General features: G+C 38.0%; 3 protein-coding genes across 11 annotated transcripts; 1 reads left to right on the top strand and 2 right to left on the bottom strand.

The window, feature by feature from the left end:
• Positions 1-41790: 41790 nt before the first annotated feature.
• Positions 41791-52136, bottom strand: LOC148426682 (membrane progestin receptor alpha). Its single transcript, XM_088411531.1, has 2 exons — positions 51988-52136; positions 41791-45886 (listed from the first exon to the last, which is right to left on the bottom strand). The coding sequence occupies exon 2, from the start codon at positions 45878-45880 to the stop codon at positions 44822-44824; it is 1059 nt and encodes a 352-aa protein (XP_088267657.1). The 5' UTR covers positions 45881-45886; positions 51988-52136; the 3' UTR covers positions 41791-44821.
• A 3275-nt stretch (positions 52137-55411) lies between these two features.
• Positions 55412-63357, bottom strand: LOC148426681 (stathmin-1-A-like). 8 transcript variants are annotated; one of them, XM_088410118.1, is made up of 8 exons: positions 63275-63357; positions 62356-62515; positions 58627-58672; positions 57795-57967; positions 56787-56939; positions 56557-56709; positions 56283-56474; positions 55412-55772 (listed from the first exon to the last, which is right to left on the bottom strand). In XM_088410118.1, the coding sequence occupies exons 3-8, from the start codon at positions 58640-58642 to the stop codon at positions 55734-55736; spliced, it is 726 nt and encodes a 241-aa protein (XP_088266244.1). In that variant the 5' UTR covers positions 58643-58672; positions 62356-62515; positions 63275-63357; the 3' UTR covers positions 55412-55733. The 8 variants fall into 8 exon arrangements, with proteins under 8 accessions (XP_088266244.1, XP_088266242.1, XP_088266245.1 ...); XM_088410116.1 differs by having other exon boundaries at positions 62356-62532; positions 63275-63353; XM_088410119.1 differs by lacking the exon at positions 63275-63357 and adding an exon at positions 60252-60287 and having other exon boundaries at positions 62356-63256.
• Positions 60873-68840, top strand: LOC148426680 (serine incorporator 1-like). 2 transcript variants are annotated; one of them, XM_088410112.1, is made up of 10 exons: positions 60873-61016; positions 62380-62541; positions 62643-62830; positions 64216-64295; positions 64398-64535; positions 64629-64798; positions 65233-65323; positions 66558-66708; positions 66780-66989; positions 67334-68840. In XM_088410112.1, the coding sequence occupies exons 1-10, from the start codon at positions 60978-60980 to the stop codon at positions 67470-67472; spliced, it is 1368 nt and encodes a 455-aa protein (XP_088266238.1). In that variant the 5' UTR covers positions 60873-60977; the 3' UTR covers positions 67473-68840. The 2 variants fall into 2 exon arrangements, with proteins under 2 accessions (XP_088266238.1, XP_088266237.1); XM_088410111.1 differs by lacking the exon at positions 60873-61016 and having other exon boundaries at positions 62299-62541.
• Positions 68841-72089: the final 3249 nt, after the last annotated feature.

Here is a 72089-nt window from a genome sequence, read left to right as displayed (position 1 = left end):
TGGTGGATAATGACTTTCTTGTTCTATTTTGTGTGTCTGGTTGTTCGGTCTGATTCTCTAACACACAGGCACACGCACGCGCGCGCACACACGCACACACACATACGCACACCTCATGTGATGTCACAAACACTTTCCTCTTGATCTGATGCGCTATTTCTTTTGCAGCTCTTTATATGACTCTCTGTGGTCTAATTAGCAGTGACAGATGACTATGGCCATTTAAACAAATGGCAGGGCATAAAGAACCTTTCCTCCTTCACCTCGGGAAGCGCCGCAGCCTCTAATAGTTTGTGAGTTAAGAGTTAATAGGAGAAAATCATATGATCATATGAAATGATAAATAGGCAGAAGAATGGTGATGATGAGATGAAAGAGTCCTAATGTTTTATGGCACTATTTTAATTTAAAAAAGTCATACGCCAAGAACAATGGTAACAAAAATATTTTATTATGTTGAGATTTTGCTGAGACTGTCAAGTCCCATTTTTATTTTAATCTAGTTTTTGAAACAGCCATTCCCTGTAATGCAGAATTCATGAATAAGGAAATGAAATTTCCTGCAGCAATGAATTCAAGTATATGTATTTTTAATTTTCAAAGACTGTTGACCAATCCAGTCAAGTGATGGATGGGGTTAAAAAAATAAGGAATAAAATAGAATATCCATGCATCTATCCATTAGCTTGATGGCTTATCCTCACAAAGGTTGCGGGTGAGCTCTAGCCTATACCAACTGTCTTTGGGCACACCCTGAACTGCTTGTCAGATAATTGCAGGGCAACCAAAGACAACCACACACCCTCATAAACATATCGAAGGAAAATATACAGTAAAGAGTGCAATATGGCCAGTCCGGTGGCATGCGTTTCAACCCTGGACTTTCAATGATGTCATATTTATTTAGAACATAGGCTCATCAAGCAAAATTTAATTTCTAGCAATAAATAATTTTGAGTATTTTTCACATTTCAATTCGTTACCATTAAACAAATAACTAATAAACATGACAAAATCTTTAAAAAAAATAAAATGTTTGCACTGACCAATGTGGATTCGCACAGTGCCTCGTTAATTAAAATTAAGATGCATTCTTCTTTCGTTCCTCGAGAAGACTTCAATCGCTCTGCGATTTAGTTACATGTTCAAGGTCCATCAGCAAGTCTTTTTTGATGGACATGGAAGCCACATCTGTCCGGTCGTGTTTCTGGCATAGGTTTATATAGTTATAAATATATATATTTCAATGCTTAAACATTTCAAGTAGACAAACGCAGTCTGGCTCCAAACACCAAAGCGATCAGACGCAAACAACAGGCAATATAATTTGCAGCATTTCTCAGAACCTGTTAGACTCATGTACCGTTCATAGTTGCTTCTATGAAAAGAAGGGACAAAACCTTTTCTCTGCTGGAACAGACAGCTATACAGCTGACCTCTGCTCATAATAATCAGTTTTACTTGGAAGGTTTGTCATGAAATGGTTTTCCAAGTACAACGTCCCTGACATTATTTTCATGTTGCGACGTGGAATTCTGAGTTTTTCATCCCCTCTTTATTATATACTGGATTCTCAGTTTTGCACCCAAAACAACAGTCATGACCCTAGGGGCTGGGCTGTATTTGTGTTGTTTCATCTCTATCTGCAGGCGTTTTTAGGTAATTGCACTTATTTTCTGTTGCCTTCCCTGCAACGCGTCACTACAATTCTGGTCTGCTATTTGTCGGCGTCTCCTCACGGAGACGGAGGGATTCATCTCGTAACACGGGGGCCCACTGTATATTTGTAACCAGATTCACCTCCTTCTGACATGGTGGGTTAAAAGAAAAAAAAAGCACTACCTCATATCAAGCAAACCTCCTGGTTCAAATTTATGGCATTTTGCGACAAAAGAACACTGTCGAACTCTCAGGAGTACTTGCGTGTTGATTTCTACATAGGCCTATCAAGCTTGCCTTGATGTCGCAATCTCGCAAGATGATTGATACGAACGCTGTAAATTCAGTTTTATGTTGATTCACTTAGTGTGAGCAGGCCCTTTTCATTATGAAGGCTCTGGCAGATTTCATGGAACTAAAGCCAACACAAGCTAGCTGAAATATGATTGGATAAAAAGTTTTGTATCTAACTTTTTAACTGGAAAAAAAAAACTAGAATAATAAATAGCATAGGAAGCACTGCAAAAAAAAAAAGCAGATTATGTCATACAAAGAACAGACCAGGGAGAATAATTTTATGAATTTTATTATTTATGAATAAATGTGTTTTTCTGAGTGTTTAGGACAACGGAGAAGGCCTTGCTGGCCTTCAGGGCCCACCATTGATAGTTACCATGCAAGTTTTTGGAATATGGGAGGAAACCAGAATACGTGGAGAAGAACATGGGCCCGAGCCTCAAGCAGAGCCATGACCTCTGCATGGTGAGGTGGACGTGCTAACCAGTCTCCATTGTGCCACCCAAAGGAAATAGAATACAACTACTGTACATAAAACATACTGTAGCAATAGTCTTTTCATATCCTTGGCAGGTGACAAATCCCATGCTGAAAAAGGCATCAGAAATACGTGTGTGTGCGTGTGCGTGTGTGTTCAGTGCCATATGAAATGTCGTCAGATATTGGTCAGACATGCGTGAAACGGTGGTTTGATTGCTATGAAAAAGGTGATGTATTAAGGCGGACGTTTTTTCGGAAATCCTGCAGGGTCACGGGAATGCCGCAGGATGTGAATCCATTTTACCTGTATTCATGGATTTGGACAGTACATGGTAAAAAGATGACAGGAGCAGATGGGAGTGGGATTATGCAGTCGGGAGAACAAAAAACTTGGACAGATGCTCAGCCATTTCTACAGTACTTTTCTTTTCTTATGCATACACAGTGACTGTGTTTATATGGAGTCAATAACTTTTTTAAAACCCAAATACTGGCAATATTCATGTTTTTAAATTCCATGTAAACACGTGATAATCTGAATGAGATCATATTTGGGTTTTCAAAAAAAAAAAAAAACCCATGAGTTACCTCTTCTATAACACGACTATGCGATCATTAAACACATTCCAGTTACCTCATCGATTTGTGTTCTGCACATCTTCTACCCACAAATAATCAGCTTCTTTTCAGTACAAAATTACTCATAATGTGTGCAGCTATGCTTTTTAACCCTTGCCATGGCGAGCAAGAAAGGAGAAAAAAAAAACACGAGGTATAATGAGAAGTAAAAGCCACCCTTACGTTGCCGCTTAGCCAGCATGACTTTAATAAATTGATTTCTCCTTGGAGTAAACAAACAGGGAGAACTTGAGATGCAGCGTGAAGCCACACTTTTGCAGCTAGGAGGAAACACATTAATTTACCACTTTGGTGACTCCAAGTGACATGAATATAATGTATAAAGCAAGTGAAAATTATGTCTGTCCATTCATAGAGGTTTCAATCAGAGTGACACAATATCATCATTTTTGCTAATGCGGAAATGTGTCGAATTTTTCAAAAACCCAAATTTTGACAATCCAAGTATCACTGCATGTATACATAGTCAGTGTGTAATAGTAGTGCTCAATATCAAAAATAATATATGATCAGTGTGGATGAAACAGTACGGTTTGGTAAAATAAGGCAATAATTAATCTGCTTCACCGGAATATGTTGAATCCTTGCTGCATTCTTTGTGGTTTCTTTATTTTAGTAAGGATGCCAGGACAAGCGCTATTTTTGAATGACTGCCTTTACATCACCTATTGAAAAGAACCAAACAAGTAGAATAATAGACATCGTTGGAAAGCCAAAATCTTTTTTGAAGTACACAACAGAGCGAAGCCAAGATGGGTTAGTGAGTGATCGAAGTCTATTTCACAAAGCTGCGCTCTTCAGTTTCTCTTCCTCTGTGCTGCTTTCTGATACCGATTCTAATTTATTCACGCAGCGCCGCTTTTGAAGCATGGCTGAATTAGGAAGACTGGAAGCTGTGAGTCACATTTATCAGCTGAAGGAGTTAACAACATGCCGGGTGGGATGATAAGAGTAGCTTGCTTCAGTTGTAGAAGTGGGAATATGAAGTTAATCTAGAGACAGCAGGGGGTGGTGTTCATCTCAGTGTATGATAATGTGAAAGGGAGGCACAATATTCCATTCAAAGCGCCATGATTTTTCTGCATAGATCTAAATGAAAGCCGGGACTGAACCCTGTCGCCTCTGATGGTCCCCGTCGGGCGTTTGCTGCCTTTCCCCTGATAATGCATGCAAATCTTGTTAGATGCTTCTGAATTTAAAGATGTTGGCCTACACTAAAACGGTCACTCTGGAAGAATCTGCTATTACAATTCCATGTTTTACAAGATGCAGTCTGTCGATGATATTTTCCTTTTGCGATCACACGTTATGGCTGAATTTGGCAGCTTGCTGAATGACTAAATTAAACATGTTTCTTACACTTGGAAGCAGTGCAGTGTGCTAGAAATTCAGTTTTTTCATCAAGGCTTATGGTTATCATGTTTAATAAACCATCCAGTTGTAGACCATTCAGTCCTATCTGTTTACATTCATTATCCCAAAGGAAATTTGCCAACCTTTGCAACACTTTTACAAATAACGGAGTTTTGTGAAATCATGGTAAACTAAGAAATAGGGCTGAGCGGGAAAAAGTTGATCGAATCTGGTAAGTTGACTATAAATAGGCAGACTAAAAATATCCTCCGTCATAACCATGTTTTTGACACTATCTACTACACGGTCCTGCAGACGTACAAAGTGTTTCAATGATGGCACGGAAGAAAGACGAGACTGGGATTATTTCCAGTGAAATAAACGACAAAATTAGCATTCAATTATTGATAAATGGATAAGAAATACCACAGCAGCACTTCAGGGGGAAAAATTAGGATTCAATTATTGATAAATGGATTAGAAATACCACAGCAGCACTTCAGGGGGAAAAAACACTTATGCTAAGTCCACTTTGACATCGTCTTAGTGCACCACCTAGTGGCCGCATGCTTGATGCTATGTGTATGCTTTTCTGTCGTATTTCCTTAAAGACAATATTAGCAAATGAAGCCTCACAAAATAATGGAAATAAATTCTGCATTATCTGTAAGATAACCTGTCATTACAAACAATCTCTCGTGCCTGGGTTTGGGGTTTCAAATTTTAATCAGTAAGGGACAGTCAAGTACAAAATGTGCCCGTCTCTTTGTCAAGAAAAAGACAACGAAAAGGAAGTTCTTGGCCTCAGGCTCGCCAACTGCCAGCTCCACTCGCACGGACACTATTACCACATGTGTAATGTACGTATAACATCATGTACGTGTGCCCTATATGATAGTTAGTGTAGTTTGGTCTTCAATGGTAACCACTAGTGTGCGAATGATAATCATGATCACGCAATTATTCAATGTAATTATAATAATAATAATAATAAAAACAATTTTAAAAAGATTCAATTGTGAGAGCCTTACTTAAAAAAAAAAAAAAAAGGAGACATCAATCAGTATACTGTGACTGTGCAACTTGCCTTGGTGGTGGTAACAAATTTGGGCTCCTGTAAGAAAAATGGCATTACCTCAATAACATTGACAGAGGGGGAGTGGTCATGTGATATTGACGTAGTGTGCACAAGACCTAACAGACTTTACATTGTCTGTCATGTGGAATATGAAAATGAGTATTAAAAAGTGGCATGATGATAAAGTGTTCCTTCTGTGGTTGATCATTTATTTCACTTTTGCTCCTGATTCTCTGAGCAGTGCTTGCCTGCACAGCTGTCAACACAATGAAAAGTAGAATCACAGCAAAACTAACTGAGGTCCATTTCAGAGAGACAGTAAGACTGGAAGGACCCCCACCACCAGCACCCCTCCCCCCACAGACTGTCAACCTCTTTTGTCACTTAGTCTGTAGTTCATTCTTACTAGCATTGAATTTGTTTTAATACACAAAGGCACAAATGCGAGCAAACAAACACTACTCCAATTAGTAGGATGCAGGCTGGTGATAAAAACGTTCTGCAGAATTTGTCACATGCTCTGTAATTACAGCAACCATATAAACAAATGTGCACGTCTAGCATTAGTAGCAAGTATTTTGACCCAAATTAGAAAAAAAACTAAATGACAAAATGGAATGTAGGGAGTGCAAGTGAGAACAATGCAATCAGTGTTTGAGTGCAAGTATAGAGGATTTCTTTAACTACACGGACTCTGACTATTTGCAGGGATAGGCTATTTCAGCCCGATTTTCAAGAATTTCATGAATAATTGACGCTACACTAAAAGGGATTATCTTTTCCTATATTAATAGTTTAACCCTAACAATATGGGACAGAACACATACATATACAGTACAGTAACTTTATGGTTTTAGCCTTAGCAGGCTACAATCATTTATAGCATTCCAAGGTGTTGAGCATCTTAAGTATTTATTTGTCCAACCTACAAGCGCGAGTTTTGAAATAGACAAGCTGCTGTGTGTTGATTGAGCGAAAATTCTTGCTTCTGTATTCTAATGGGAAATGGAAAGTCAAAGCATCTCAAATACACATTGTGTGTTTGTTTTTTTTCTTAGTTCCAAACAATGGTTGTGCAATAAACGGCAGAACAAATTGTTCTCATCTTAAGATTCCATATGTCATATTATAATAGATGCCTGTCACAAGGGTAAGGCATAACAAAAAAACACAAACGCTTTGACAAAATTGTGTTTTTGCAAATTTGCACTTGTAGCCCAGTCCACCTACCTGTTTGTCTGTCTGTCTGTCTATTTTAATCAGTATAAAATATATTTTTTTAAATAGCTCAGTTATTGACTTCCTGTAGGAGCTTAACTCGGCCAACGTTGCACCCAAACTTAGAGGCAAGTCATCGACACAAAGATGAACATTTAATTGGTTTTGCATATTGTTCTCATAGCGAAACACCCTGCTGAAGTTATTTCCACAGGGGCGAATTGGCAGAAATAAACCTATAAAGGAGAGGTTTCTGATTTTTGTTTTTACAAGACTATAATAAATAAATTGCCTGTCATGACGAGTCAGATTTTGTAGTTTTGGTAGTTAGCCGCACACCAGTTCGTCTACTAGCACTTGTGGTAGAGTTTCCTATCTTTTATCAAGGCAGCTGGTTAGGAAGATGGAGTCAGGCTGTCAGTTCCCTTCAACCTTCAGGAAAAAAACAGATCTGATTTTGTGTTGAGAGATTTTTGACAGGATATAGTGAGATCCCAACTGGATAGGAAATACATTACCTCGTGCTTAATAGTCATTCATTAAGATCAAATTGAGAGGATCAGAGCTTCTTGATGAGATGCAAAGTTGAACAATGGTAAAGGCTATTTGTTCTTTACAGCATTTTCATTAAGGCACTGGTCATCAATACAGAGCTATAAAGGAACTATTCCTTTGCCCAAGAAGATATCAGCTCTTGACGGTGAAGTGACGGGCAAATTATACCAGAGGCCGATGATTTCATTGATATGTTGTTCCATGCCTCCTCACCCGCGCAGTGAAAATTGATGAACCAGGCTTGATGGAAGCAGGAAATGGATCTTTGTCACAGGCTGAAGCATTTTGCATTCTCCTTGCTGAGCAGTAAGATGGACCTTCAATGGTCAGAGTACAAGTTGAGGAACTAAATGGCAGCATCTCCTCCGGCCAAATACAAGCGTTAAGTCATATATTAGATTTGTATTTATTGCCAAGAGCCAAGTACTGGTATGCGTGGCGGACATAGTTGGATACTGGAAGCAATCTGAATGTGTCTCCTTGATGACTTTCATTGGGTCTGCAAAATCCATACAAAATAGGCCACTTTGCACTGTTAAAAATCTGGCTATTCAAAAGCCTAATGGACATCAATAAACAGCACCAAGGTGTGGCAGGTAAGTACAGGCAGGTAAATAGATTCTGCTGATGATCATAGAAATCAGTAGCTACATTAACATTTTGTCAGTAGGCAATGTGAGAAAGATGGAATAGTGGCTAAACCGTGAGGGACTAAGCAAAGTATCGACCAAAAAAAAAAAAAAAAAAAAAAAAAAGCATGAATATTTGCTCCAAAGTAAAAAAAAAAAAAAAAAAATGCGGTCCTCCAGCCATGAATGGATGGATGGACAGACGGACGATAGGACGATTGTAGTAGCACAGTGGTTGTTTAGCAGGCTGTTTAGCATGTCTGCCTAACAGTTCAGAGGTCCCAGCCCGCCCCCGGCCTTCCTGCAAGTTTGCATGTTCTCCCCGTGCCCGTGAAGGTCTTCTCGAGGCACTCCGATCTCCTTCCACATTTCAAAAACATGCATGTCAATATGTTGGACACTTCAAATTCCCCTTAGGTGTGATTGTTAGTGTAAATGGTCGTTTGTATCTGTGTGCCCTGCAATTGCCTGGCAACCAGTTCAAGGTGGCCCCCGCCTACAGCCTGAAGACAGCTGAGATAGACACCAGTTCATAAACACGATACAATTCTCTACCTTTTATTAAAAAATAATAATAAAAAAAACGTTTTTTTTTTCTCAAATAGAGTGCAAAAAATGTACTTTGACTTGTTTATTATTTGTGGTCTTTTGGCAAGTACGTTCAATCAAATAATTGGTGGAACACGGATGGTGCGTAACTTCTGGCATTTATGACTGTGTCGCGAAGAAAAGGAAAAACATTGCTTGTGCTTGGAGCACATTCAAAAAATAAAGAAGTTTTTACAAAGATATGATTTACTCTGTTTTGCTATAATTTTTACATTGTTGCAAAATTGTTGGCGCGTCCTATGCACGGTAACATAGAAAATACCAGAATTTGGCCCTAGAAGTAAGGGCATGTCCTGTATTTGGGGATTACAGTCACGTAAATAAGAGCTAAACATAAAAGTAAAACAGAACTCAATCAGATATGTCGCAATTCCAAGGATGTCATGAAGAAGACCAAAGAAGATGCCATGAAGATCAGAACCAAAGAAAACACATTATTGTTTTTCAGTTTCGACTGAATTCTCATTTGCATTATCTTGTCAAACAGCGTGCAATTCAATTCATGCTATGAGTGTAACATTATGGTCACAGTTGGAAGGAAATTGAAATTGGTGACTTGGGGCGTCATCTTTCCTCATGCGGCCTTCCCCTCATCTTCCGTCGTTGTTCTCAAGACATATCACTTATACAGTATGTTAAGACTACAGCAATTTCTTCCATAAAAAACAATTAGAAAAAATGCCTTTTTACATGGACAAAATATAAACAATGTCTGAATATTTTATTTGCCCCTCATCTGTTATTTTTTGTTCATATAATCCTTGAAAATGTTTGAATAGAGAACAGTAACGGAATCTGTAAATTCTTATAATACTGTTTGAATGTGATAGAGAAGAGTGACCAAATCTGGAGTTATTACATGTTACTTGTTTGGAACGATCTGTTCAGTTTCGGTACTAACTCATTCACTGCCACTGACGGCTGTAGAAAGAAGTCCATTGTTTGATTTTTACAAAGCTAGCAGTCGGTCAATCGGTTAATTATTCTCTTACATCGCTGCCATGTATTTAAAAATAAAACTGCATTAGTTGCAGCAAATACTGCCATTTAACAGAAGAACAACTTATTTTCTGTCAATGACAGCTATAGATGTTGAAGAAACATTTTTACAGGAGTGAATGAGATAATAATGGAGTTGCAGTTGTTAGACCGAGACGTTGATATTGCAGTGGTAGTCGGATGATTATGCAAAAATATTCAACTTAATTGCTCATTTTCACCCTGGCAACATAATGTAAATTGCTCTCCTATAGTCCAATTAACACAAATGTAAAAATTCCTCATTGCCAGCCCAGGATCACATTGATATTATTAAAAGTTAACAAATATAACTTTTTCCATTACATAACATAATGTGATTTAATACACTGTGATATATTAATATAAATTAAATTTCCAATGCCCAAGGTGAGAATGTGACCACACGAATGCTCCCAGTCAACCCGATTGCAATCTTTTCACTGACTCAAGCATTCATTTTATTTCATTGTCCAAATGCAGGACTCTTCTAGTGGATTGTATCTATATTATGACATTTTCAGTGTAACTTTGTTCCAGAATGTTGTAATTATCTTCTGTACCTGCAGAATTGACAGCTACAATACATGGCTGCTTAAAAATGAGTTAATGAAATGACATTGAAAGTATATACTGTATATATATATATATATATATATATATATATATATATATATATATATATATATATATATATATATATATATATATGGTTGTGATTTTTTTGCAAAAAATAGACGTCAAGTCATAGTTTTTATTGTTTTTATGTGCACAGTGTAGAAACAAGTTTCTTTGTACAAATAAATTCTTACTTTGCTGCCCACACAAATGTCATAATAAGTACCAAGTTAAGACAAAAAACTGGGTAAAAACAACACACAAGGAACAGAACATAAGTATGAACTTTAGGTGGATAGGTTATGTACATATATCTATAATAATGTGCAAGATACCTCCAACAAAGTGCAAACATGCATGGCAGATAAAATAATGTGCAAGTGTGCGTGGTAGAATTACATAATAATGTTTATGTGTGCATGCTAGGTTAGTTCTTTACAAGTGGCGTGCAGAAAAGAGAGCAGCAAAATTTTAGAAAGAAGGTGCATGGTCTTGGCATAGTCACAAATGTATGAGATGTATGTGAGTGATATTATCTGTTGCATTTTACTACTAGTGGCTGTTGAGGAGTCTGATGGGAGAGGGGAAGCACGAGTTTCTGAGTTGTTCTGAATTTTTATACTTCTATACTCACCTGTGGAAAATACAGGGGGAGATATTTTTTTACAATTTTTTCTCAGGCTAGTGTAACTTTTTCTGGAATAGCTAATCTTGATTGATCACATTTAAATAGCGTGTATAATTATAAATAGGCAATTAATATTGATAGTGAGAAACTTCCCAGATTGACATTTATATGTGCTAATTATATAGAAACACATTGTGTGCTCACCTATTGGCACGTATAGACACACACACACGCACACACACACACACGCACACACACCTAAACAATTATTTATATGGTATTATTGGGAAACTTGCAACCGCCCTCTTTGTAATCTTTATAAAAAAAAAATAATAATAAAACGAAGAGGAGAGCCCGAGCACACCAGAAGTCTTTTGGGTCTCTCTCCCCCGTTTGCAAAAGACCGTTTTTCACTCAGAGTCTTTGCCTTTTCTCCAGGTCCTTATTTTTGATAACTATGACAGTATTCATCAAAAGGCATCAAGGTGGCGAATGTGTCCTCCATGCTTGTGGGGTTGGCGTTTCCTCATCATCAATTCATCCTATTAGCTCAATGTTCGTGATCAGCATAAATCCAGCACTGCACTTGGTGTGATTTTGCTTGAATGCTAATTAATAACACACACTTGTAAAAGCTGATGTAAATTAAAAAATAATACTGTATTAATAAAATTGGTTTGTGCTGTAGTGGGTGTGAACACTGCCAACTTGCTTCACTGCCAATCGAAATCATTTCTCTCATTCCCTTTAATTAAGATCAAATGACACATGGGCGCATCTCTGTACTGAAATGGATCAATGCTTGACCAGACCATTCAACTTAGATTACAATCGCCCAACCCAGGTGTAGTCTGACTGTTAATAAGCTAAAACAGTATTGGACAAATAATATTTAGCAGAAGGCAAACTGTTACTATTTTCATCCAGCCGAAACATACTTTTTTAAATTCCTAAAATGCTAAAAAAAATTGCCCTGAGGTTAAAATTAATTGGTTCATCTGTACCCTTTGACTCACCTTTCCTAAAAAAACGACGTTGTGCATAATTATGCTCACTAAAACAATTAATTTGTTTGTTTTGCATGTTATAGGTCATTTTTTTTCTTCACTAAGCTTCATGGGGTCAGGTGACTTGACTCCAATTACTCATCACAGTAAACAAATGATTTATTTAAGCATTTAGAAATAAATGAATGAATGCAAAATGCAAAAATGTCCTGGGTGAAGTAAAATACAGCAATCAACGATAATCTGGAGGTTTCTCATAGACTATACAACTATAACATAATAATTATATATATATATATATATATATATATATATATATATATATATATATATATATATATATAGACATTGTTTTTATTAAAAAAAAAAAATTATTTTGGGATCCAGCACAGCGAGTTACCGGTACCAGTGTTGATTGACGATGTAACCATTGACAGAACTAAAAGATAGTTTGTGAAGTACTCAAACGACTCACTTACATTCGCCAGTTACTGCTCAACATGGGGAAAAAAGCAATTTACAGGACAGTTAATTAAGAATTGCTTGGGAGCCAGAAAATCAGTTAACAATTCAGACCATGTATGAGTCTGCGATTTAAATTGCAACCTTCAAATTTTAAAAAAATTTTCACACAAAATTGCTGGCATATTCACTATGTATGTGGTATTTTGAAATGGAAGTCTTTGAAACTCAGGCCTTCAAAAAATAACTGAGTATAATTTGATTTGATCCCGCACAAAACTCAGAGTAGAAAATGTGCTTCGTTTACCACAGGAGTCTGAATAAATTGTTCCAATTGCAGTTTTTGATCATCATCCTTACAAATGTGTCGTGTAGTGAACCACAATGATATAGTTATTTTCAGTGTGTTCTTGTTTTGTTGGTATCCAGAGCTGTCTCTAAATCTGTTTGTCTGGCTTGTTTTTATATTATCATTGTATTAGATTTAATTAGAGCAAATAAAACAATAATAATTCGACTGATTTTTATTTAATGCTTAAAATGACTGCAGTCAATTCACCCAAATTTTGCAGGGCAGTAGGGTGCACGCATGTATATTTTGTACGAGCGGGGAATGATTGTCATACACAAAATATAAAGGTATAATGGAGGCATTAAAGTAAACCTTTGAATATCAAGAACAAGGGGGTGTGCCATGATATTGTTTTTATAAAGTCATATCTTGAGCATTTTATTTCATTGAGTCATCAATGAAAAAGGTAAAAAGTATTCAACCCCTCAAGGGGGATCCAGCGGTATGCTCCCCTAGAAGAAAATGTCAAATTTCATCTTGAAACACATCAATTTCAGGCATTCCGAGGAAAATAAAACAACAATTATGAGACAATTTCAATGTATAATAAAAAATATCTATCTATACGTGGTGACATTATGTTTTAAAAGCACGGTTGGCACTTTTAAAATGTCAGATGCAGTTTCTATTTTAAGTGCACCTCTGGAACTCGGAAGGAAATATATATATATGGTTCATCAGGCAAGATTAATCCATTTGTATTTTAGTTTCATTGGCTTTATTAGAACAAGCTTATGGAAACTTCCTGTCAGCGATGCCATGGCAGAAGCCGTATTTGCCTCTGGAGGCCGACCCGTCATGTACATAGAGTCGTTGATAGGCAAGTCTGGATGCTATTACCTGTAGCAGGTAGCACCAGGTTCCAGTGTAAGAACGCTGTAAACGTGCAATGCAAAGCATATTGTGGCCCCATCACAGAAAGGTGTCTACGAAGCATGTGTTACAGAGAGAAAAATGACTCAGGCAGTAAAGACACATTTATTGGGCAGAATGTAATCTAGATGGGAGATCTGTTTTTTGTTTTTTTCTTACTGTAACTTTTTTGGGGCCAGAAGTGCAATGAATACACAAGGGAAAAAGTGCTACCTTTCATCTACTCCATTATAGTAAAACAGCCAAAAGTCAGCCATATGTTGTGAAAAGACCAGACAATACTGTATTTCAAAATAAACTGCATTTTAACAAGGCGTGTATGATCCGAGTGCCCCTGGTAAATGGGACAACCCAGGATTAGGGTTGTCACATTTGTGTTCTAGTAGTGTGTTAAAATGTCATATATTTGTGTTTTATATTTGTGATTTTTTATATTTGTGATTTAAAAAAAAAAAAAAACAATACATACAAATGCAAACTAAAATCCTTAATGACGAGTTATAACTTTAACCCCTTAAAACAATATTAACTAACAACCACAGAGTGGCCTGACATTGAAATACAACACCCATGTAATTTAACGTTTATTCGCAATATCATTTTATCGATAATAAAGAACAAAATATCCTTAATGTGAATTTTTGTATCTTGATGAAATATGGATATGGTTGCCTTCTGTTATCTGACTAAATCTTAGATCGATTGATTTGGATGTTTATGAAAGACTGTCGAAGCAAATACTGATTTTTGCTTCATATGCCATCCAGCTCCTTGTAGAATTTGTTAAAGGAGAGCAGATTTTGCCTTCCCCCACAAAAAAGGATGGAAAGCACCAAAAAAAGCATGACAAGTTTACTGGTTTAAGTATTGTTGTACATTTTAGCCTACCACCCTCAATTTGATAAAGAGTTCTGATAGCAAATTTAAAAAGAAGATTTGCCACCCACAGAATATGACCAGTAATCCAATCTCCACACCCCCATGCAGACATGAGAGTGAGTACACTTCTGTAAGAACGCATGAGACTCCAAAACTGCTAATGTACCATCCATGGAAGTTGTCGAGTTCCCAATTTTCTTGTCCCTTCTGTCCTTTTACTCACTCGAACGAGCTTGATTGATGCAGCGCAAAACAATTCCTCCTTAATCCTATGCATTTTTAAAGAACTACTGGAACGTACGCTCGGAAACTCATTTCCAGCGGCTCTAACCACATTGAAATGGGGCCGATAGTGCTGACGGTGGCGGTTTGCGTCAAATAACAGCAACTCGCAATTGCGGTTCATTACAGAGCTCAGTAAAGCAAAGGAAAGAACCCCATCAAAATTTAGATTTTTCCATTCTCTCAACGTACCCTTTAAATATTTGTGTTCTTGCTATTTTTCCCACTTCTCGGAAAGCCTATTTTTAAATTGGTAATTGGGAAAATAATAGCATTTCATGCAAATACATTATATGTAAAATTCCCACGCCGTTGTCACCAGTTGGTGAATTTTTTAGAGCACGGTAGCCCAAGGAGAAGAGTGTTTGTGGGCTATGCTGAATATTTTAGCACCCCTGCATATTGTTCTTGCACAAAATTTGTTGTTCATCTTAAAACGCCTGTAGCGGCTTCATCTTTCAAATTGCTGCCCCCGTCGTGACGACCGGCTTCTCGAGAATCATTTACATATGGCAATCGCTGCAATATTAATGCCACGCCAGACGCCAAGCCACAATAACACGCATTTCCCTTTACACGCGCTAATGTCGGAAGATGCGGGGCTTAGGTAAAGCGCTCAACTTATTCACTTGCCAGGGAAAGCATTCAAGCCGTCATTCTGCCCAACGCTACAAGGCACAAGCAGGCTGAAAATACAACAAAGGCCACAATGTAGTAGTAGCGCTTTAATGACCGCTTCCTTCATTATAATGTGGGGGGAGTAAGAATTAATTCAGAATTCTTCATTTCTGAGATAAGAGCATATATGCATATGTATGTAATTTTATATTTACTGAATTATTATCAATTGACCATCTCTTCCACACAATCCACACTTAAAATGTTTCGCTTCACTTTGTCAGTATTTCAGTTCATTACTGCAACAACACAGTGGCGTTTTGCTCCATTTTGTGACATAATTACCACGTGCAGCTTCTATTTTCCAATTATCTTGAATTATTCGAACATTCTAAACAGCCAAAATGCCCATTATGAGCATGAACCGGGCTTTTCAGGCACCTGATTATCAATGAAAAATGTACTAAACACAATGCACTGGTATAGTTTATCCAAGTACAAAAAGAAGTGTTCACTCACAAAGCAAGAAAAGCAATTATTGAGGCTTTCCCAGGGTGCGTCTGTCTTCATTTGGCTGACAGGTGTGTCAGACGAGTTCAGATGGAAAGTGTATCAGAACAAATCGTCTAATGAGAGCAGGGAGTAGATGTTACAGCTTTAATATGAGACACACAGCAAAGGCAAATGTGTTAGAAAATGTCACAATACTGTAATGACTGACAGTTGAAATTGATATGAATGTTTGTACAGCAGGCATAAAGACAACTCCCACCAAAGAGCTTTTCCTTTCTGGAAAGAAAATGAGCGCGATACATTGAAACGCAGAATCACTGTGCTGTCAGCGTACTACGTGGCAAGTGCTATCTCGGCCAGTTAACCAAGCCAGTATGTTGCTGCAGGGCATGCTTGATAATTGCATGGGAAAAAAATGTTTGACTGCTCTACAAACATAAAAACAGCTCCCTTCTGGCAGTTGTTATTCCATACTTTTTTTACATGATTTTTTTTGTGCATCTATGTTTCCTCCATCTTTCATCTTCGTTCTTTTTATTCCTCTCTTGGCATCCTTGCATTTTGATACAAAGTCATAGGCAATTTCACATCACGTGTGGGTGTTGCCTTATGTCTGTATCATCGTGCTCCTCGTGAAAGCGGAAATCCCGCTATTTTCAAAAGCAGGATTTCGCACAGTGACTTGAGTCATTACATGACAAAATAGGGGTAAAAGGTATGACTGCACAGTTGGGTGGACTAATTGTGTATTCAATCCCAAAGACGTATTTATAGTCTTTACAGAGTCTAGACGTTTAAGTTTAGTTTGGAAGAGAGCTTTGCTATGGCTCGCTTAATTAGCAACTTAGTTTTTATCACTAGCTTTGGCTGCAGTCACAGCTGTGTGCTTTGCATTTACGCGGTAGGCTAAACTAGAGCAGCTTCTGTGATGCGCAAGTTCCTCCTTACAAAGGAATCAGTCTATGGCACAGAGCTAGAAAATCACTAAAAGGATAACTTCTTTCAGTGCCATGGACAAGGATTCTCATCTTTAAAATAGTACTAACAATTATAATGAATACAATTCTCATCTGATGCGTTTTTTTTTTGTTTTTGTTTTTTTTTTGATGGAGGGTAGCTAACAACCTTGACCAATGCTTACCTATTATAAGTCAAATGAGCACTCTAGTATTAACGGTGACCATCCACACGTATAATACAGCTATTAATAGGAATGGAAAACATTCTTTCATATGATACCCCACATGTTAAATCGACATAGCACACAATATTCTGTTGGCCTTGGAACATGAGTGAAAATGTGAAATAATATACCGGCCTTTTTGAAGTTTCCTTTTCCGATAACGCTTGGCTTTGAAACAGTTAAGCAATGCCCATCCTGTCCATTGCAGACTTGATCAAACACGACTTTTCTCAAGTCTAGTTTGGCAGAGTGCTTTGCAACGGCTGGCCAAATTAGCAACATAATTTATGTCGCTAGACACACCTGCATTTGCAGTTGTGTGCTTTGCATTTATGGGGTAGGCTAAACCAGCAGCTTTTGTGGTGCGCAAGCTTCTTACACAGAATACATAATCGCTCTACCTTCATCAAAAATGCCCCGCGGGAAATTTTGAATGATTTTTTTTGTTTATTTTCCGACTGGCAACTTTCACATGCTCTTTTTTTTATTTTCACATTTTCCTTCTGCTCAAGTTCTAGGGTTCGGGTCAGGTTATGCCAAACACAAGGACAGCCAATCTGTGTCCCCTCCGGGGAGTGATTAACCTTTGTTTTCCAACTCTCAAAAACACAAGCACAAGAAGCCCAAGTCATTAAAAATAAAAAAAAATCTAATCGTACAGAGAGCATAAAATTAGAGAGTAAAAATTAGACACTACAACTTTGACTGTAATTAGTTGATTTCAATTAATCTGATGGCCTTAATTTTCAGTAGACAGCAAGTGGCTAAATGGCTACTCTGTGATGGGGAAAAAAAATGCATTTTGCGACGTTTCTTTGAACATTTTTTGCAAGTAAAAAAACTGTTGAGATCTGTGGTAACACCTAGTTTTAGTACAGTACTGGTGCGGTCTTTTTTTTTTATTTTAATAGCAGAACCTCGGACATTTGCTTGGTTGTCGTACACCCCCCCAAAAAATGTACAACTCATCCATTTATTTTCCACACACAAAATGGTCTGTGTATACCGATAAATAAACCAGGATATAGTCAAAGAAAGGATGGTGAAAGTGTTATTAAATGCTTGCATGCTTTAATTTTTAAAGGCTGACTTTTGACAGGTTGGGGCGCAATATTGTGCCAATATGTTGCCAAGCAGACAAAGAGGTTTTATTGACTGGAGTTTCTCATAAAAGCTGGCATGGTGAAACACATTGCTGTCCTTGAACTCTTTTTACACATTATGACAAAGTTCCAAATGTGAGCTCTTTGAAAAGAAATACTGTGGAATTCAAGAACGAACTCAAGGCTATTTTCTTCCAGAGTAAATATACTCATCTTTTTTAAAAGTTATTCATGAAGTCTTTTTTTCAAATGATGTGTCATTCCTTAGAAAATGGCGCCTCTCGTTTCACTTTGTTGTGTATGTTCAGTTTTTTTTTTTTACATGTATTATGTTTTGAATCGGAAGGAAAGGGATCTTTTCCAAAAATAGTATGTGGACCACAATTGCTACTTTTATATTCTTCGATATACAGTACTAACCACTAGAATGGTAGACGAAAGGCTTGTTAATTGATTAGGTGTTGAAAACATAAGTGACTTAAGTCAATTAATTGTCATTAAGTAAAATATTAAAACAAATTAAACCCAGGCATTCTTCTTGATATTAGTCAACTTGTATGGATGGATAGAAAGCCCATGGTGTTTTTATATTGGCAGACATTTAATGCAGAAATTGACTTTTTTCTTTCAGAATTGTAAATGTCCGGCCGCAAATAATCTATCATGGAATTAGCGACTATAGCGCTAACCCTGGGGACACGTGCATATAACAGCATAGTTGACTAGTTGTTTTTTTTTTTTTTGTTTTTTTAGCGTCTTTAATCAGTAATTCAATAGATTTTTTTTTTTAAGAGCAGTGTGTTGATGATGGTTGAGACCTGATATGATGGCAATAAGAAGAGGGTAAAGCTAGCCGGGAGCCATCACCATTGCGAGAGTCAACTTCAAAATAAAAGCATACTATGTCCATTGCATTGATGTTCATGTATTATTTGCTGTGTTTATATTAAAGTTGGCCTTTGCAGCACAGCGTTGTGACATGATGTTGTCGCTTTCTTGACAGCCCACATTCAACGTAGTTACAAAGAAGCCAACAGAAAGCAGGATTGTTTTATAATATTGATTTTGGGACATTTAATATTCTGAGTTGTAGTAAATGAGAATATGATTCATTTGGGAATCTTTTTCGGCATACTTCTATAGGAGAAGTCCAAAACATCAAGAAACATCAAGAAACACCTGATTGAGAGCGCCCGGTCCCCGAGAGTCAAAATCAGAGATGGTATCAGGATTTCGTGAAGCCTGCTGATGATGTAAATCAGCTGTGTTGGTTGAGGGAAAAGATCAAAAACAGGATAAATGATTGCTGTCTCAGGCTACCCATGCTACCCCTGGTGTAAAGCAACATTCTTATCTTATAAATACCAAAATGATCATTTCTGTAAAACCGTGCAATGCACAAATGTAAAGTCTATATTATTTTATTGTGTGTGTTTCTGTCGTAGTGTATTTTGTTTTGTTTCAATGTTCTATTGTTGATTTATATTTTTTGGTATTTATTATCGTCTGCTTCATTGATTGCTTTGTTTTGTGTTAACATACCGTTTTCACTGTTTGTCACCGCATGACCAATTTCACCACATGCACAGCACTTTGTACGCAACAATGTCTGTTTTACATTGTTTTATAAATAAAGTTGAGGTGAACTCATTTGAGAGATGATAGTCCACCAGGCAACCGTAATCATTCGTTACAATGCCAGCATAGCAAAGCCAGCTTTGTGTAGGGGTTGAGGCCACACATCAATAGAAAGGCTGAGCGCAGCAGTCGCAATAATACTATTAATCCAACCATTGCTATGTGATAAAGTAAATCGTTATGGCTGTTGTAGTGCTCAAGGATATTTCGACCAAAAGAGCAGCATCCTTGGATGATTTCTCTTTCTATATTGACTGATTCAGAAACTAATTATGAGCAGGCAGGGACAGGGTCATGAATGAACACTTCAAAATGTCTTTTGAGTCTAGAAACAAGCCAAACTAGAAAATATCAATATTTCCACAGACAACCATACCAAGCAATCATCCACACTGAATAAGACAATGTGGCGACCCCTAACAAAAAGCTCACAGTAAACGCTAAGTCATAATGGAAGCATGGCTAAACGCGTGAGTGAAACAATGGTGTCCATGGAAGGATTATGTGCCATCATGCAGCCTCCACTCCTGCTCTCAGGGATAAGAAATGTGACTCACACTTTCTTTTGTTCTGTTTGCAGTTGAATTGCAGCCGTGGATTGCTGGAGAATTTCCCAGAGTAAATATTCTCATCTTTTTCAAAGGGTAAGTTATGCATGAAGTCCTTTTTAAATGAGAAGCCTCATTACTCGGTATGCTCATTTCACATTACGTTCTCCTCTGTAAAGAAGTTTGTCTTGAACCGCAGTTAGAGCATGAGTTAGATGCATATTTAGGTTTTATGTGCTTGTTGCTTTATGTGAATGCTTGTGTTGCTCTTACAATGTAAAATATATGGGAGCCAATCCCAAACTAGCCTATAAAAGCTCATATAAAAGCACAGCGGGAAGGAGGAGAGAACACATCCTTTTTGCCTTGGTTAATATGCTAGCTGTCTTCTCCTTCCTGGCCAGCTGAAGGACGACAGCAGTGAAGACAATTTGATGTGAAGTTAAGTGAAGCTGATACCGAGATAGCAATCAGGGCAGAACGCGGATGCCTGTAGAGACATCCCAGGTTTGGCGTTAAAGATCTGCCATTAGCCCCATTCTAATGCCGTGTGCCTCATTATGATATCTACTGCTTTCTCTAACGGTCATGACAAGAAAGGCGCAAAGCACCTGGCTCATGAAGCTGCTCGTTTCAGGTGTCTGCTTGTGTGTTTGTGTGTGTATGCGCAAAAGCACTGTGATGCTCCATATCACGGCATACCTCAAGCCCAGAAAGCATTCACGCATGGCAAGTTCAACAGAGGTGTAGTTATACAATTACACAAACTACCGCACAAATACGATCTGATTTGTTTTCTATGGATATATATGGAACAAATAATTGTATTAATACACCAGTGATGCCCAACTGTTTCTATGCAATACACCGCTAAAAGGCTTACCGTATTTCCCCTAGTACAGGTTGAGTTTTTTTTCCCTCATTTTCAACTTAACTTATAACCACGTAACTCAAAACAGACCACATCTATTATATATATATATATATATATATATATATATATATATATTAGGGTTGTAAATCTTTTACCAAGAAAGTGATCCAATTCAAACCTCGATTCATAGGCTACGATCCAATTCAGGGACGATTCATTAAGACGAGTAAATGATTCGTTATGGTGCGATTCAATACAAATTAACAATAATGTCAATGGGGCCCAGATACAAAAAAATAAATTTGTTATTTAACAAAGCAGTTGCCAATTAAAGGCAAAAAAATAACTTCAAACTTCAGGTCCTTCTTCAGTTTATTTGTCCAGATTCTTTTTGAAGAAAATCAGCTGATCAATATGATCATGTCTGAGAACACTGCGCTGTGCTGAAACAACATCTCCTGCTGTGCTAAAAAGAGCGTCACTTTCAACAACACTATACGGCCGTACATCTTTGGCAGTGAATTGAGTGATAGACGCCGTTATTGCCTTGGATCTTGTTGAGTTGTGACATAATTGCAGCTGGAAAAACTGGATTGGATTTTTTCGTGTTTGTCCGGCGCTGTTGTTTGTGTTGTTTGGGTTAACTGTGCTAGCCGCGCTAGCATCTTGCTCACCAACGTCTGCCCCTCCGTGTCGTCTCACCAGGTAGTTGCTCAGATTTGTTTGCTCCCTGTGTATTTGATGGTGGCTCTGCAAAGTTTGCAAATTGCCTGGCTTTTGTCGAGCTTTCCATTTTTCTTTAAAAATCCAAACGATATCCATACTTTGGATTTCAGATGAGGAGCGCTGAATATTTGGTTCGCAACGTCCGCCATATTACTGCACGATCTACGCAGCCGACCACAAAAAAAAAAATCTCGTGAGAGTTCATAATATGCTTAGCCAAAGAGCAGAGCATTACAACGGCAGTCAGGAAAGCGATTCGCAGCCATAAATCCGGGTCATCGGATCTCTCTTATTGTATTATCTTTACACCACTAAAAAAAATAAATAATATATATATGTATATGTATATGTATGTATATATATATATTTTATATATATATATGTATATATATATGTATATATATATATATATATATATATATATATATATATATATATATATATATATATATATATATATATATATATATATATATATATATGGGACTGAATATCTGGAGTCTGAAAAAATATAAAAATATGTCTGGTATCGAATGAGTCTAACAACGTGATAGTATTCATTAGCCTGTCTATAGCGTCTCACATTAAAAATGATATATTACAGCTTTTTCTTCCACAATGTAATTAAAATAGATTGAATTGACAGTGTATGCATTCGAAATCTTTTTTTATTTTTCCTCCAGCATTCTATTTTTCAGGCTTTAACCTAAGCCTGTTTTCCTTTTTTTGTACGTAATTCCCTTCAGAGTTCTCCTCAGCAGATGAAATGTGTTGGGTTTTAGTCTGGAGATTGAACTAGGCCAGTCTAAATCCACTTCCTGCCCCCGATGAACCCCTTTGTTGTTTTTGCAGTTTGCTTTGGGTCATTATCTTGCTGCATGATAAAGGACCACCTAAATAGTAGGATTGCACCTTTCTTTGCCTTTGTGGCAAACAAAATGTTTCTGTAGACTTGCTGCCATCGTGTGTTACATCCATGAAGCTTAATGTGTCCATCCTGGAGGAAACCTTGAAAGGCCCTGACATAATTGTCGCATGCTAGATAGTTTCTTTCATAGAACTTGATCCTTTCTGTCTTCCCTTTTTTTTTTCACTAAAGGTCAACTTTTATCAGACCACAAATCTTCTCCCCAGACATGTTAAGGCTTGTCTGTATATGTTTTAGCAAATTCCAGCATGGCCATCCTATTCTTTGTGCTAGTTAGTGGCATACATCCTCGAGTGTGTATTTAGTATTTAGTATCTTTATTTTAAAGATAACTTTCTTTTTTTTCCAAGAAAATACTTGCTGGTCATTTTCATCCAGTTAGTATACTTTACAAGTTTCAATTAGGAATAAAGAGTGAAACACAAGTGACAAAACATTTTGTTAAGGATCTCATACATACAGTATAAACACTGAATCTCATTAAGAGGAAGAAAAAGAATGTCAAAGAAGTAAGTAAGAAATCTAAATGACAGTCAGTTGTATTGAGGCACATTTCGTGATATCTAATAATTTTGAAGTATGGGCACTAAGGTGTCTCATAGGTTCAATATTTCGCAAGCCTATGACCAATTTCTTGAGAGAGCGAGAGACACAGAGAGAGAGACAGAGAGAGAGAGCCTATTAGTTATATGACCAGGTCTAGTGTTGAAAATTGAATACCTGCCAAGAATTAATTCCCACTGTGAAGCAAGAACTCAAATCAAAAACACAGCAAGGATAAGAAAGAAGCATACTATTCTTGGAGCCATTATTATCTGTAAACGCAAACACCAGTCAAGTAAAAAGTAGGTGAGTGCAGCATCAAGGCTTACCATCAACAACAACACTGACATGTCCGGAAGATTCTGTCGGTGCATGTAGAATGATGGTACTTTAGGCAGCAGTCACCACGGGCATCCGTAGACATAACGAGGGAGCCACAACCGTGGTGCAGTATGGATCCCTCCATCGCGAAATTCCAACACTTTCCAGATCACGTTTTTTTCTCAGCTCTCTTCATATCACTGACTTAAATTCTTGTTGTAAAAAAAAAAACACATGTGACTTCTAGTGTAAAATAACTGTGGTCATCCAAACTTCCAAACCGATAGTCGTGCTCTGTTTTTTGGTGTAAAACTTTGCGATGACTCTTCTTCTTCTTTTGATATTTTTTTTGCAATTAGCATACAAACCGTAATTCGATTAGCATAGAAACCGAAAAACTCAGCTGCACAGCAAGACACAAAGTGACATTCAAAATAAGCTTCGTCTACCTGTAGGTAAAAGATGGCCGCAAAACATGGCACCCTTGTCTGAGCAGTGTGCCCCATGAAATATAATTAGCGATTAATAGATCTATGGCAATGTAAAAAAAAAAAATATATATATATATATATATATATATATATATATATATATATATATATATATATATATATATATATATATATATATATAATAAATAAATAATAAAATATGTCATGAATCACATTTGCATGATTTAAAAAATATATATGGTGTCTTTTTAATGAATAACTATTTTGCTCATCACATAATACTTCTAAATGTCCCTTTAGACTGTAATAATTCAGAAAAAAAGATCTGATGTGGTTCCATTCAATAGTCAGTTTTCAACTTTTAACAATAGTGGACACAGACTCGTTCTCTGTTCAGTAAGGGGATGTACTTGTGCGAGAGGAATGTTTTTCATCCTAGCAAATGGTGGCCCACTTTAGAGTGCACTCTGAAATGGACTCGTCAGCTATCAGCAAAAATAATTCACAGGTTTGTGACAGCCACTGCACAACACTGCTGCGGTGGGTAGGATTTCAGTGTACATTCTATTTGTCTCATCCTGTGTGTGTGCGTGTGTGTGTGTGCGTGCGTGTGTCTTTGTGCACACGTTAAGAGAAAAAGGGGAGAAGGGTTATAGAAGAGGACGTCTGAGGATGATAACCTCAACTTCTGCTCTCTGGAAATAACCAACTTCCTTTCACTGTTTCTGGCCTACTAGCGCCCCCTGCTGCCTGAAAGACAATATGTATTCTATAGAGCAGCGTTGGTCTCATTACGCTGTAGTGATTTAGCAGATTTTAATAAAAGAAAATAACTATTGATACGTAATATTGATCAATAAAAATGACTGCCTTGGTTCATGTTCGCAATTTCACTTGTGAAATTTCTGTCCACATTGGCAGGTTAAGGCTGGTAAACAAATACACCTGGATTGTTGACATTTACAGCAAAAATGGCTGTCTTCATGCAAGGCTATTTAAGATCACTGAGATTTTGAAGAAATATGGATACTCTGGGCGACTGAAATATGTTCATTTCTGAATCTATGTGACCTTGAAGAGATAAGAACCCTGATGGATGTATTGATTAGCAATTCTCTGATGACTGACTGAGGCATATTAAATGAGAACCGGTCCACAACCTTGGGTCGAATGCGACTCCCAAAGCAGCAGTGCAGTGTGCCAAGTAACACAAGAAGGTCCACGCTATGACAACAGAAGACTATAATTACGGTTTTTGTATGCAAGAAGTCACCCACTTTGAATTTTTGGCAAGTGGCTGCTGAGTCCTGCATCGTGTTTATTGAGCAGCCTTCAGTGGCAACCCACATGGTATGAAATATTTAAATTCCATAATAGCCGCCCACCACAGCTGCTTAGACTTCAACCACCTACTGGCCTTGTGTGTAGCATATGTGTCTATACAGCAGCACATAGTTTGAGATAGCGGATGTGTGGGAGCGCGTTTTGACACCGTTGAGCTCTACTGTAACGCTTTGCGTTTGTGTTGTCGGAGGGAAATCTGTTCTAGAAAAGAGTGGAAAGCGCAGCGTATAAAGTGTGACTAAGAAAGCTATGATGTCACGGTGGTGATAATGGCATTAAAAGAAAATGCCTATGAACCTAGTGAGGATGTTATTGAATTAATAAGGTATTATTGACAGGGAAGTCACATCTTATTTTATAGACATGCATATGCAGTATCGTATATGTCCCTCCTCCCACAGGTGGCATAAATACTGTGGCGCAAGCATTGTGCAGACCTTGGATGTTCTTGAATCATTTCATTTCAATAATTTAGTTCATGATTGTGTGATAAGTAGGGCTGCAGCTATTGAGTATATTTGGTGTGTGTGTGTGTGTGTGTGTGTGTGTGTGTGTGTGTGTGTATATATATATATATATATATATATATATATATATATATATATATATATATATATATATATCAGTGCTGTCCTTGCATTTCCCACTTACACCTTCAGTGATGTCTAACTTGAAAAAATACCCCTCAGAAGCACACATACGCATTGCATAACCAAATCGTGTACAACACAGGCTATTTTCCAGAGCATTTAAACATCAATAAACCCACATCAGCAATTTAAACTTATCACGATTCGTGACGCTGTAAAAACCTAAATATAAAAGGGAATTTAATAAAAATGTGTCCACAAAGTTGTATTAAGTCCTCCAAGAGCTGGCAAGCTTAAACAAGATTGTATGCTGAATTACTAATTACAGTTTAATATAAGAACGTCATTTTATTTATGTGCCATTAACTGAATATGAATGAAAAAAAATGGCAAAAACATATTAAAGATGAAAAACGACATCAATAAAGTGCTTGCACTCACCAAAAAGTCTTTTCCCAAAACAATTCATTGCAAAATTGATTCTTCTTTCTTTCCTCAAGAAGACGTCAATGACTTGGTTGTACTCTTTGTGCGTTTCAGTTCCAACAATAAATCCTTTTCGATCATATGTTTTAATTCGCTTTAAAAAGGCTGAGAATGACCACTCTACAGAAGCACAGGACGCAGGGATTGTCACGGCCAAGCTTGCTTGACCTACATTGCTGCCTCCTATGCTGAGTATCCAATCACAGAGCGTGTTCGTCGTGAGGCTTTCAAGCGAGCCCTACTGTCACCACCTCGTGATCTGATTGGCCGTTGCAGCAGTTCATCAACCCTATGTGCCCATTCACTCACACTGCACAGACGCCCGCAACTGTTGATTGTGAAGGCCTCGGGCAGATTTCATACAGCCTGGCGACGCCAGTTAGCTGAATTCTGATTGAATAAAGACTCTAAAACTACAACACTGGAAGTATTTCAAATGAAAGTGTGCCAAGGCATTTGTGTGCATTCATTGTTTGGTAAACTAAGGTTTACAGAAATTTTAAGCTGGCCGTCTCATTTCTGGTGTGTTTTGCACTTCCAAATGTTCCCACAATAAATGTTGGCCCATAAGAGAAATGTTCCAGCTAAAAGAGCACACGTGAGTGAAATGTGATCAAAAAAGATGTCAACTGTGAGGGCATCGGCATTAGTGTGCAAAATAAATGCATGCCAAGGCAGTTATTTCTATACAGTATATTATTTGGTAAAGTAGTATTTATTTTGAAGATGGCCTTCTCACCACATTTCCTGGTGTGTTTTATTCTCTTGTAGACCATTGCTAATTGTTGCTGCGACTGGCTTGACAATTTTTATTTTATCATATGTACACTAATCAGTGGGTATCTGAGGCAAGAAAAAATGCCTCAAGCATATTTTTTTCGACCGAGACACTCAAAATATATTCAGGTCTTGTTTCAGCCTGAAAAAAATGGTCAACTTGAAAACGAATTCTGAGCCCAAAGACAAATTGACTATCTTATTGAAAAGTGTTCTCAGAAGAGAACAAGCTATACCAAGAAGGAGTCGGAGGACATACTGTATTCTTGGAGGGGAGGTGGAACAGGCAAGTGTCTCAATACCTTTGCCAACATTGTGAACCTTGAAGGCCCTTCATTCTTTCAGGGCTGAGCAGATTTGATCTGGTTTGGAGGCCGTAATGAAATGTGCTGTTCATTAGGCCGGTAATTCAATTGGGGTACTGCTGGTGGGGGGAACAAGATATTGCTCTGGCTTCCATGGCAACAGTGCCCGTATGTTTGAGAGCCCGGTGTTTGGAAGGATTTTGAAACAGATTTGTTGAGCTTATGAGGAGAAATGTCATTGTGAAGGGGTGAGTTTCTTGCGTGATTGCCTTTGCTCTCCGAAAATCAACCGGGATTTAAGATTTATTTTGGCCTCTGCAGTCTTTCACATGAGAAATAAATGATGAATTGTCATGTCAGAAATAGTGTATGCCGCTTGCTTCTAAGTAAGAGTTCATTGGGCTCAATAATAACTGCCCTGTAGACTAACATGATTAAAATGACAAAAGGAATATTATGATTGTATTAATACTAAATTGAGTGACTCGGTGCCTGAGTGGTTAGCACATCTGCCTCACAGTTAAGGGACCCAAGTTCAATTCCAGCTGGCTGCTACCTTCCAGGGTGGAGTTTGCATGTTCTCACCTTGCCCGCATGGGTTCCGGACTCTCCGGCTCCCTCCCACACTCCAAAAACATGCTTGGCAGGTGTATCAGTTGTCATGATTTTGGTTTTTGTTCCTGTTGGTCCCCACCAAAGTTAAAAGCTGCGATAATGTTTTAGTATTTCCTCTTGTGCTTACTGGGCAATTGAACACATCGCCACAGTCATAGTTGAGTCATATTGTGCCTCGCACCGCCTCATCACACAGACAAAATGAATGTTGTCACCCTCAAGTGTGGCAGGTTAAAGATGAATGCTCGTGCAAGCGTGTGCAGCTTTATTAGCCGCTATCACGATGCGATGATCACGGGCACTGTCTAGAACACTCTCTGACAGAGAGTGAGAACAATGCAAAAGTGAGATAAGAGATCCTCCAGCAACTCTCATCTGTCAACGCTATCGCACGTGTGCTGCAAACAGATCTTTTTCCAATAGGTTCCAGGCACAAGCACTCACCGTCATAAAACTTTATAGACTGATGCTTTTAGCAACATTTTCACATGACTCTTTTAAAAGGAAGATGTGATAATAATATACTCAAAATTGTGTGTGTGTGTGTGTGTGTGTGTGTGTGTATATATATATATATATATATATATATATATATATATATATATATATATATATATATATATATATATATATATATATATACACACACACTATATTACTGGATATATACATATATATATATGGAGGCTCAAAATAAGTAGTTTCTCATTTCCATCAACACATGGAATTGCTAAACTGAGAATCAATCATTCACCGAGGGGCCCTAATGTTTTTTGAAGAAGCTATGACAATTACAATTACAATTATGTCAATTACTTCAATACAACAAGTCACTAAATTCTGTGATTAGCAGTTTTGTTTTTTTTTCCATGTTTGATTTTGCTCTCAGGACGTACGTATAATGCAGTACTTGCGGTCTGTACCATGCACTGTTTAAGTAGCTCCCCTTCGGAGAAAGGCTTGCTTGCTTTTGCTAGTTTGTATGCCAGTAAATAACTTGTCTTTGTGCTTCCTGTTTGGATGGTAGTTGCTCGAACAAAGATATTTTGCTGAGCCTGAGCCTCCTGTAGCGGTACATCCTCGAAAAGGTGCTGGCGTAATCAGTATGCTTGATGGAAAATGTTATATTCTTTTCAAACCACAATGTTTTCTTGGCAAATAAAACATACAGCCCTGCACCAGATTTAGTCAAAATAGGAAGAAAAAAAACAAAGTATTTAGGCATTCTTTCTTTCTTAAACACCTGGCACCCATTGTCGATTTTTCTTTTCTTTGACATTGCTGCAGAAGGGTTCTGAGCCGGCCAGTAGATGAAGAATGATTATTGTAAATGGCTCATTGGCTCTCTCGCTCTCATTCTTCCTCGAAGCTCTGCAAAATCATGTCACTGCGGCTACTGTGCCACCTGGTGTTGAAATGCCATTCATTTACAAGGATGAAGCAAAGTGAAAGACATTATGCAAGATATTGATGTAAGAATGAAAATGAATTGTAGATTTGGCAGTTTTTCCTTTTTCTTTTTTTCAATGTTGGATGGTTTTGTTTTTAACATCAGTCAAATTGTTGATTGCACAACACAGTTTTTTTTTATGTTTACGCCCGAGACATAGATTTGCTATTGTGAAAAGTCCCCTGTTGTGAAAAATTTCTGGCTGCAACATTATTTGAGTTCGACTGTATGGTGATAAAATCGTGATTACAATGAATTAAAACAATTTCAGATGTGTGCAACAAATTTCACTTATCATCCCACCCCAAAAAGGGATAGGGTTAGGGCTAGGGTTAAAAGTAGGGAACAAATTCTCCCAAAATTTCCTTGAAAGCATCATTTTGAACCAATTTTGAAAGTTGTGTACGTTGCCATGGCCAGCATTTACTTATCAAGGACATATTAGGAATGAATGTGTTTTTAATTGTTTTGTATACAAATAGTTGTATCTGGTGTGCATGTCCACCTATGGCAACGCATATAATTTTCAACAGTTTAGATTAGTTTCACCATTTTTTGGTAAAAATAACAATCACAAGTAGACTAATCAATAGTGAATATCTCGGGGGAAAAAAATCAGTATCCCCAGGATTGTTCATTCATTTCTTTAGTATTTCACTTCAACACAAGTAAATAGCCTGTTGGTCACTGTTAACTGATTACGCTTTCAAATTTTGTTCACGATAAAAGATGATAAAGTGAGCATGTGCATGGATAAACACACACAAAGCAGATGATGTACAAACATCAGCACAGACACAAAGTAAATATAAATTATGCATGCAGTGTGAACAAGCAGAACACTTGAGTGTTGTTTTGCCCCTTTTGTCTGCAAGCAGCTGTTAAAGAATTCAGTATAGAGAGTTAGAAGCGAACCAGTCGTGCTGATCTGATAAACAACATACACTCCCCCACCTCTTATGACACCCACTTCCCCCACATACTTGTGTGCCTACTTGACTTGTGTTCATGGCAGGAAATCAAGTGTCATCAGCCGCTCATCTTGCTCTTGCCCCGCAGCTCAGGTGTACACTCTATTTTTGGCAGGTGTTATTTCGCTGGAGGACAATATAACTGGATTAAGCCACATTAACATTAGCAAATGGTCTTTTCAATATGTGGCATTGACGTGGACGGCCAAACGTTAATGCGCCGGCTTCCGCGGACAAAAACGACGATCTCGTTTAATGGGCGCGAAAGCTCAAACTATTCTGCCGTTATTTATGAAAATTGGAAAATGCGGCAATTTCTTTTTTGAAGCATCTAAATGGAAGCAAATTTGAGTGAAATCTACAAAGTCCAATGGGCTCTGCAGTGATTCAGTTCTCGTCCATGGCAATCAGCGAGACTTTATTATGATGAATAGAGTAAGGTCAACTTTCCCACACCCAAAATGTGCTTGCACCTGTCATCCTGAAAGTGGAGTTCTGGTTTTTGCACCGAATACACAATTGTCTGTCAACTACTTTTCAACTCTCTTTTCTCTTCTTTCTCTTCCATGGTGCATGACCATCTCTCTGATCCCTCATCTTTTTTTCAAGAGCCTTCTTGTATCGTTGAGCAAAGACTCAAGTCTTTACAATGTGTGATAAGCAGTGCTTCAGTGATTTGAGAGATGGTGACCCATAGGCTGACCTTCCTCCTGTGTAATATGAAACAAAACCATTCGCAGCAGCACACGAGCTGTTATCCTCTTTAAGCTTTTTTGAATCAATATCTCTGCTGTCTTTTCAGAAATAAAAACCTGTAATTGGAAGACTATAAAACCCAGACAATTTCAAAGTGATTCTTTTTTTTGTTACTGTTGAGAATCTTTGCAATGATGCTGTACGGTGCTGCTAAATGTTTTAACAAGTCGACTGTCCTTGTAGAATCAAACAGTACTTGAGATGTATTGTTTACATTGTAGGGTGAAAGTACACTTTCTTAAACATTTTAAAAACAATTTACCTGTGACGATGGGCGAGATCACACATACCATGAGGAAAAATACAAAGCAAAAAGAGTATTGACGGAAGAAGAGATAGAAGAAACTAAGCTCTCTGCTAGTTTATCTGGCATTGTGTGCGATACAATTGGGGCAAAAGTGGGTTTAAGAATGTCCACCTCTTGCATGGTAATTTTAAAAGCGTATGAGAGGAGCTGCATGTATCCTTGGCGAATCAAGTTGACTACGTTCACACCCACTTTTAAATGCGCGAAAACTCTTTACCCTAGACATTTCATTAGTCTAGTGGCCAAATGCGGCCAATGGTCATATTTCATCCACGCACCAGCCTCCTTTATGATAGTAATAACGTCTAGCCCATGGCACTGCTGACTAGTATAGAAAAGACATGCTAAGTGCAATTTCACTTTTGTCCACAAGAGGGCAGCAGCCACGTGTCCAGGGTCATGACTCTGAGCTCATATGTCTCACGCTTCAAAACATTGAACGCGACCTGGAAGTTGACTTGCCGCCACCATATGATGGGGCTTCTTAGTTGCCTGCTCAATGAAAATAAATCATTTTGAAATTAGAACATTTATAAGCAGCTTTCTTTTCTTTTTTTTTTTTGCAAAAATCTCATCATATTTCATTCTCGCAGACTCAATCTTGTGAGATATCTCGTCTCGTGGAATTTGTATCTCGGCCCTTGAACAATAATGACTGTAGACCAGTGGTTCTTAACCTTTTTTCAGTGATGTACCCCCTGTGAAATATGTTTTCAGCCAAGTACCCCTTTACCAGTGCAAATAATTTTTGGGTAACATAATAAAGTAAAATAAAAAAAAAAAAAGACTTAAAACATGCCATCAGTGTCTGATTGATTAAACTTTAGAGTCTTTCAAACTTCATTAGTATTGGTCCACAAAAATGATCAACCTCCTTTGGATCATGGAAAAAATGTTATAAAAAATAACTATAAATAAATATGTATATAAATATAATAAATACAAATATAGAAATACATATTTGGCTATAGAAAAATACTAAACATAAAGCGTCCTGTTTTGGGGTTGAAGTAGAGATCTTTTCACACAAATAAATCATTAACTTATTATTAACAAATATTTGTCCACACAAAATAATTCACATAACGTGTCAAACCTGTTCTCAAAAAGAAATAATTATAAACAAATATTTGTCCACAGAAAAATATTAAACATAAAGCATCCTGTTTTGGGAGTACACTAGAGCTCTCTTCACAAAAAATACATCAATAACTTAATTATTAATAAATATTTGTTCCCCCAAAAAAAACCAACATAAAATGTCAGACCTGCTCTCAAAAAGAAATAATTATAAACAAATATTTGTCCACAGAAAAGCATTCAACTTAAAGTGTCCTTTTTTGATATCACAGTAGAGATGTGTTGACAAAAATCAATCATTAGTTTGACAGAGGAACGTGGCAAGTTGGGTCAAACCATACTGGGGGGGGGGGGTTCTGGCTTTTTACAATGATGAATTTGAATAACCTACTGAACATAACATCTGTTTTATGAACTTATATGTTCCCGAATCAATGAATTTGATCATTATTTTCAAATATTTTTGCATGTTTGTTTGTAAAATCTGGAGTACCCCCTGAAATTCCTTCAAGTACCCCCATTTGAGAACCACTGCTATAGACAACATCAAAGAAAGTCAAAAATAATTCCCTAATGAATTTGATGCTCTCCCAGAGGAGATGAAAAGGGAATGGCTAAAGAACGAGGTGAGCCCTACTGAGTCCACCAGCACTGAATTTTAAACTGCTGACTTATTAAGCCTGAATTTGTAGTTCAAACACAGCAAGTCTCATTGGCTCATCGGCTTGTGATTTTCATCCGCTTCATTTTGTGATGGTACCCGTTTCTCTAGGCGAAAGGATGTAAATCCAGCCTCTACCACTTTTATGAACAGTGAAATGAATCCTTCCCAAAAGTGTCAATCACCAATGCTTTAATTCACAGTCACGTCTGATCTGATACTCTCTTCCGTTCCCTTAACTCCCTCGGCCATCTGTCTCAAGAGGGCTGTCGGTGCCAAGATTTGAAGGCTCGCATTCTCAACAGCCTCTCTGTGAAAGTAACACTGGACAGATACTAGAGGCTCCTGCGCCGGATTTTAGCTCTGATTCTAGAGTAAAGTCTGGTAAATATCTATAATCTGTGCAAACAATCCTATAGTGGTGGGGTTTAAGGATGTTATCATAATGTCGGCGCCAATTCTGGCAGGTTCCGACTGATTTGAACTAAAATCGTGTTGTGCGACCGAAACTGAAATGGCACAAACGTGTCAATGAAAGAGCGAGGGGTGTGTGTGTGTGTTTTTTGTTTTGTCTTTTTTTTCCCTCAAAATAACGCCATCCGCCATCTTAAACATATTGTTCATACAAACACCTAGAGCCCAATCCGGAATATTTTTTTTTCTCCAATCATACTGTATCTTTCATGATTAAAAGTCATCTATTGAAAATGTATTCACCTTGATGAGCCATTAGGCGAGATACGCAGATGCTAAGGGCGCTGGGCACTAGGGGGCGCTAAAACTCGCCTAAACATTCTTTTTGAGTTGAATAAATTATTTTTACAGTATTGACTCAGAATTTTAAATCAAAGGGAAGAATATTTCAAATTCAAAATAAATAGCAATCAAATAAGTAACAAGAAACGAGGTGAATTTAGGTGTCTGAATTTAAAAGGAATTTAAATTGAATCTGAAAATGAACTCCAATATTGAGAAAGATAAGTTGGCAGGTTTTTTTTTAAAACAAATCAAAGACCATATGTCTGTGAATATATAATTTATTGTTAAACTAAAAATCTAAAACAAACATAACAGCCTCATTTGTTGTGGAAAAAAGACAAATGAGTGAAACGAAGGAGTTCATAACGTGTGCATGTTCCTGTAACTATAACTTACACTTTTTTACAATAACACTTTCTGGTGCTGTTTTTGTGGATTATTGATATGATCTCAGCGAAATGCGTGATCAAAATTACCCAAATGAACAAAGTGGAAAGAAAAAAAAAAGAGAAGGGACAATAAAAAGTGTGGTTGCTCCTTTTCATTTGTGGAATTAGATCTTTTAACAACAATTCACTTGCACGATTTGTTTGACAGTAATGAAACGCGAATGAAATTAAGAAAATGACGGATGGATAGATGGAAGTTCCATTTTATTGTTCAAATGGTGTGACATCCTATTAAAGGCAATGTTAAAACATGATCTTCTTGTTTATGTAAATTATCAATGTAGGTGGTGCCAAAGAAAAAATCTATATAAATCACAAATCAGTACATTCTCATCCACAAAAAGCAAAAAAACGACACCTCTTTGTACATTTAGCTGGCAGCCCATAACCAAGCTGGATGGCAGTAAATAAAAACAAGACTTTTCAGAGGTCTACCAACAGTGAAATATCTGAAAAGAAATTTCAAGATGGATCCCTGGTTTTGACTCCTTTCTGTGGAGCAGTGAAAGAAATATCACAAAACACATTTTTCTTGTATCCAATATCTTTTGAAACCTTTGCTTTGGGGGATAATTCACCGTGTTTCATGTAATTATTACACCGGCTGCTCAATGGCGAGTAAACGTTTGTGATTCCTCTCCCGCCTGCATGAAAAGGCTTTTCGATATATATTTTTTACGTTTCATTTCCAGATGTACAAACTCTGTTTGATTACATATTCTGCCTGAATTCCACTGTTATCATAAATGGAGCCATATTCCTTATCAGCAAATGCCAGTCTCCTGCATAAATATTTAGCCTAGAGATCTGCGCCCACAGAAGAATACCAATACTTTGTCAGCAGACCTTGGTGCCAAAGGCGAGCAGTTTGTGGCCTGCCGCTGAGGAGACGATTGGATTAATAGAAAGCAAATTAAAACCGCATCTGTACACCTGGCTTAAAAGTTGTTTATGCGAACATTTTAAAGGCGAATCGTGGGTATTCCCCATCCGTGCTGATGCAGGTCAACGTTTTTAGGCAAAGACTTCCTTGGACATCTGAACCCGAGAGCATTGGTTGTGTGCGATTTTGCTATGGTATCACTCAGCTATGAAGATAATGGATATAGATTCGCAAGTCGGGTTTTGTTATTGCAGTTGTAATGTTTGGACACAACAGTGAAGGTGAATTCAAATCAGAATGAAGCCAGCTGCAGTAGTGTTCAATTCCCATTATCAAATATAACATGAGTATTTGTTAGAAAAAAATCTTGAGTTTCCTTTCAGAATAAATACTTTTATATGGATTAAATAGCTGGGAAATACATCAAATTGTTTCAATTAATTTGTCGTTTTAAAAATCAACAAGCTAGCTATCGTGAAATTGAGGTTTTGCACAAGTGGCAGAATGCAATAAAGGTGGATTACAGGATGTGTTCACACAATAAATTTCTGTAATTTGATTAAACTGATCATTGTTCTGAATGACTCATTCTTTGTTCTTTGAAGTTTGTTCTGAAGATTTGTTCTTAAAAGCAGCCATATGAGACCACCGCTCCATCACTTAAACTTGACTGAATTCCCTTCAGGTTTACAGCAGCCAAACCTCCTTTGTAGTTTCAAGTGGAACGTATTTCCTCAGCATAATTGAAAACAGTAAATACTTTAATCTGCTATGTTTGACATTTATTTGCTGTTTATGAAAAGAAAATATCTTTATTTAAATGAATGGTGCTTAATGAATGTGTTTTTTGAAATCATTTCTAGTCCTGGACATAATTTCATTATACAACTCAATTTGTATAGCAATTAGCCTGCAATGAGCAGTTATTGAATTTAATGCAAATGTGATGTGAAACTTGACTTGATTTTGTTATTGCTGCCACAAATAGCATGGGGACATCACGTGTCCATTTCTTCTTTTTTTTTAATAAATATTCTAAGGTTTTATAATCAACAAAGAATCGACAAAGAAGGCCTGATTTATTAAGGTCCCAAATAGCTAGCATTTCACTGTTTGTGCTGTTGTCAAGTGTTTGGTGGTCTGCAAACATTGTAATCGTTTACTGAGATCTGACTGTATGGGTTTTGCTCACCAGGGATCATTCAAAGCACAAAATTCACAGAATTAGAAGTGTGAGTAGAATAGTAGAAACAGTAGGAGAAGAGATAAACAAAAACAAACATATTATATATTTCTACTGTATACACACACACACACATATACAGGCACCTCTGCGGTGCAGTGGAGTCACGCCCGCCTCACAGTTCAGAAACACAAGTTCAAATCCACCTCACTATGACCTCCCAGGTTGGGCTTTGCATGTTCTCCCTGAACCCCCGTGGGTTCTCTCCAGGCACTCCAGCTTCCTCCCACATTCAAAAAACATGCATTGCAAGTGAATTTGACATACTAAATTGTGATTGGGTGCATGAATGGGTGTTTGTCTGTACGTGCCTCTATATGCAAACTACACACAGGAAAGCCGGAACCGAAAGTGAACCCACAACCTCTGCACTGTATGGCAGACATGCTAGTCAGGATGTAACTTGTTTATACAAATTGGAAACATCTGCAGTACTCATATTTAAAAACATATATTTACATATATCTCCAGATGTTGAATTGTCACTAAAATGCTCAGATTAGGCAAAACATTGGCAAATATATTATTAGTTGGTAAAGACTAATGCTTTGAAAGGTGCAGCATTCAGATCTGGAATGAAAAGGAAATGCCTTCCCTTCCGCTCAATTTCCCGAAAAAAAAAAATATATAAAAAACTCCAGCCAGTGTATTTTTAATTATTAATCTCTCACAGCAGAGAGGCAGGGAAAAAAAGTGAAATCAAAAACAGTTTGGAAAAAAGTGAGTTTTTATCAGGCCTACTCCTCCTTTCTTCTGAGCGCCATCCATCATCCAATGTCGATCCCCAGAGATGTGAGCTCCAAACCATGGCAATGGCCTCTGCACACATTCGGACACTTCTATTTAGATTTGGTGGCGATAGACTTGTCACATTGTTTGCATTGTTTCAGAGTGATAGGCATGAGAAAATAGGTTTATTTTTTTTCCGTTCCTTTTTTGACTTTCAGGATGAGACACATACTGTGAAAACGTATCTTAAATTATGCATACAGTATGAAGTCAAAGCAATTTCAGCTGAAAGCAGTATCATAGGAGCTTGTGTAATTAAATACAGTATTGTGTATCAAGGCAGAGAAATGAACAAAGGAGATTTCAACAACCGAGCACCGAGCCATCTGGTGTCTTTTGAGAAAACTCTAACCAAGGAGAAACGAGGAAAACTTTGTTGGTTTGGTTTTTGTTAGATTTTGTCATTGAACCTGAAAACATATTTATTGTGTTGAACGGCTCCAACGAGGACAATTTCTACACTACATGGACAAATGTTGTGTGTCCTATTTACATTATCGATGAGCCAATAAAGAAAGAGTTTTTTTTTTTTTTTTTTTTTTCGGGACTGATGTAGATAATTAGTTCTCAAGGTGGCCAATAACCGATATTAGGAGCCGATATTCATTTTTAGGAGCAGGAAAAATATTGGTGTCAAAACTGAAGAAAAAACCCAACCGCTAACTTTAATGAAATGTCTGAGCATATTGAACAACATTACTGTACATAATGAAATTTTATTAACTCATTTAAAAAAGTTTAGATGACATTTGTTGTAAGATACTTGTGGTAGAGATCCACAGTAAATCATGAAATGATAAAGGTTACATGCAACATTTAAATTCTCACAATATTATTGTTGTCATGTTACAATATTCAAAGTATATCATCTACATCGAAATGCAATACTCAATAGGTTCATAGAGGTTCATATAGTGCTAATATCATTTTGTGACGTATGGATATTGTAACATCTCTATCTGGTAGCGCCTATTGATATGAATATTTTGTTATATTTATTTGATACTTCGTAACATTCTTATACTTCGTGTAAAAATATGTTAATCTCAACCTCTCCTGGACGCAACAGCCCTCTCTATCGCCTTTCTTTTTCACACAAGGGCCATGCTTTGAGACTGAGAGTGATTTGTTCAGAAAAGCAGAGCACGCTCAGAGCGCAATTCCAAAATATATACAGTAGTAGATCATTTGTACATCTGTATTTTCCACTTGGCTCTACGCTGATGGTAGGCCAAACATTACTCATTTTATTCCAGAAGCATAGGGATGGTGGATATTTGAACATGGGCCACATTTGGCCCCCGGGCCGGATTTTGGATATAGACTAATATTGGCTGTTCAAGAAAGCTAAGGCTGCCTCAATTTCAAAGTAACTTTGCTGCTAAGTTTAAAGGACACATGTCCATGTTTGTCCATACAGTATTAATGAAATGAATTCGTCAAGTTTATCAATATAAAAATGACTGCTCTAAACCAAATAATCAAGTTTTCTCCCCAAACCTGCTGCGATAACAAAAAGCCCAAACCTCCAAAAGTCGCTCTCCGCCATTATCCATGAACGTTGGGAGACTAACCCTGTTCTCCGAGAAGAGGTTAAAGGACAGGAAGAGGGAATTCATTATCCTTGAGAGGCTCCCGGCTTTGTCAAGGGAGACACATTGAGATAGGGTCTACGTGTTACCTCCTCACCTCCACCTTCTTCCAGTGTCTCCACTACTAGCTCGTGATAAATGGACTCGGCTGGCGAACGGGCTGATTGGTGAGAGTAGTAGCACAAAGGCAAAGATGAAAATGGAGGTAATCTTTTAGTAAATTCACACTATGAGGAAATGTGTTAGAGTATAGCATATCAATATTTGTCTGTTAGGCTGGAAAGATAAGGGCATAATCTGTTTTGCATTTAAATTGCCATGGACCCCAGACACTAACCCCTCATCTTCACAAGAACCTAACTCAACCAAAACCCTAAACCCTGAACATGACACAGCATCTAATCCAACAGTTTTAAAAATGACCAAATGCTCAACCTACATTGAAAAAGTTACATTTGTTCACATGAAAGATATGTGGCAAGATAATTTGGTTTGAAATGAAATTTGTCATTTATTTATTTTCTTAATTATTTTGTTGCTGGCTTCGTCTGTAGTCAGAAAATCAGCAAAAAAAATAATTGACTTGACTTTACATTTTGCTTTTTAATTCTAAGGGAGTTATGAATCCTAAATGCTGGCTAAAATAAAAGTCAGTTTTGTTTTGAATTTCCTGGTCATTTTTACTTATTTTCTTTAAAAAAAATAGGAGGGTAAAAACATGATAAATTGAAAGTGATATGAGTTACAATCAGTAAAAAAATCAGTTTGCACTTGATCAATGTCATACAATGTTTTACTAAGCTGCATATGTCTACAGCAGTATTTCACGCAAGGCAGATGGTTTGAATCTTAATTCGAAGGGAATTCTGTACTGTATGTTAAATGCTAGCTAAAATAAACACATTTTTAATTTGCAAAACAAACATACTTCAATAAAAATATGACGTTATAAATTGTCGATTGGGGGGGGATTTAAATCTCTGCCTCAGGGCCACCTGGGGTAGGAAAAACGGAATTGCAGACAAGACACCTTGAAGAAAATAGCAGAACACAAGAGAAGCGAGAACTTTTCTCGTAGGAAGAAGACAGGAAGTCTGCAGGAGGAGTAAGGCTGAAGGGAGCTACACCAGAAGCAGACATAAGAAAATTAATGGAGTCTGGTGGAAACAATTGATAACGGACCGGAAACAGGCTGTAAGGCAATTATCACTATCTCTGCCATTAGAGTTTGGACTGTTTGGGTGTGGAATATTCAAACTAATCCCATTCCATTGGTATACATTAAGGGCCCATCTGCAATGGCTTAAATCACCGTGTATCCTAATTGGGAGAAAATACATCTTAGAGAAATTCAAGATTACATGACATACGTTTTGACACTCAGTGAGTGTCAAGTGTGCCTTGTGGAGGAGGGCTATGGCCGACATTTCCAATTTGCACCAGCTTACATTACAAAAATGATATTTAATAGCCCCAAATATATGCAACACGTGCTGTGTATTATTCACACAAAAAACTCCCAAATAAATACTGTAATAGCAATACTCCACACAAAGCAACATATCAGAACATGAAGAACTATGCAACATATTACAGATGTCTCACCAACAACAAATACAGCAGAATGCTGCCTGCACTTATCCCATTTGCAGACTGCAACAAAAAAAAATCACGCACCTTTAATTTGTTGTTCTTTGCCTCTACGTAACACACACTGTCTCAACTTACGCAAGATGCTTAACCCAGGAGTAATACGATAAATCAATCAGCGATAATCAGGTCGAGGGGAAAAACATGTTGAAAATTGCGGTTTTATCATGTCCTCCTCTTGACAGTTATACCAAATTACAAGGCTGCCCTCTGGTGGTAGTAAGGCGAATTGCCACAATACGTAAAAACTCACACGGAAGACTTGTGAATAACTCATATTTGATGTAATTCTTTATTTCACAAAGAACTTGATGGGAATGAGGAACTAGCCTGCTATAGTCAAAACTCGCATATAAATTGGGCTGACCGGTCATTTATATAGCTAGTGATTCAGCAGTTTAACAGAATTTCTTACCTGAAAAATTCGTTTGCCCTCTGATTGGCACAATACGGTGTAACTGGTATTGATTTATGCAATGACGTATATTAAACCCTATCTTTCAGCCAATCAGCGCTTCGCTCAGTCACGTGCTTCCGACTTGTTAATTTTTTGTTTACTAATCTATCGTCCTCAACAATGGCAGCTGTATTCTTCAGGCTGCTGTCAAAAAAAAAAATATAGAAAAGCCAATTTATTTCAATAAATTAGGATACTTATTGCAACCAATAAAAAAATGATTTTAAACAATGATTTGGGCCTTCTAAAAAGCGTATTAAATGTTGAAACATTTGTAGTGCTATTGTTTTAATTTGTTGCCAAAATTGGGCTCCATGTTGTTGAAATTACTTGCTGAACTTGAAATACTGATTTTTTTTTCATGTATATATTTCTGTGCAAATCACGGAAAAAAATAATGTGTAGTAATAAATGGATTTTCCCTCATTATTCTAATTTTTATTTCTTGCACCCGCCTACAATTTATTACTTGATTTCACCTTGTTTGTTGCTTATATTTGCTGCTTTCAAAACCAAAAAAAGACAAAATGACAACCTGGGAAGATTTAAGTTAATGCAACACTTTACTTTTTTTTAAACATTAGTAGTCAGTCACACAGTCAACAAAGAAGCAGGAGACATTCTGGTCCCTCTCACCCTGCTTTCTATAATGAAGGCAAACCTGGGTGGCATCATTAGAGGCTTTGTTAAAACATTCACTTTTACTGCCCATGTTCCAGTTCTTATTTTCACAACATGCAATTTAGATAATAGGTGACAATGTGTCAGTTGCAGCGGAGGGGAAAAATACTGCTCACAAATCTGCGCATTACTCAAAACACTGGTACAAAAACAAACTTGACCTTCAATGATAATTTGTCCATTTGTGGATGGAATATTTTATCTTGAAATAATTGGTTCAAACATAACATTTTCCCATTTCTGACCTAGATGCACATAAAAGAAACCGCTGGTAGGGTTTTTTTTTTAGCCCCCAGATTAAACATTTAGAATATTCACAATAACTGTATTTAAAAAAAGATCATGCATGTAAACATAGCCAACGTGGTCAACCACAGTATGTACAGTGTTGATTAGGGCCGTGTATGATGAGTCAACTGATTTTCAGCTAAACCCACCATAAGTGCCTCTGTCAAGACATCATTTGAGTCATCTCTGAAATGATCTTTCAGTAGTGCCATCAGTGTTGAAAACAAAACACATTCATAAAACACCATCAAGAACAGAGAGTGCTGCAATGTATTAAGCCCATTTCCGGGATTGCATCGAACATTTTGCAAGCTAAAATATATTCAGTGTATCCCCAATAAGAAAAAAAAAGGTTTTCCAAGTGACCGCTATAAAATCTTGTATGCATGTAGATATTAAACCATGAAACATTTCAAAGCACGCAGCAGAATAGAAATGAGAAGCATTCCTTCCGGAAAAATATGCACTTATCGCAGAGTGCTATTACGCGCAAAGTGATAAATGGCATATTTTCAGGAGGAACACGTAATGCTTACAGTGCAGGGAAAGCTGTCACACCATAACATCCGCATTATATACAGATAGACATGCTAGAGGCACGTACAATTCCATCATACAAAAAGGAAATCGTTTCAAAAGTAGAGCGTAGTGAACACACAAGCTTCAATGCCATGAAATGTAAAAAAGGCAAAAGCTGAACTTCCAGCCATTTGTATATGAATCTTGGTATCTGAGAAAAAATAAAAACGGTAGTCTCGCAAACCAAACATTTAAAATGTACCTTTTGAAACAGGTTTTCAAATTTCCTCAACTCTAGCAAGAATATAGTTGCGGAAATTTGAATATCCGTTTGCATGACATATTAGAAAATATGAAAAGTGGCATACCCCTGTCCTAAATTTACATAACAAAGGTATAAAGTATAAACCTATGATCACAACTGTATATATCACCAATTTACACTTTTACATTGATGAGCACAGCTGCACATATCACCATTCACCACTTGTTGGCACATATACAGCTGTGATAAGTTTAGATGCCCCTTACAAATGTACAGACGCTCCTCTTCACACAAACACCTTGAGTTCCAGATGGCCATTCGTTAGCTCAATGTGTTTGTTCGTAAATAGTTAGTGAAGGAAAAAAAAAAACTCAGCTTAAAACAGGAATTTCAATCAGAAAAAACACTGTTGTTTAGTGGACTGAGAGCTGCACTCAATTTGTCACGCTACCATGCTTCCTGAATAAACTTCAAAATAAAAGCGATTCACATCTTGCACTTCTTGCTATGCTACTTTATTTTGAAGCAATGACTGGTCTCTCGACATTTCCTGCCTAACTATAATGAAGGCAGGCAGCACATTCTCTCCAAGTATTGTACTGTGTTTCATAGCCCTTCTGGCCCATCCCTTTTCGTTACTAATACAGTACGTGTTCATCCTGCCTGGGTCATTTTTCTCTTTGTTTAGCGATAACACTGCAAACGAGCTAAGCTTTATTGGGCACCCCCATGCACTACACTATCAGTGGGGGAAAGATGTACTGGGCGGAAGGTTTGTTTACGATTGCAGCGCTGGCACTGGTGTCACAAAAAATGCGCTAAATACAAAATCAAACTTACAGGCAACTCTGTTCGTATGTATGTATATACGCTTTGTGCTTGTGAGTTTATATACTTTTTAGTGAATAAATACTAGATGACTGTAATAAGTGTAAATGAGCACAACTATGCTTCTTTTCATATTTTCGATTACATCATGTCAATGAATAGCAAGAGCAATTGCAAATAGCTGACATTCTTGAATGCACCTGCCTGCTAGATACATATAGTATGTAAACTTATGAGCACATCTGTTTGCCAACTAGTGGCGAATGGTGATATACACTGTAATGTTTATAATGTTATACCCTCCTAAGGTGAGTAAATTTATGAGCACAACTAAATTTCAAGAACATTAAAGTAGGATAGGAAAATAAATTATAAATGTAATTGTGGATTTTAAATAACTTGAAAAAAAAATCAAAGGAGATACCATTTGTTTTGTGTTTGCAATAAACTAGCATGATTAGTCAGACTATTAGTTGTTTTTCTGTACAGCTGGGTATAATATGCATTTTCGGATGAAAAAAAAAACCCTACAATACACGGTTGTAGACAACCAACATCGTAGCTCCAATCATTTAAAATACATTAGAGGGGCCATATGACGTCTGTGAGCAAAATGATCAGGTTCCTTGCTCAGTCTCCCGAATGACATCGACTCTCTATAGGAAAAACAAATGTCATGAAAGCGTGTTGAGACTTCATATCAAGAAATATTACAAGTGCACAAAAATGTGATAAAAAAAGTCAAATATAGCAACATCCAAGTTCTAATTAACCCCTGTTCACTGTAGTTTGGCAGATTACACAAGGAAGAAGTCACTGTTACAAATCAATATGTTACAATAGGATTACTGTAGAGCAACTTGAGATGGATTTATCTCATTCACCGCCAGCCCACTTAAAATTAAATTATAGCTGTCAATGGCAGAGAATGATTTAGCGCCATAAATCAAAAATGTATCTTTGACGTCTGCGGCCGTCAACGGCAGTGAATGAATTAAGCGTATTTTTCATGGAGAGAAGCATGCACGCGTTTGCGCACGTAAAAAGCGGTGAGCGCACTGCAGCAGGTGGTGAAGATAAAGAGCGCGACGGCGTCGTGAGCGAGATCGCCGTGGAGTCGCTCGTAGAGCGGCCGCCGCTCGCTGAAGTCTATCCGCAGCGCTTCGATCTGCACCAGGGTGCTGAACATGACGAAGACGTGAAAAATCTGGTGGCCCTGCCCGATGAAGTCACACTTCCCCGGGAACCAGCTCTCCGGGTGGGGCCAGGAAAAAAAGTAGGCGCCGACGAGGAAAAAGAGCACTTGGTAGAGGTGGTACACCACTACCAGGTCGGAGCAGCCTTCCTGGTAGCACGTGTAGATGCGGTGAACCACGGGACTGATGTCCAAACAATAAGCCAAGGCTGAGGGCACCACTTGGAAAAGCTTGTGAGTAAGCTTGGGCAGCGTGGGGCTAGCGTATTTGCCGTAGCAGCAGCCGAAGCACGTGAGCCAGGACAAGAACGCGGCGGCGGGTAAAAAGAAGCCTTGCACTCTGGCGTGCCAAGCCTCCTCGATGGCGTAGTAGTAGTGCGTCAACGCACTGCCGTACTGGTAGACGGCCACCCCCACGTAGTCGAGGAAGTAAAAGGTATAATGAGAGAGCTCGGATTTGGCGGACAAGAGATGAGCCAGGGCGCTGAAGGAGAGGTAGGTGAATGCGGTGAGGAGGATGATGAAGAGGGGCTGAGCGTGAGGGTCTCGCAAAAAATCCACCGTCTGTGAGACCTCCTGCCACTTCACCAATATGATGAGGGCGGCCAGCAGATGGGTCCATACGTTTATGGTCTCGTTGTGCCTTTGAAAAAGGGTGAGGAAATAGTAGCGCCAGCTATGGTCCGGTTGCCTGTAGCCGGTGAGGATGTGACGTTCTTGGAAGACCCAGGGAACGTCGGACACCTTGACGGTGCAAGGCAGAGTGGGGAAGGCCGACTCCAGCAGCTGAGGGATTTGGCGCAGCTGCTGGGCGTTGATAAACAGGCGGCCGATCTGCTCCATCACCACCGTCGCCATGGGAAACTGCAAGCGGGGGAGAGAAGGGGAAAAGCAATGTTTATACCTATATTGCTTATAGAAAGGGTTTCAAACGCTTAAAGCCCCACTGTGTAATATTTAGTTATTCATTATAAAAAATACATAAGTTTCAATGTGAAAAAAAATGTGTTTATGTTTTTTTATATATATACAGTAATCGTGGGTCAAGTAATCGCTATTTATATTACATGGGGAGCGCTGCTCAGATGGAGGCCGTCATGTTTCTTTTGGCTACGGAAAGCAAAGGAAGAAACCTTTAGGGAACGTAATTGATATCACGTTTTGGATGTTGGTTTGTGTCTTGTGTGCAGCCATGCGAGCTTCTGGTTTGTATGACAATCACAAATGAAAACGGTCAAAAGAATGAGAAGGAGGTGCGGGGGTACCGCTCCACGCAGCGCGACAATCGATCGATTTGAGAGTTAGGATGACTAGCTATTCTACCCGTTTCAGTTCACCCACCAAACGCAAACTAAAACACCAGCAAAGACATTGCGATACAACAGGAATGTACCTTACCCTGTGGCTTCCTTATATCGCGGACAATGTTGTTGCCTGTTGTTTATCCATGTGTGCCTGGATAGCTGCCCTGCATTCCATTTGACTGGTATGTTGTGCTTGTGTTTAGTAAAGTGTGGAACTTGAATTTTGGCCATGAAGTCCATACTGTGCAGTGCTTGCGTCATTTGACATAAGTCAGTATTGATGGACTTCCCACCTCTTGCTGTGGCCTCCTTGATTATGTCCGCTGACTAACCAATATCAACATACATTTGCCCAGGTTTTGTAGATTCCTCCCTACTGTGTACTGAAACCAATGGCGAAGTGTATTTGTATTCGCTCGCTCGCTTTGTATGTGCTTCTAAAGTACGGTCTCTGTGATACCGTTGTGCGCGTGCTGCATTCACGTAACACCAGTAAACGGCAACTCTAAATTCTACACAAGGCGACATTAAAATAAACCACCCCAAAAAAACACACACAAATGTATGCTTTTTGCACATTAACAACAAATAATATGTGTTGTTCTTTGAGTTCCATCAGGGGACTTTTGCAAAATGAACCGTGATTGGTTATTATATGAGCCCTGAACAACTATTTAATTTATAGTCAACAGCAAGTGGCAAAATGGCTGCCTCCTGGGATGGCTAAAACAAAATGAGTGGCTTGTGTTGCTTAATTCATATCCCACAGATAAAATGTTATTCAAAAACTGTAATTGAACTCATGGGGCCACATAAGACATATTATTGTAAAGAAAGTGTTTATTTGCCTTTGAGCTCATCATCTTAAGTGGCACATACACAACAACAGTCCTGTGTTCCAACATAAAGTAACAAATAATAATAGCTTAGATTTATATAGTGTCTTCAATGGTCCAAAGAACACTTAACAATAAATTGAAGTGAGCTAAAAAAAAAAAAAAAGATCTTATTCGGCGCACCGTGTTAGCAGAGATGCAGCTAGCATTGGAAGATAATACAATGTTATCTTAGATTACTTAGGAAATTCAAAAAAATAAAACATATTGCTGTTGTTATTATTATTAGCTTTCTTTAAATATGATTTGCATTGCAGCAAACATCTCAAATTTGCCTTCATCTGCCCAAAAAATATTTTATGATAAAGATTTTCCCCCAGGGACATTTTATAGGCACTTTTTGGCAAACATCACTGGGACTACTAATGGTGGTCAGAACTTGAAGAGGTGTATCAGAAAAGATCCAAGGCTTGTTTCACAAATGATATGCTTCAAACTAGGAGTTTCCCCCTTCAAATGAATAACCCTGGATTATATAACAGAATGCTTTCTTACTTGGTTTTCATTTCGCATAGACAAAAGGAGAAACGATGACACCAATGCAACCAGACTTTCTAGAGACTCATCACCACTAAGATGTCATGGCTCATCAGTGGTGAGCCATCAAGTGGATATCAACCCCCCAAAATATTTTACCAAAATGTGCTCTATGCACCCCCATTAGTCTTAACATGGCATTCGAATTAATATTGCATTCATGGAATATGAATTAAGCAGAAAAATCCACATATTAAAAATAAAAACAATTGGGGTTGACCTCGCCTTTCAGTGGAAGAGGCCGGCATTACAAAAGCCAAAGAAGGTAAGACAGTCAAAGTCATGTTGATAGCATTTTGTCATGTGGGGTACACCAACCGCGGCGAGTTCTTGCCACTCGCACAGAAGTTCACCCAGCAAGTCTAGAAAGACATCCTGCGGTTATCTTCAAAGTGCAAGAAGAGACAAGTTTCAACAAGAAAAGGCTGCTTCACTGACAACGCACCTGCTCACAATACCCTTAGCATCCAACAGTTCCTGAAGAACATGAAGAACATGCTGGGGCAACACCTCTACTCACCCAACATGCCTTCTGACTTATGATTTTCTTTTTGTTTGTTTTTTTAAGGCATGAACAACAGCAAGATGGCCGTCGTGACGGAAAATCTTGGAAGAAAATTCCCTGGAGTGCATAAAGGTATGGCAGAGAAACCTGGGAAAGTGTGTTCGGACTCTAGGGATTCATTTGAAGGGGCAGACTGATGGGTTGGAGTTGAAATACAATACTGTATATATTTTGTGACGTCAGTCCTGGAACTTTTATGACACCTCTATAGAATTAAAACAACAACAGTTCTGACTGTGTGCACGTCATCAGAATATCGTTAAACTGTATTTACTAGAAGTTGAGGCTTAGTTTTCACAGCACTGAAGACAGTGACAAAATATTACTACTAGAATATTAGTGTTGCTGTTTAAAAAAAAAAAAAAAAAATCACAATTTGAAATTTAACACACCAGGAAGCACATTCAAGTAAAAACGGTATGATACAAAACCTAAAATAATGATTCAAACATATGAGCCCTCCTTTCTTCCAAAACCGCTTCACGTGGAGTTGAAACATTCTATGTAAAATAACAAAATAAAAACAGAGATTTGCATTTTATAATATCTATGGTCAGCAGTACCCTAATGAATTAAATCATTCAATACAATTTATTCTTCACATTTTTTTTTAAGTGTTAAAATAAGAAAGTGTCTAAAAATGGCTGGTAAAAAATGAATGTTTTTCTGTTGTTAAAATAGAATGTGGTGGAGGATTTTTAAACTACAGTTTCTATGCCAGCATTGAATTCAGCAGTACGGTGGACCACAGTGGCATGTCCAAGCCTACACTCTAAAAACATTTGGGTGAAACAAACCCAATATGGGTTAAAAAAAAATGACCGACACAGTATTTGGGTCAATTTCACCCGACTTTCTGGATTGTTTTACACAAAAGAACCCCCAAAAGTGATTGTTTTAACCAGAGACCACACAAATTGGGTTGTCTTGTATGAAACAACACAGAAAGCTGGGTCAAATTGACCCAAATATTGGATGGTTATTCATTTTTACTTAGCTGTTTTCAGGGTGCGTCAATCCAAAGAGAGAGAGTGCCGATTTAACAACACCTCAACTGGATTTTTTTTTTTTTGCTTTTTTTGTTCCTTTCTGCCTTAAGCATCAAATAAGTTCAGTTTTTGTGTGCTGAACATAACATAACATGCAAGTTCTCCTTTTCAAAACAAATAATTGAAATGGACTTTCCCTTGATAAGATTTTTTTTTCTTTCAATTCCCACTGTAAGCACAGACCCGAGCACATGTATATACTGTATCATTAGACTTTCATACAGACACTCAAACTAACATGTAACAACACTTCAGCAATTGTACTGAATTATAGCTGATGTGTGTGTGGTTTTTTTTGTACTTTGCTTTTCAACCTGTTTTTAAGCACATCAGGTGATTTACAACTTTTCAGTTCAGTTTCAAAATTGTGCAGCCATGCAACATCTATTGCGGAAATCTTTGCAAAATTATAGTTCTTGTTTTGAACCTTTTGAGAAACTGCTTCTAATTTCAAAAGGCTTTCGAGTGTTGTGTCAGAATGGGTTATTGTTGGGTTGTTGCTCTTTTTGTAGTTTGAAAACAGAGTGGATATTTATTTTGGAGGTGGTGTCACCATATTTCCACACAATGGGTCACAATGTTAGTAATAAAATGTATGTACGTAAAATGTATAATAACTTATGATTCGTGGATCTCTGATTTTTTGGCATTTTTGTTTTGGCTTTACCTATGTGTGACTTTTGACATGATTTTGTATCAATTATACTGTAAGGAATTCATTTTGATGCACACTTTCTCTTTCATTTGAATGAAAAATGAGGTTCACTTTCTATTTGGGTTGTCTAGTAATGTTATTAGTATCTGCCTAGTTCTGAGAATGTGTCTCTGAGCAAGCAGTTTTAGATTCATTGAATTGGGAAGTGAAAATTTACATCAAACATGAACGTTAACTGCCCCCAAGTTTCTCCACCCATGACTTGACAGCAAGGCTGTGCATAGAATCCTAATATAGCAACAGCAATGTGTAACCACACGTCTTTGCATGAACAGGTTAAAGAAAGTTGCACTATGTGGTCATTTGAAATAAAAATAACAGCCTGTCCAAAACTGATTGAGAGTAAGCATGTATAGAGTGCTACAATTCCTTAATAATTGCATATTTTGACTAAATATATTTTAACTTGGCATCTCGCAAATGTTTTGAGTGGTGAAACGATTGATTGCTTAGAATGTCTCCTTTATTCAAACATTATGCTATACAGTGCTTAGCTGTATAGTGACCTAACAAGAGTCAAAAAGTCTCAGGACTGGACTGTTGGAAGTAAATCGTGTGGACAGGTCAGTTACATTTTAAGCAGCAATTTACAAAATGGAGTACGAGTACCAAAGGGGGTACGTGAGGGCAATTCAGGGAGTATGGACTGATTTTAACAGGATTTCTTACATCTAATTTATTGAATATTAATACTGCGACATGAACAGCTCTTTTCAAATCAAGAGCAAAATGATAGAAACATGAAGAAATGCATTGTTAAAATGTGTTATAGTGAATAGTTTGCAAAATGTATGCCTTTATTTTATTTTATTTTTTTTGCTTTTATAGCCAGACATTAGTGAGACAATTTTCCAGCATACAAGCCAGAAATATGAGACGATGTTCCATTAGTACATATGTAGTTCAGCACACACACACACACACACACATATACATATACATATATATATATATATATATATATATATATATATATATATATATATATATATATATATATATATATATATATATATATATATATATATATATATATATATATATATATATATATATATATATATATATATATATATATATATATATATATATATATCAACTCAACTAATAATCATATCATATATCAACATCAACTAAATAGAAGTAAATTAGTTGATGTTGATATATGATATGATTATTAGGGTTATGATTATTCGGGTTACAATTAGGGTTATCTTTAAACGTATTTAGAAGAGTGTCTATGTATTTAATGACAAAACCCAGTCATTCAATGTGCTGAACTTGGTACTGATTAAAATGGAAAAGTCCTTGCCTTTTCTTTATATGATGCAAGAAGCGAATTGGGATTCGGACAGTTTTCCAAGAGCAGAAGTGTTCATCAGACAATAGTGTCTCATGAATTTCCCGTGTGTGTGTGTGCGTGCGTGCGTGCTTTGGAGTGGGAAGCCCGTACAGTAGTGAATGGGAGAAGATTACGTAACAATGAGCATCCGACGTCCACACCCTTTTCTCCTACAAAGGTTGTGTACGTGCACGCATTGGATTTACAGCAGAACCTTGTATAATAACGGAAACACGTTGGAGAATAGTCAAGAATCATGCAAACATCTGTGATGCACTATACAAGAAGCGGCCCTGTTGCACTCATTGTCATTTCTATTTGGCAAATCGTGCACCTGATAGACGCCTGTAAATTCAAAATCTATTCTTTTTCGTCTACACTTTATCACAGCACGGAGGTCGTAATCCACCCTCCCTGCACATCGCACAACGGTAACAGGGCGTTTGGAGAGGAATTAACGAGACAACCCTTTACTTGTGTCGGCTTTAATGCTCGAGGCGGAAAATCTTCTTTTCATCATCTGAACCGGTGAACGCGTACCACAAAGACCCACATACCTGTAGATGGTGGAATCAATCCAAAGTCTTCGAATTTGCCGACGACGAAGGACTGACAGGTTGATAAATAATTGAAAACATTGTGCGACGACTAACACGGATGGAGGATGGCCGTGGCTGGAACAGTGCTTGGCGGTAGGGCGCAGACTCCAAGAGGATGTCAAGGTCTTCTGACGGACGGATCTAACAACCAATCACAGGATACGGTTAGGCCTCTCTTTGCGGCATGCTTGGTTTAGCCAATGAAAACTGTTGTGTGGGTAATAAACCCACCCACACGGCGGGGACATTTCGCCACAGTCATAACGAGCACTCCGATGAGACGTTTCCATCATGTGAGAAGTCATCAAGTTTATCATCTATGAAATGTTCCATGTCCAGCCTTGAATTTGACTCCAGTGGTTTTATGATGACAGAGCAGACCGCACATCTGCTTGAGGTCATATTCAAATCCAGCCGTAACGTGGAATATGCACAGTTAGGTGTGCGGGCGAGGGGTTGGGGCTGTCAGACCCCGGCTTTTGGGGCAGGGGTATCTAAATAGCCCCAGGCACTTTTTCACCGCCAAAATTGGTACGACCCCAATACTATTATTTAGTAGAGCAAGTGTCACATTCACCCTTTCATGGACACATTTGTGCACAAATGGTATATGTGGCGATATTTTACAGTAATAAAATAATGTGTGATAAGGTTTTAAGAACAAATGTACAGCAGGGTGCGAGCTGAGTTTTGCTGCAGGATTAGTACAACACTTTAATAAATTTAGTTTAGGTCAGTAAATAGAAAGATCAGCCTTCTTTCTTGGAAGTTAGAACAACAACTTGACAACAGGTGATGGCATAATGCTGCAGGGATATTTCATGTATCCAACTTTAAATACGTGTAAGACTGATATCTGTGACACTCACTTGACCTGTTAATTTTAGTTTTGAAATAACCAGAGACTGACTTTCTTTTTTTATTTTTTTTTTCAATGTTTATTGTCCTGTAGTGAAGTTGTGGTGAGAAACTGGCCGACCTACATATATTGTCACATGTATATTCAAACGTTTTTATATACGAGTTTTACTAGAACCTGTTATAAGATTGTAACTAGCAAAACTGAAAAAGAGTCAAATGTTCTTGAAAAAACAAGAAATGTAACAAGCATGTAGGACTGTTTGCCCTCTTGGTGACATTGGATACCAGCAAGATCTCGTTTTGTCATCAAATCAATCTGTCATTCTTGTGTTAGGCATTCACTGACAACATCTCTATTGTTTGTCTCAATCAGAGATCTGCATTGTGTCCCCACTCAGTCAGACAAAGTGTTTTCTGTTGATACTTGGGATTTCTAAGCATTTAGGGTGACTTAACCACGAAAAGCATGCAATGTGACTAGTATGCAACAGGACAAGTGCAACAGAGGCTAAGAAAACTTCAGTGATCGATATTGGGATCGAGTCGTTTCATGCAAACATACAAGTGAAGTTGGATTTCTCTGACATAAACAAGGGTTAATAGCATAGTTGCCTTCAGAATCATTTAGTCATCATGCAAATGCAGCAGTCGTTAAACACTGAGGTCTCATTTTACAACTAAGCAAACATTTGTTAGGGGTGTAAGAAAAACTGGTATCAACCAAAAAAATCATTTGCCCATTTAAAAGATGCTAGGCTAGGGCATCAAACTGAACCAAATCATTCCACTTTGAATTACTGTAAATCAAGTAATCAAGTTTCAAATTAAATTGACTTTTATTTGATAGGTACTTTATAGACGAGAAAATAGAAATATATTTGTTAACCACGTCCGTTAGCTAGCGAATTAAGCCCATTTTCTTGTGAAAGTCTATATATATGTATATGAGCAATATGCATTTTTAACAGAACATAGCTATGTGGATAGCAGTGGATTATTTAAACTTTTGAGGTGAAATGGAAAAGTTGCCAAGCCACCTTATAATAAATATTGAGCAAACAGTCCAAAAAAACATTATTATTATAACAAGGTATGCAACTGAGTACTTAAAAGGTAGCTACAGTTGCCCCGAGACAATTAACAGGCAGTTACAGTTGCCCTGAGACAATTACATGCAGGCTGACAAATCCTGAACTTGTGCACACTTGCCATGATGTAAGTACTATGCTCAACAGCATTTTGTTTGCAGGTTTGATGTCAACTGTTAGTGGCGGTGTTAATTTTGTTTATTGAGAACTTGCCAAAACAGATGGATTGTCAAGCGTTGGACATGGAGATCAGGTGTTTGTGACTTCTTTCTTGGGAGTATGTAAAGAGTAAAGTTAATGTGACTCCTCTTGCTCAACCTTGACTGAACCTACATAATAGCACCACTAAAGCTGCATGCATGATCATGTCTGGGCTGAGTTAAACCATAGTATTGTTTGCTAAGCAACCAGAGTGCCCATTGAATGTCTGTAAACCTCTACCAGTTACGCGAATCATGTAATTGTCACTTACTGGTTGTGATAGAATATTACAGTAAAGTTATATGTTATTGTCTGAAATCAGGGAGCATATTTTTGTTGTGTTAAAATCACAATTTTTGTCCCGCTCTCTGCCTATTTTTCATTACCTGAGAAGTAATGGGAATTAATTTGATCCACCAGTAATTTGATCAAAGTAATTAGATCTAATGGGTTACCTGTCTATAAAGCAGTACTGTACCTCTCAAATAGTGTGGAGCTGGGGGAGTGTAAGGAAATGGGCTTTTTTTTTTGCTGTGTCGTGTAATTGAAAATCTGAGTGGTGTGGTGACACATTGTAAACGTCTATGCAATTAACATTAGTTCAAAATTAATTGGAATGTTTTTTTTTTTGTTTTAATGTTAAATAGCATACCATTTTTTATTCGTGCAATTTTCCTAATTTTAGTGATCAGATGCACCTTTGTTCTGTTTGCATGTTCTCTCCGGCTTCCTTCCACACTCCAAAAACTGGGTGTGTGAATGGTTGTGTTCTCTTTGTGTGCCCTGCATTTAGCAGGCAACCAGTTCAGGGTGTCCCCCACCTACTGCCCCAAATCAGCAGGGGTAGGCACCAGCAAGCCTGCGACCCTTGTAAGGATAAGCGGCCATAGACAATGGATGGATTCTTAAAAGCAGTGCTTCTCAATTAGTTTTGCAAAGCCCCCCCCTATGAAAGAGAAAACATTTTGCAGCCCTCCACCCCCACCGACCATAAATAAGATTATCTCTAAAATGTGTATATTTTTTTAACATTAAAAAACTTTCACCAACTGATAACTACTTTTTTTTACAGCATTTATACAGGATACAGGTTTGTCAAACCAGAAAAAAACAAGTGCATCAAAGTGCCAGAGGTAAACCCGCACTTGATTGAATCTGCCACTAGGTGTCAGCCTAGTGAAGATTAACTCACATGACAAACACTTGGAAGTCAAGTAAACGTACCGTAACAATCAAGTTATCTGAAGTTTATTAGTCAAGAGTGCTTAAGTATAAACAGGGTAACTCAGAAACGTTTAAAAGCACAGTACCTACATTTTGAATGGGGAAACATTACAGAAGTGCTGAATATATGAACCATATTACTAATTGGAATGCAATAGACCCACCAATAGAAAAAGTTCACGCAACTACACAAACTACAAAAATATAATCAGCTGCCAACATGAAAAAGGTGTGTAAAAAAAAGACACTAAATTTAAAGATGAAACTGTTACAATACATGCAAAGATTATCATTGAAGCTATATGAACAGTATTGTTTCGCTTTCCATCTTCAGTCCCTTGCCTTCTTCAATTCTTCAATTCTTTTGTCCTGTAAGAACAAATGAAAAACAGTCATTTTTCAAGGTTAGTTTTTTTTTTTTTTTGGCCGTGCGTGTTTTAAATCTCTAATGAGCACAGTTTCTCTTGGTGAATTAGAACTGTTGACGAACATCTGAGACCTAGAAATAGTGTGCTGCTCAGGATATTCAGTTTACGTGAAGAAATGTTGATCAAAAAATAATCATTCAGTTAAAATGTGTAGTTTGGTCTTGTAATTTTTTTAATAATCGTTTTTCAAAAAGAAAAATGTTTATTTGGTAAAGACTTTTCAGTAGGATATCTGAATACCAAAATACTAAATGGCAGCAGGCCTGATATGGAAATTTTTGAGAGGGGTTGTTTTTACAACAATGCAGTGTTAAGCCTCTAGTACTCTTTTATCAAACGTGTACTGCCCAGTGTCTTGGTGTCCCGACGGCAATGTACAAGAGCTTATCTTAGATGCTGGATCAAGCCGCGTAACAGTGCTGATAAACGTCAAAATTGGACACCCATGTACCTTATCCTTAAGTTTCTTGTCGAGAGCAGCCAATCGCGCATCACGGTTGTCTTTGTTTGCCTCCATCTTCTGATTGAGCTTCTCTTGTGTGGTCTTGCTAAAGTTGCAACATTCGTCCAAGGCCCTCTGGAGGACCTCTCTTTCGTGCTCTCGTTTCTCAGCCAGCTGCTTCAGCACTTCAGCCTCGTGGCTCTGACGAAGACAAAGTCAGCGTTTCGCCTTGATTTATCTAATCCTACCTTGATCTATCTAATCACGTGGCTTCTGATCTTACCTTGTATCTTTCTTCAGCAGCCAGCATCTTCTGAGTAAGTTTCTCCTGTGTGGTCTTGCTGAAGTTACAGCCTTCATCCATGGCCCTCTGGAGGACTTCCTTCTCACGCTCTCTTTTCTCTGCCAGAGTTTTCAGCACTTCGGCTTCATGGATCTTGTCAAAAAGATGGTTTTTTTTCTTTCACTTGTTCAGAAGTTGATTACTAGGTTAACTTGGAACATAAAAGATACCCTGTGTCTTTCTTGCGCAGCCATCATTTTTTGAGTCAGCTTCTCCAGCGTATTCTTGCTGAAGTTGCAGCACTCGTCTATAGCCCTCCGGATCACTTCCTTCTCATGCTCTCGTTTTTCCGCCAGGGTTTTCAGCAACTCGGCCTCGTGATTCTTAGAAAATGGCACACAGTACTATTGAGTATGCGAGGAAAGTACCATATTTTTCGGACTTAATTATTCAAAAAAAAAAAAAAAGATTATGTCAAGAACAATTCCAGAGGAAGTCATTGGGATAATATGAAATAAGAATATGAAATAAGATAAATGGAATTCTGCATACCGTTTTATTACTCTACAATCATGATTGTTGATACAATAATGGATGGGATATTTATTTAAAAGTAGAAATGCATCAAGATTATTAAGATTTATAAGTCTAAAAGCGGTTGAAAAAGTAAACCATAATAAATACTTATTAAAAAGCTTACCAATTACACAATTTTTGGAATATTCGCTTTGAAAAGCGAGTTCTAGCTCAGTTGTTTACTTTTGATGGTGTCATGTGATTATTTAAACAAAATGGAGCGCATTGGTTGTTTTCAAATTGTCATACAATTGAAGCATAATGAAACACACTTCTTGTCTCAAATAGTTTGTAGCCTTAAAGAAGAATGTTGTCAGACAAATATTTACAAAGACTGTCACAATTCTTCAACTCTTCCATAATGTATGTAGCACTGTAATGGAGACAAGTTGAAATAATGCGAAAATTACTGTTTGTAGCACTTCTTTCTACGTTATTCCTTCTTTTAACCTTTAGTTTCATTTTTAATTAACATACTTTAAAAATGCTGTACATTGTTTGTCTTTGAAGAAATCTATGTAAAGAAACATTTTCTTAACATGTTCTGTCATCTAAATTTAAAACATATATTTAGAACAACTAAGAAGCTGTAAATAACTGACTAATCATCAAATGTAGTCAAATGTCCTTTCAGTGCAACAAACAACTCATGTTGAAGATACCTTGCGTCTCTCATCAGCAGCCTCCAGCTTCTTCATAATCTCATCCAGTGAGGTTTCTTTTTTTGTGACAGGTGACAGGGGAAATTGCACTTTTGCATCAGGAGAAGTAGGTCTCAGGATGAGCTCAAATGCATGACCCGATGCACGCTTGTTCAGCTCCTTAACTTGAATGTCTGCAAGACAACATACATTGGGAGCTGACAGCTTGAGTTATGGCAAAATCAACACAAAGGTGGCTGAATACTTGAAATAATGGACTCCCTTTAACTGGACACATTGACCTCTACTAGAAAAAAATATATATATAACAGCTGGGGAAATTAAATTAATGTTTCTCTTGATTGAACAATTAAATTAACGACAATACTTATGTAAGGCAGATGAAGACAGCGGGGCCATTGTTTCTTACTGAACAACTGTCTGTAATTAAGGAGTTAACATGGCTTTTGGCTATCATTCAGGGTCACTGCTTTGTGAGCTCGGTCAAAAGAAAACAATCTACTCAGCTGTGCCAAAGCAGTGGGCTTGTGTGCTTCCAATCAAAAGAAAACTGCAAAGCCTTGTTCCCAAAGAGTATGGTTTTCTATGGTAACTTATCTCATGTCAACATCACCAACAGATCAACAAGTAACTCGTTGCAAAAAAACATGCCAAACAAATTACATAAAAAGGACCCCAGGGGACACATCAAAGATTTACACTTTGCACAACTAAGTTAGAGGGTAAACATTTAAATTTCAAGTCTACCGTATGTTTCAACACATAATATATGTAATGCAATTCTTTTAAGTGTCGTCACATGTTATCAATTTAGCCATTATATTGCACTCACCTACAATTTCCGCCATTTCAGCCAAGAGGTTGCCTAATCGGAACCACTAGTGGAAAGAATAAAAATATTTAAATCAAAACAAGTCATCATTTTACGAACAATGTTTATGTCTCCATTGTCTTACACGGACGCAGCAGTCGGGAAAATGCGCTCCGAAAACACTCACTGCCCTCGCGTTTCGAACAATTATAAACGTGCAAATGCAGGGAGACGTCTCAAATCAAGTGGTCGAAACATAGTTCACCCCTTCACCGACGCCCCAACTTGAAAGTAGGTTTGAGATAACGAGTGCTTGCAAAATAATACTGGCAATTAAAAAAAAAAATCAAGCGATATAATACGAAGCAAGACGCATTTTTACAAACACGTGTGAGCAATATTGGACTTAATGATTGAAATTCAGAAAAGTTAGGCCAATATTTAGTAAGACAAGCAAATGAAGTTTTGTGTTCCAGGTGTGAGGGTTGGTTGATTGTCGCCATGTTGAGTACTCCGCAGCCATGTCCACGGTCCATGCCGTTACCTGAATTTGACTTCGTTTTCAAAGTCTGCTGAACTTTGCCAAGACACGCTTGAAGCTTCTCAACACAATAAGCGAGCAGTCTAACAATCGCAGTAAGCGGTCACATAAAGTATTTCCTCACCCACCCGTGTTAGAAGTGCTCGAAAGGAATTCTGCTTAGAAGTTATTGTCTGTTCTCGGCGCGCCAAATGAGCAGCCTCGCGCACAAAATCGGATCCGTGACGCCTTCGCAACTCCTGTCGTTGATTGGCCTAAATTCACCAATCAGGGGAGCTGTGACGCTACAAGAACCAACGATGTCGTCACAGGAAACGCCTCACTTCTGAACTTTTAAATACAAAATAAACGCTTAACTGTTTTCACAGGCCTGACATCACCAGTTGAAACAAAACTGTGTTTGAAAGATGATGGTAAAGATCTTGATTGGGAGAACAATATTGTATTGATTTTACTTCACTTTTGCATGCTAATTATTAACTAAATGTATTATTAGCTGAGTTTTGCATGGTCCCTCGTTCGTGTATATTTATGTCCAAAACAGTTATTAGTAAAGATGACGGTAGCTGGCATTTAACGTTTATTTACAACCTAAATTTAATAAAGTAATTCTCTGTAGATTTTAAATATATCTTATTGTCCAATCAAATTTCACTTAATATACTCAACTTTAAGGTAATGAACATGAGCCATACGACTATTTCTGTGACTAATAAAATATCAAATTCATCTTTACAGGGTCAAGGTAAAGAGTCCTGGCCCTCGAGGACATGATTTTTCAACCCTGTGATAGTTATGTCAAAACAAGCCCAGTTTGACGACAAAACAGGTCTGTAGCAATCTGCACTCGTGCATCCATGTGTCTAATCAGATTCTCTGGTGAGTGAGAAAATCTATTTTATTCCATTATAATACTTGGTCACATTTATTAAAAAAAAAACAACAACATTATTCTGTTGATGTTTGTAGTTTGTTGTGTGTGTTATATTTTGTGAAGAACTGATGGTTTCAATAAATAATGTATGAAATTCCAAAGCCACTGCTTCAGGCCGCTACTATTCACTCTATCTTGGTTTGTATTACAAGAGTACTACACTCACTGTACCTTCACTAAGTTGCCCAATCGTTTTGGTTGGTGTCTCTGTAAAAGATTCATACCATGATGTAAGTCATGAACATGCTCGTCAGATAAATGTTTTACACGCAAAAATGATACATCAAATCTCAACCAAATTTCTGTTTTTCATAAATAACTGTCAAAACGTTTTATCCATAAAATGTATGTAGAAGAAAAATGCAGTGTAGGTTAGTAAAGGAACTTATGTGGATACATTAGTTTAGTCTATAGTTGATTTGGTAACTGATTTATTTTTCATTAAATTATTTTTTACGTACAATTAATACCAATTAAAATCACATTTTGTGATTTGCTGTCGATTTAAATTGATGTCACGTGTGCCCAGGCTCAGGTAACAACCAATCATGGCTCGGTTTGCACATGACCAAAACCCAGAAAACAGGTGAGCCGTGATTGGTCTTCACCTGAGCACGTGATGATATTTTTTTAATTAAAGTTTTCCCCTTTTTTCCATATTGTTAATTTCCACTTTTTCTTTTATTCCGAGTGTTTCCCCCACGTTGTCTGTATAACACGTCTCGAGGGGGGTTTTACTTTGACGCCTTCAATTTTCAGGCCAGTAGGTGGCGATATTTTACTCATCATCCGTGTTGCCTTCAGAAACAATAAGCGACATTCACCCTGGTTTGTCTTCAGAAAGCTGTACACGGAAGGCGGTGAGAATTTACTTCATCTCGACATTTGGACGCCATCATGGGAGCCTGTTTGGCACTGTGTTCCTTAGCCAGCTGTGTAAGTATTTTGTCTAAATGTCTTGGTTTTTCTTGATATTTTTTTTTAACTCGATCGCGGCTTCAGAACAACACAAGCTGTTTGATACGCCAGACATACGACTAACTTTTAAGTAATTGGTGTGAGCACCGAGTCATATCTTCCATGTAGCGAGTTTGGCAACATAGTTAATGTGGGATATTCTATGAAAACATAAAAATACGCATAGGACTTCAGGTCCTATTTTTCCAGGAAGTTAGCCTAGCAAGCTAGCTGTCGTCGCTCATATACGTTTAAGATTAATATTTCATTTTTAAGCGTTTATAATGTTTTGACCATTACGTTATTAGAGTTTGAACCTACACGGTTAAAACGTGCTATCGTTTTATTGAACGGTCGTTTTATTGAACGGCGTTAATAACTGAGAAATGTTTGCGAAACGCCCTTCTGACCTGTAAACATCAGGTGGTGATCTTAGTGGTTGTATGATGACGTATTTGTTAGTCACTGTCAAATGACTCGCCATCACAGTAATTTCTCAAACGGGTGAGTTCAACTGCCTCCCAGTTTAACTGGCCCTGGAATCCAGATGTGGGTCGATTGTTGACATGTTTGTGTTTCCTGAATGCAGATTCGTCACAAGCCTCGTGGAAATTGTAGAATTGCCTAACTTCTGTTCATTAACAAACACATAAAACAACGTGCGAATTCGTTAACCACCACCCTACTCGGTGGTGCGGGGTTCATTACACTTAAGTAATACCTAAACAAGTGTACCGGCGAGGGCTCATGTTAATCTGGTGTTCAGTTTGTATATATCCATGTTAACTGGATCATTGGAACCAATTTGACAGGGTCGCGATCGTCTTGTATTCACGTCAGTTTAAATTCATACCTTACACCACCCCAAACTCTGATGTGCCGAATTCAATGCTAAGATATTAATGTTTGCAGCTGTTCCCTCGCTGATGCGCCTGCATATGCCTCCGCGTCATTGGTCCAAGTCCCGTTTATGAAACTTGTTCTTTTTTATTTTACTACATGTGTTTAGAAACTCCTGCAGACAATAATGAGTTGAAAAAGAGCCGCTTTGTTTCACGTGATTATTGATGCGCAGTTAGGGCCTAAATGTGCTGTTCAAATATTTTCATGTGGATCGTGATGAATATGCAGTCAGGAAACACATGTCAACAATGACCCACATGTGGATTCAGGGAGCCAGTTGAACTGTACGCCCTTTTTAATTATCAGTGTCTGCTCATATCACAGTACTAATGCAATTGTGTCAATACAAACATTACTCTATTTTGGTTGACGTATGAACTCGAGTGTCATTGAATCTGTAAGTGTTGTCACTCACCTGCCATCTTCTGCTATCTTGCAGGCTTCCTGTCTGTGTGGTTCGGCTCCATGTCTGCTGTGTGGCTGCTGTCCTTCCTCCAACAACTCCACTGTTACACGGCTGGTTTTCAGCTTCTTTTTGCTGTTGGGCACCTTCGTGTCAGCCATAATGATCCTTCCTGGAATGGAAACCCAACTGCGCAAAGTGAGTTCTGTTGTTGCAACACATTTATTGTGGCTTCCAAGTAATAATTCTGGCCAGATTTGGCTATCTTGCACATTGAGTGTATTTTTTTTTTTGTCCAGATTCCAGGATTTTGCCAGGGAGGAAGTACTATACCTGGCTTTGAAAACCAGGTCAACTGTGATGTCATCGTGGGCTACAAATCTGTGTATCGCATTTGCTTTGCCATGACCTGCTTCTTCTTTCTCTTTTTCATCATCATGATTCGCGTAAAGAGCAGCAAAGACCCGCGTGCTCCTATTCAAAACGGGTAAATGTTGCAGATGTATTCCACTCATGAAAATTGACTAAATACTCAATGACAGCCATTTTCAGTCATCAGAACCCCCGTTGTGCCAAACATAACAGCATTTTGACCATTTTCCCCCCACTACCCACGCAATATTGTGTTATTATTTATACTTCAAATGTACCCAAGGAACTAATAGTAATATATCTTCTTTCACAAGAGTAAAAACAGGCTTTATTCTAACAATGTCAACAATCAATAGCTAAATGTAATCTGAAAGGAAAAAAAGCTTTTTGTGTAAACAAAAATGTCAACCATAACACTGAATTTGATCATGAGCATTTTGCTTTTTTTGACGCCTCTAACCTCTAATAAGTGGTGTCTCTCTATAAAGCAACTAAAACAACTTTCAACTTTTAATAATTTATTTAGTGATAAACATTAAGAGCTCTGTACATTACTTACCAGAATGGCATATAGGCGGTTAGTAGCCGTTCACATGACAACCTCGTCGTATTCCCAGGATTGTTGTTGTACTTTGATGCCTTTATGACATACTTAAGTCAGTTCACCATCAAAACATGAACTCTGAAGGATACTGTTTGTTTCATTCGAGTGTATGATTCAGATCGCCCAATTGAAAGGCTTTTTGATTACTGACACAAAACATGACTGTAATCCCTCCTAATACTGCAAACATTTTGTAAAAAGAGGTGATTTTAATTCTATGCTTTGGTCACCCTCATATATTATTTACCAGTGTGAAATGGCATTGAGTTTCTCACCTGATTCCTAATATATACAAGGCTAGCTGTCAATTGAGACTCAAAATTGTAATAAATCCGGTTTGAAATGACCAAAGGTGACATTTTGACTGCTAATTGATTAAAATTTTCACAAAAGTAAATAATGTGCTTGGTTCTAAGTAGTCTTCATTTTTTTCATTGGTTTGCACTCAGCAATTAAGTTAGCTGTGTTGCCCTGTGTGCCAAGTTTTTGCTATGTCTTGGATGTATTTCTTTAAATTATTTACTTTATTTATTTTAGTTTATTATTAATATTTGTAAGTACCTAGCCTTGAAGCCTTGTTTATGTACTGCTTGTTTAAAAGAAGGGCAAGAAATACACATGTTTGCCCAAACATGATGAATAATCGTGATTAATGATGGTGATTTCAATATTGACCATAATTGTCCACTCCTACATACCTCTATAACTTTCAGTGGGGGGAAGGGGGGAATGACACAACTCTGTTAAAGCACCTAATGATTAGTTGTTTTCAACGTTTATTGAGTGAATTGTGCATGTCATGGGCAAAAGGTGAATTTGTATAATTGTCTATGATTTATCTTTTATTTCTCTAATTGACCAATTGTGTTTTTTAACTGTCTTTTTTTTCTTTTCAGTTTCTGGTTCTTTAAATTTCTGATCCTAGTTGGGATTACTGTAGGAGCCTTTTTCATCTCAGATCCGGTATTCAATACTGGTGGGAACAAAATTCATTCCTTTACAGTCTACTTTCAAGAGGCTGATATGTTTATGAAAAGTTATTTGTTATGGTATCAGCTTTGTCTGTTTTGCTCCACAGTGTGGTACTATTTTGGACTAGTGGGTTCGCTCATATTCATTATCATTCAACTCATTCTCCTCATCGACTTTGCCCACTCCTGGAATAAAGCGTGGGTGGAAAATGCTGAAAATAATGACAACAAGTGCTGGTATGCAGGTATAACAACATTTCATTTCTTCCGTAAATGAATCAAGGGCTGTAAATGTTCTATAAACATTGACCCACTTTCTTCATGTGATTCACTTCCAGGTCTGCTGAGTTTCACTTTCCTGAACTACGCCCTGGCTTTCACTGCTATCGTGTTGTTTTATGTTTATTACACTCAACCAGATGACTGCACTGAGCACAAGGTTGTTATCAGCCTCAACCTTATCTTCTGTGTCATCGTCTCAATTGTCTCCATCCTGCCCAAAGTTCAGGTAACTAACTTCTTAAAACATCATTATCCGTTCATTAACTCATCACTTAGTTGTCGTTGTTATAGACAGGCGGCTGTGACATCACACTTCCTCCGCTAATTCCATTGTTCTTAAATTTTCCTTTGTTCATACAGTTTTAGAGCAAAATTGACAAACTTCAGGCCTTGAGGGCTGGTATCCTGCATGTTTTCCAAGTTTCTCCCTCTGTGAAGAAATGATCCTAGTCTTTTGAATCAGGTGTGTTTAAGAGAGAAGAATTGGAAAAAGGCAGGATGTTATCCCTCGAGGACTGGAGTTTGACACCTATGGCTTTGAGGGAAAACAAGTGTATGTTCGCCTGTTACAGAGTATAACATTAACGGGGCCTTCAAATTGCCCTGTTGTTGTACATCAAGAGGTACAGTTCTAATGTCATGTTTCTATCTTGATTGCAGGAAGCCCAACCTTACTCTGGCTTGCTGCAGGCTTCTCTCATCTCTGTCTACACTATGTATGTCACTTGGTCCGCACTGACCAACAATCCAAGTGAGTCTTGCAGCGTCTGATTTACAGTTTCATAGTCATTTGTTTCATTGTCATTCTCATTGTGCTAAGTTCAGTTTAGTGGATTTCTGACTGTATCCCCACCCCCACACTTATATGTGATGGTCTTATATAGAAATCTATCAATTATTCAGCAGGATGAAGTGTGAAGTTCCTTAAAGCAGATGTGATCGATGAGGGATTCAAGCAATTGAATATATTTTTCAAAAATAGCATTGGAAAGGACATGTTACAAGAAAACAGATCTACTCATCATTACATGTGCGTTTCAAAGCTCAGTATTAAAATACAATATGTACAATTTAGAATGTTTTTAAGGAATAAATTAAATTATTGTAAATTTAGAAAACTTGCAAATAAATGTGTTTTACGACCACCAGTACGTTTCAAATATAATCGCAGGTCTAGGAATCATTAAATTATATCACATGGGAGTGGCACTCCTCCGGCGGTTGACATGTTTTGTTTTAGCTACATACAGCCGGACGAGGAGTTTGTATTGTTGCATTTACCGCAATGCCCCTCAAGCTCTCACGGGCGCGTGCCAAAAAATTACACATACTGTACTTCATTTAGGAGGCCTAAAATAAAATGAAAAAAATAGAAATAAAATAAGCCAGATTTGTCTGTATTTCCCCGAGGCATAAAGCATGGATTTTGCTAGTATTATAATAGAGTAAAATATTGTCAATGAAGAACTACACATTGCAAGTAAGGCCACAAAATTAAAACCTTTGAACAAAATGTTTTCAAAAAGGCTGTTTGCAAAACTTAACAAAATTTCACCTGTATAACATTGTTATCTTGTCTATAATTAATTTGATAACAAAAAAAATGTGCATGTAGATTTAATAACTTTAAAAGTGCATGGTTTCACTTGCTGTCAACTGAAATTGACCTTAAGCTCAAGGCACAGTGAATGACAAATCACAGCTCAGCTTTTGAATGTCACATAACCAAACCCAGAAAACAGGTAAACGGTGATTGGTCATTACCTTATTTGCCCTTGATGGCAAGAAGAAATTATTTTTTTGGTGGCACTTTTTTCCTGCCGAATGTGCTACCATATACACCTGAGTATTTTTTTTTTCCTCCACGCTGTGAGAGATTTGGACCTTTGAACAATTCTGCAGATATGTGCGATAGCTCTCTCCAGGTTTGCCACAATCCACTAATCCATTGTGTCTGTGTGTTTGTGTGTGGGCTGATGTTGTAGATCGCAAGTGTAACCCCAGCCTTTTGAGTATAGTGTCCAATGTCAGCACCCCCGCACCTTCTGCTGACCAAACACCAGGCCAGTTGCAGTGGTGGGATGCTCAAAGCGTTGTTGGCTTGCTCATCTTCCTCTTCTGCACCCTCTATGCCAGGTGAGTTTGGCATCCCCACATTTACTAGACTTTGTTACATTGGATCCCTCTTATTCTTTCTTGTGTCACAGTATTCGTTCATCCAATAACACTCAAGTCAACAAGTTGCTGCAAACGGAGGAGGGCGGAGCAGAGACTGGCGTCGGAGCCGTCGGAGAGGACGGCGTGCACAGGGCCGTGGACAACGAGGAGGATGGCGTGACTTACAGCTACTCGGCCTTCCACTTTCACCTGGCTCTGGCATCGCTGTACATCATGATGACTCTCACCAACTGGTACCTGTAAGTATGACATGTCAAAAGATGGTCTTTCATAGTATGGGTGTGTACAAGGCAACGGAATTCAGCTAAACAGGCTAGAAATAGTTCATGATAATAAGTGACATCCCCCACCCCGCCATGCACACACACCAGAAAAAAGCCCTATTGTCCTCCACAGACAAAATACATGATTTTGTCAATAAGTAATAACTGGACTTCAAAAGCTGTCCACCAGAGGGAGCACAAGAAGCTTGTTTAGAAGAGGCAGTAGGACTTCAGATAAAGGCCCCTTCAACGTCGTGCTTTATGTAATGGCAATGTTTATGCATGAATTTGTCACTCAACTTTGCTTTTGCCTCTCACAGACCCGACACCAGCACCCAAGCCATGCAGAGCACCATGCCAGCCTTGTGGGTGAAGGTGTGCTCCAGCTGGCTGGGTCTCAGCCTCTATCTGTGGACCCTGGTCGCCCCACTCATCTTCCCTGACAGAGATTTCAGCTGAGCAGCAGGTCTTTTCTTTTCAGTTGGTTTAATTCTTTAAGGCTGGTTTTAGCGATTTAAAGGGCAGAATGCCACAGACGGGGTGGAAATAATATAGAAAATGCATGAGATGTTTTTTTGTTTTTTTTTTGCCTTTGCCGTTCAACTTGTTTGAGGAATCTGTGTGATCATCACTACATATAATAATAGGCCAGGTTAATGGGGGCTTAAGCCATACAGACTCACCTTTTGATAGGTTTCTTCCTGCCACCAGTTATGGCGTGACTATGTGAGCTGTTATCTTTTGCTGAACTTTAGTTACCAGACTATCACAGGGGCTCAGAGATGAGGCACTTTCGCAATACCGTGAACGTTTCGTTCTCAGATGTCATGCTGAAGACCAGAAACCCCAGACGTCCCGTTCTGGTTCCCCCTCCCTTCTGATTATGTCGAGGACTATTTCAGTGCTGGGGGCGATGTGGGGAAACCTCTTTCGGAGCCCCAGTGAGAGAGGAGTGCAAAAAAGAGATAAGAATAAAACGGCACGCCCCACAGATCGTGACTAGGGTTCCCTTTTGCATCTCCACTGTACACACAGTTACGTCATCGCACAGGCAGAGAACCAACAAATCGGCCGTTTAATCTCATCTTTCTGCTCTGGTCAAGGTCATATACCCCCGATGCAACGCCTTCTCCGTGTCTGACTGTGTCTGGCCCTGTTCAGCCACGCTCAACCATCTGTACTTGCATAGCAGCAGGCAGGGAAACGTATTGATCTTTGGCAGCATGCCGTCCTCATGCGATGTTCACAACGCTCCCTGTGTTCACGCATATGTCCTCATTTCCGGAGAATTCAGAATTCTCACTGCGATGTGCAAAACAATCAAATCAGTTGAAAAACCTGCCCTTGCAGTGATGTCTATTCCTGGTGGTTTAAAGTCATTGTTTTCTTTATATTGTGGTTAGCTACATACATTTCACTATGAATTATGTGCCCCCCCCCCCCCCCAAAAAGGTGAATATTTACGTAGAAAAGTTTATTCCATCAATTGTCTCGCCCAATCAAGAACACTTTGAAAAAACAGCTACATGTAATCCTTTTTGCCTGAATTTTGGTGGATGAGCATTTCCAAAGTATTGTACTTTTAGAATAATCACCTGACTTAAGTGCATTATCAAATCACATTTTTTTTTTTATATAGGATAGAAAATTTGGAAAAATGCTGTAAGTGCCTTGTTCTCATTTCATTAAGAATTGTTAATACTGATGTGTACTTGTCGTGCCATTCACACGGTAAGAGGTCAGCTATTACATATAAAAAAGCTTTTGCATTGTATGTACCTTGATTTTTTTTGTATTACTGTATTATGAATAAAACACTCTGACTCACTCTTTTGTGGAGGTGTAGCTTTCATTTCATAAGAACAGTGTTGAGATGCAGCTTTTGTTTACGTCCTGTTCTGTTCAACCAGTGATTCCCCCATGGGTGCAACTGATTGTACTAAAAGTCTCCTTATCTATGCTGTCAAGGTGTTGCACGTGAATTTGTTTTTAGATTTACATTGAGGTCATGTACAAAGTTGGGGTGCAGGATGTGGGTTACATGTGACTTGCCCACTATTTAATTGCAGAAAACGGATTATGTTCAGTGCGTACAATGTATATTCACTGGACAGTTGTTTATTATTCCCCCCCCCCCGACTACATTTCCCCATTATTCCAATTGCTAATCCGCTCAGCTCTGCCTCACGAAGTACTGTAGACTGTACGACAGTGCTCTCAGCCTTCGCAGTGTTATTTCCTTCTCGCCTGGCTGCGAGGAAGGTTCCTGTTGGTTCTGGCTGCTAGAATAGTGGCCCAGTGCACTTGGCAATGTCTGGAGTTGCACATGACACACTGTGTTCTGCAGGCTGACTTCCCAGCAACTCTCAGCAGCAGCACCACCCGCTGCTCAACCTAATCCACATATGTCCTGAGTAGTGGCACTGTCACACTGCGTAACTAATTTCCTCCTCTTCGGAGAAGACAACTGAGAGATGGCAGCGCACAATTGGGTTAAATAATGCAGCAACACCAAATTAACTACTTGTATCAGTAATTCTGCCGTTGCCAAGATGGTGCAGATTTGACTTGCCCTAAGAGAGAGGTTTTAATTCACTTTATTGCAGCGGTCTAGATCAGTGGTTCTCAAATGGGGGTACGGGTACCCCTGGGGGCACTTGAAGGAGTCCAGGGGGTACTCGAGAGTTTAAATGAACAAACGCGTGGAAAAAAATCTTTAAAAATAATTATTGAATTAAATGTTTCAGGAAAATATCAAGTTCATAAAGCAAACTTAATGTTCAGTCGGTTATTCAACATCATTATTTTTAAAAGTTGGATTCTCCCTCATACTAGAAGCTTTCGACCCAATTTGTCACGTTCCGCCTGTTTTTACCTATCAAGTTAAAGATTTGTTGTTGTGAACAGATTTCTACTATGATCCGAAAAGAGGACACTTTAGGTTGAATACTTTTCTATAGACAAATATTTATTCATAATTTCATTTTAGGAAAAGGTCTGACACTTTGTTGATTATTTTTGTGGACAAGTATTTATTAATAATTCAGTTAAGTTTTTTTTGTGTGTGAACAGATTTCTACTGTAATGCCAAAAGAGGACGCTTTATGTTTAATATTTTTCTGTGGACAAATATTTATAATTACAGTATTTATCTATGAGAACAGATCCGATACTTTGTGGATTATTTTTGTGGATAAATATTGATTAACAATTAAGTCATTTATTTTTGATAATGGATCTCTTCTATAATCCAAAAGAGGACACTTTGTGTTGATTGTTTTTTTGTGGACCAATACAAATTAAGTTTGAAAGGTTCTAAAGTTTAATAAACACAGATGGCATCTTGTAAGTTTTTTTTTTTTTTTTAACTCAAAAATGCTTTGCACTTTTTAAGGGGTACTTGGTTGAAAACATATGTTATAGGGGGAACCACTGGTCGAGAGCAGCGGTTTTCATTCTCAACCTTTTTTTTGATGAAATATCCTGTGAACTATTTTTTCAGCCAACTACCCCATTAAAGCAATTTTGCATGCTGTGCCATCCATGTGTGTATTATTAAACTCTGGAGCTATAGTCTTGTAGTATCTCTAGGCATATTTTTTCAGCAACTCCAGAAGACTGATCATGTAACATGTTTTATTTCTGCATTGTCTGTTGGAAAATCGTCACTAATATTTTGCAAAGGAGTCACTAAAACACAATTTAGCAAAAATATGCTCCATGTTCCAGTTCGTTTGCTCTTAATTCGAAAAGGAAAATGCATTGCTGCTGGCATTAAAACGCATTCAATTTAGATTCTGGTACCTACAGAAATCCTATTGAAATCTCACGTACCCCCGGCAGTGAGGGCAGCCGGTCTATAACTTGCCCTACAAAGAAGAATTTAAAGTCTTGTATTTTTTTGTTTTCCTTGACCTCATTCAGCTTTGTAATAATCAAGTACAGTATAGCATTTTTCCAAATGAGCTGTTGTCTGCAGCACTTCATCCCCGCCATGACCTTGCAATGGCTGACTGGAAGCAGGAACAATCAATGTTTTTCAGACTGGAAATCCTGTCTTGTCCCCTTTCAACAGTGCACTTCATTCACGCTGGCATGTTACACGGCTCTGGGACCCTGGGTCAGACGCTCCGTCGACTCTGGTGCAGTCATCACGGAAACGCAGATGTTGTAGTAAACAAACCAGTAACATCACCCCAGGAGACGAAAACAAAACATTTAAATCACATTATATCTGCTCCGTGAGACTAACAAAACTCCACTCACTTATGCCTTCACTTCTCATTTTGTAATCAAATCAGAATGAGTTTTTAGCGCTTCAATAATTCTTTGCACTGTTTGAAATGTAAGAGCCGGCGAGCGCAGCCAAGAGCATCCAGGATGAATTAGCTCCGTGTCGTAAATTACAATTTTATTTCCACTGATATGGCCACATCTACAAACGTGAGCTCAGTCATTCTCCCAGGAAAGATTGAAGTCATTTGCTTTGGCCGTTGACTCCGCTGTCATAAATCCCACCTTCATTTCCTCTGTTATCATCTGATGCAATTTGTCGCTGTAATGCGAGATCAGAAGCTGCAATGTGCTGATTAGGAACCACTTAGTGTAGCTCTGCAAGCGCGCTTGGTTAAGTATCATGGGATTTTTACTCAGACATCCACTTTCTGCTGGGGTTTACCCTGACCTCAATCTTCGCTCATTATATCACGCCGAAAATGTCAGGCGCTACTGCTCCTGCTTGGGATTTTAAAATAGTTCTGCTATGTAGAAAAGGGCATCCCTGACCCGATTGGCAGTACAGGTGCATATGAGGCGCCATCCACAATGTTTACATTTGATAAGCGTCTGCAGAGGTGCGTCTAGGACGTTATTTTTTGGGAGGGGGTGAGGGGGTTAAAACGTCCTTAAAGTTAATCCAAGCACTCTGCAAAATTGAGAAATCGTGATGTTTTGTTTATTTTTTTTTAGCAGGCCTGAAAAGTGTTAAAACCATATTGAGCTTGGTACTGAAGTTAAAAAAATATTAATAAAACACCAAAACAAAATGGTGTGAGCCAAGATAATCTCTAACCTCTT

This window comes from Hippichthys cyanospilos, chromosome 3 (assembly GCF_059441005.1).
Source record: "Hippichthys cyanospilos isolate Australia breed blue-spotted pipefish chromosome 3, RoL_Hcya_1.0, whole genome shotgun sequence".
Lineage (NCBI taxonomy): Eukaryota > Metazoa > Chordata > Actinopteri > Syngnathiformes > Syngnathidae > Hippichthys > Hippichthys cyanospilos.
The sequence above is the reverse complement of the archived record's forward strand: the minus strand, read 5'-3'. Positions and strand labels throughout refer to the sequence as shown.

What these genes read in the sequence shown, in the direction of transcription:
- LOC148426682 (XM_088411531.1), bottom strand. Translation starts at nt 45,880, where the DNA reads ATGGCGACGGTGGTGATGGAGCAGATCGGCCGCCTGTTTATCAACGCC.
- LOC148426681 (XM_088410118.1), bottom strand. An exon ending in CTGCGCAAGAAAGACACAGG is followed by an intron (nt 56,710 to 56,786) that starts GTATCTTTTATG and finishes CTTTTTGACAAG; the next exon opens with ATCCATGAAGCCGAAGTGCT. An exon ending in CTGCTGAAGAAAGATACAAG is followed by an intron (nt 56,475 to 56,556) that starts GTAAGATCAGAA and finishes TGTCTTCGTCAG; the next exon opens with AGCCACGAGGCTGAAGTGCT.
- LOC148426680 (XM_088410111.1), top strand. Translation starts at nt 62,314, where the DNA reads ATGAACTCGAGTGTCATTGAATCTGTAAGTGTTGTCACTCACCTGCCA. An exon ending in CGTGCTCCTATTCAAAACGG is followed by an intron (nt 62,831 to 64,215) that starts GTAAATGTTGCA and finishes TTTTCTTTTCAG; the next exon opens with TTTCTGGTTCTTTAAATTTC. An exon ending in CCATCCTGCCCAAAGTTCAG is followed by an intron (nt 64,799 to 65,232) that starts GTAACTAACTTC and finishes TCTTGATTGCAG; the next exon opens with GAAGCCCAACCTTACTCTGG.